Genomic DNA, 72,089 nt, shown 5'->3' with positions numbered 1-72,089 from the left:
CTTTTCCCCAAAAGGATGCCAACGCCTGCTGTAAGCCATACAATATTCAGCTTTGTACTGGATTGTAAAGAAGTTCAAAGAAGTGCTATGCAAACCATTAAACAAATAGAAGCCCAACTGTTATGGCTCAATGATACAGCAGTATATCTCTCAAACCTGCAACCAATCTAGTCTGTAGCCTGAATAAGGAACCTGAACAACAGAACCATAATTGTCAGTCGGTCATGTTTACTTAGGAAAAGCCAACAGCAATCACAGAAATTTGCATGTCCAATAACTGAGATGCAGACAAGAACAAGGTGATCAAGGGTGGACAACAGGGGCTCTCATCAGATCTCAACAGCTCAATCCCAACTAAATCCCCCACCCATGCAGCTGTGACAATGGACCACATGCTGTATCCTGGGGGGGGGGGCAGGCTGGAGGTCTCCTCAAGGTTCCTTTACCCCACAGCAAGCTTCCGCTGTACCAACAGGTCTCCTTGGATCTCCACCCACTATTTTGCTGGCCCATGTCTGAAGAGAGTAAGGGACAGGGTAGAGAATGGGGTTAGGATCTGGTGCCATCAAGATCCACCCTTCCCTCTCTCATTCAGCTTCCCACCCACCCTTTCAATGCCCAGAAACTCCCCTATTCCTCCCCCTTCCTGCCCCATTCTGTCCATCCACCTCCCCCACCAGCTTACCTTCACTGCTGGAGGGAGCTGACAGGAGCTGGAGGGAGCAGTGGCAATAGTGGACCTAAAATTGTTGGTGGTGGTGCACACAGCAGAGCACCATGTAACCATTTATGTCTGCAGAACTGTGTTCCACTGTCATAAAGAGCAGTGCAATCCTAGTTAGGATCTAGGCAAATCTAGGCAAACCCAGCATAATAATTAATTATCTCTATGGAAGGAACAGTAATCAATTGAATCTTATCAGTAGAGGTGGTCTTAAATCTGTGTATTTTTTCCCAGATTTTGTTTTTTCCCCAAGGAGGAAAAGTAGTGTTTCTAATTTGCAGGATTTGTACATTGTTTCCAACTTGTATGATATGTGATTTCTATCTTGTAAATATGATGTAATCGGTCTTAATAACCCAGTGTAAAGCAGGGATTCAAAAGAACAGGAAAATCTATATTAGAGTCTGTGGGATAAAATTTGTCCCATCTCCTCCTGTGTAGCGTAGGTTCAAAACTTGCTAGATTATCCAAAGATATATCAGTAGATAATGGATTTTCACACTTCATAGTCCTCCTGTTAGGCACAGGTTTGACCAAGCACACATTTTTTAGGAAACCTCTTTGCTGACATCTGATGATGCCTGATCAAATATGAGTATAACCGTATGTATCCATACCCAAGTGGAAAGGATCTCACACCCTGCTCTTAATATACCAGCTGAGGTTTCTTGTGGGAGGTTCAGGACAGCTTTCAGAAACGGAGTTTGGATGACTGCCAGAACATCCAGTTTTTCTGAGATGCACAACCCAGCAGCACAGATTATTTTAATAGCTGGAGAAGCCAAATTTCCACCCTTGCTCTATAAATTCAAAATGGCCCACAGTTTGGAATGTTATTATTTTAAAGGCAGACAAATGTTTATTCTAAAGAAAGCATTTGTGGAAGAAGCTCCCTAAGTATTTAAATATTTTTACCTGTTCAGCAGGGTGGTCATCCATTAACCATTTGTATCATCTCTGTGTGTGTCTCTCCTACTGAACACGGCAACCTTAGGTTTCGTTACAGTTAATAATTAAATGTTCTGGAATATTAGCAGAGAGCTAACCATCATTTCAGACCCTAACTTTCAAATCTGCATTTTTGTTCAGATTTTAGATCAAAAGAAATCTCTTACTGGTATTGGTATACAATTGTTTTTCCCATAGCTGTTCCCGATTGACTGTTTCAAACTCTGCAGGCAAATTGGAAAAGGCCATTTGTGTTTTCAGAATGTATTGAGTAACAACAGGACATAACATCAAACACTGATTAATAGTGCTCTTTCCTCTCGGAAAACCAACCTCCCCTTCAGCAATAAACTGACACAGGTCAGTCCAAGCCTCTGGTTTGTCAAGGAAAACACAGCACAAATCTTAAAGGCAGTCTTATGGGAACCCTAATACTACACTCCCACCTTGATAGAAATGTACCAGTTTAAACCAGTATGCGGATCACACGTGAGGGAACGATTCGGACGAAATCCCACCCACGTGGTTAGCAAAAGAGTGGAAAAGATGTGCGCGATTTAACTCCTCAGGCAAAGAGGGACGGCTTGGGAAAAATATTCTTCCTAAAGGGTCAGTGCCACTGCCCCTTAGGGCCCAGTCCTAAAGAGTCTCAGTGCTGGCACTGAGGTCCAGTGCTGGCACTGGGTGTCACAGAACATGCAGTAAAGCATGTCTGCAGCACCCAGAGAGGAGGGACTGGTGGCGCTGGGTCAGTGCCAGTTTGGGCTGACACTCAGCGCCATGTGGAGGGGCGGGTGATGCCCCAGCAGCACTGGCCAGCAGTAAGTATGTTTGGGGCGAGGGGGAGGTGGGGAGTGTGCAGAATACCGCAGGGGGAGGGTGGGCTGGGGAGGAACCAGGGTGGAAAGGGTTGGGACCAGTGGAGCTCTGCTCCACCACATCCTAAACTCCATGCCTGACACGGCGTCTCAAGTCTGCAGCAGCAAAATAGCTGGTGCAGACTTGAGAAGCAGCATTGCAGGACTTAAGGCTTTCCCCAGGGAAGGGGACAAAAGCCGCCTGCTTTAGGATTGGGCTGCTCGGTTGCTGCACAGAGGATTGCCACCATTTTTGGATGCACAGCGATCATCTCACACGTCATCATCAGGAACGCCATCACATGTTCCAGGAACACCAAGCTCTGAGCTGTGTGAAATTCAGCTTTCCAAAGCTTTAAGCCACGCGGCTTCAAGGGAACAATGCCTGGGAGATTCCATTTGAACCAGTCCATACTGTTGGCATAAGCCAAATCTGATCACTTCTCATTACAGAGGAGGAAATGTAACCAGCTTGTTCTTTCCACCTGTCTAACAGAAATAGCTAACTCAATTCCAGCAGTTTAGATCACACTCATGGTCTGTACCTAAACTTGACAAATACTGTACCTAAACTTTTGTGATACCCGGCATCAGCGATAGAGCTCAGTGCCAGCACTAGGCCCAGCTAGGATTAGGCCCTGAGTCCTATTAATTTAATCAGACTTACTCCCAGTGAAGCATATAGTCCCAGAGGTTGCAGCCTGAAAGATCTGCTTAAATATATGCAACAGGCTTGAGTTACTCTAATTGACTTTTTTTAAAAAAACCTTTTTTCCCCTTTGAACAGCTGACATGTCCTCCCTTAACAACAAGCTGCTTTTAAAAGCCCTCTCCATTTCAGAAGCAGTTTGCCATTCAGTATGGGGGTGAGTGCTGCTTGAGAGGAAAAAATAAGCCAAAACAAACCTTGAGGTCATTGAACTAATTTCACAATTTCTTTTGAATTCTTTTGGCCTTGTTATTTGCATAGTGTCATGCATATGTTGAGAAAGAGCCAAACAGAAACAAATTAATTTCACAATTGCCTCCTTGTCTGAAAGCAGATATAGTTTTGCTGCACAAAAGACACGTTTGCTGCCTGACCAAAGGGTTTGAACCCTGTTCCCAGGTAGTAGAATGGCTCTATTTAGTTGCAAACTGATATGTTTTAATTGTTCTAGCCACCAGTTAGCCAACGCACATTCCAAAAATGTATACATTACAAGTGGGAGCCTTGATTTCCTTGATGGTTTAAATAGCCTTGATCCACCCTGTTCTTAGCTCTCTCCCAATAAAGTAAATGAGACTCAGTGCTTACCCGTACTTTTGGCTGAGCTGCGTGCTCTAAGTGTACAAAATGTGTGTGTTTGTTTTTAAGCCAGCTGATTCAGTGGGGTTGCTTTGTTTTTGTTGCTGGATCTACTACAGATTCCACGGCAGACGCTGGCAGAGCAGCCAGAAGCCTCCGAGTAGGGGCTTCCTCTCTCATTGTAGCTGCTGGCTGCTTGAGCATTAACAGAGAAAGTGGCCCCGAGCCAGTTGGCAGAAGGAGTAGAAATAGCAGCGCATGATTTTAATACAAGGAACAAAACGGCCAGGCACACACACAATCTCTCCCCCACCCGCTCTCTCACTGGCGAAGGTTGCTCTTGGCACGCAGCAGCACAAAGCTGTTCCATGCTTATTTCCTCCTGGTCAGAGCAAAGAGATTTAATGGCTCAAAGAATAACAGTACAATCACTTGTATCGGTGGCACAGCAAGGTGGGAAAAGAAGGAGAAACGCAACGGGCTGCTCAGAGTGCTGTCATGCAAGTTTTTGTCTTTGGATGCAGCCCCATATAAAGGGAATTACCCAGGGACGTCCCACGTGTGCCACTGGAACTGATTCATGCCTAGGGCATGAACACACGGGAGAGGGCATTCCACCAAAGGGAAGGGAAATGTATACACAACAATGACTCAGTCAGACCACATCATGTTTGAAAGACAGGAACACTGGGATTAATGTGCTTCCTTCCTAAACAGACTCTCAGTAGATGCTCCAAGTGTGTGACACATTTCTAAGAATGCACAGCCAGGGAAGGGGAAGGAGTACTATTCTTTTTTAGTCATTGTTTTCTTTTTGCTGTATGCTGGCATTGAGGAGCTCAGAGTCAAAAGGCATTTTACCAAATAGCATTTGGCTAGTCATTTCTCTTGAAAAAAAAAATGTTTGCTTTTATTAGTAATGTTGAGATTGATTCACAATAACTATACGTTTTGACCACTCTTCTTCCTTCTGACTGGCCAAAGTATGATTAATCTATGAACTTCAAGAAACAGGGTAAGGTATTGGAAAGACCCATTGAATTAGATGGCAACTTTTAAGCAGAGACAATCAGAAAGGTCACAATCAGGTAGATGCAGATCGAAAATATTAACAGCTGTAGTCCTGCTCTCCACTCTTACAGCTTCTAAATTTGAAGACTTTCTGGTGGAATGAGTCCTACATGGGGGGGGGGCAGGAGAAAAATTGGTCCCTTTGGTTGGGGTCAAGAAATACCATGCAGCTCTGCTTTTGTTTATTTTTTTCACTCATTTAAAGTCGACGTTCTGGTGCTTCTCCCTGGGAAGTGCTTTTTCTTCTCTGTAGTGACCTTAAGTCAGTGTCAAAGGTTTGTGACTGAGTCTCAGAGTAAGTGGCACCTCCCATCGTTAGCTGTCTACATTTTTTATAACCACTCAAATACTTTTGGTCAACCACTGCAAAACAAACATTCCTTCCCAAATGTTTTTGTTTTTCTTTGCAAGCACAGCACTAGTTCATGCTGAATACTGAAAAACATGACGGCTCTCAGATGCTGTTGTAAAGCTGTCTTTGGAATTGATTTATAGCCATCACCTTGCATTGCAATAACTGTTGCTATCTATATTAAAATGTGGCAAGAACGTTTATGCTTCATCTGGAGAGATTAATTTTTCTCACCTGTTTCTGCTCTGGGGTTTGGTTTGGTTTTTTGCCTGTGAGTACACATTTGAGCCTCTCTGAAAACTCAGGTGTCTTTTTTTAAATCAGAGATGACAGGTCTCTTGGCCAGAAATAATGAAAGTGAGCTGGGAAGGCCAAAGCAAAACTTTATGAATTTTTACTCCTTAGTCTGGGGCAAACCAGATTTACCTCCCTGTCAGAACCTTCTTTGCTGGAAAAAAAAAATGTAGTAACACAAAAAGACTTTATTGGCTATGACAATGTTAAAACTTGGCCATCTGTATATGAAATATTGCAAGCTACTAGGAACCTGACTGCGACCACATTTCTGATCACTGTTCACAACTGAAAACAAATAGTCCTAGGGAGATGATGATAGATACTTGAGCTTTGCAAGGGTGGCTCTGTTTATCTTTCTCATCCTCCCGCCTGAAGGATCTGTCTCCAGCCTGTACAGTTCAAGACCCTAAATTGTGCATCTGACAAGCATAAAGAAGTCTTCAGCTCTGGCTGGAGCCGATCAGGAGAACTCAGAGGTTATCAGCTCAGCCATCACACCTGCCCTTGTGACAGCCAGCTGGGAGCCCCACAGAGGCCTGATCTGGCTCAGAGCTTCTCCAGCAGAGTGCAGTGATACTCTGTCCGTCCAGCTCAGTGCTGGAAAGCTCAGCAAAGCTCTTACAGCTTCTCTGTAAGAAGCAGGAGGCAGTGTCGGTCCAGTAGAACTAATCCTAGAGAAACTGATGCAAAGGGGAGAACAACCTTTTAATTATTTTTTTTAAGGAACACAAACATGGAAGATGTTTGGTCGGTTTTTAGGCTGCAATCCGAAGCAGTCTGACGATGAAGTATATCCCACTGATTCAGCTCTTTGCACACAACAGGAGCAGAGAAGACCACAAACTCATTAGTCCCATTATTAGTTGATCTGAAAATAACACCTCTTGGAATCCCATGCACTGTTTCACACAGGACTGATCACCACATATATCCCCATCCATTTCAATGGGGATATTTTATCACAATTTCCCCCACGTTTTTATGCCACCCTTCCGCCAAGGAGGTCAGGGTGGTGTTCCTTCTCTTCCTTTGTCCTCACAACAACCCTATGAGGTAGGTGAAGGTAACCCAGAAAGCTTCATAGCTGAGCAGGGATTTGAACCTGGATCACCCAAGTCCAACTCCCAAACCACTACACCATCCTGGCTCTCAAGATCATGGGAGAATTTGCTAGCAGACCGTTGGCCTAATCCTACCCCCCACTTGCACCAACGAAGCATGAGCTCCATTGTCACAGGCTGCTGTAAACATGCTGCAAAGCATTTTTGCAACAGCACAGAAGTTAGTAGCACTGGCGGGAAGGCCTGTACCATCCCACCAGGGTCACTGCAGGTCACGTGCTTGGAAGCAGATAAGCTCTGTGTTGAGCAACAAAGAAGTGCAGGCAAGCGGGGTGGAGTGGGGTGGAATAGGGCAGGGGAAGGGCAGTGATGGGGATGGGCAGTTTGGGGGTGGGATCAGTGTCAGTGGTACACTGATCTTCCCAGGTCAGATCTACCAACATGGAGCAATGTAGACATGCACCAGTTTTTTTAGCAGGCCCAGGTCCACATTGCCCCACTGCGGCAGCTGAGGCTTCCCTGGGGCAAGGGGACAAGTGTCCCCTTACCTCAACTTGCCCACCAGCATTCCAACAACTCCACAGGATGCGGCAGAGCCCACACTGGCAGTGCTGTATTGGCAAGGGGGAGGCTAGTTAGGACTGGGCTGCCTGACATCTTGTCTAAGTATCTTATTTTTAAATACTGAAATCACCAGGACTTTGCATTTTATGCTGCCCTCTGGAAGATCACTCAATGGCATTTCAGTGATGGAATCTTCAAAATACTCAAGTCCTTTGCAGATGCCGCCTTTGGCATGCATAAGAATACACAAACATGGGATTATGCCACACTGATTCTGCCTCTGCCAATGATGCACCTGCTTTGCCTCCTCCCCACCAATTAGACATGTGCTTTAGTGCTGCCCCCACCCATCCAGTGTTTGTCAGCAGCTGCAAATGCCAAACATGGGGAGAGTTTCTCCTTGCGATCACCACCCCGGCACAATCCCAGGCTTGGCAGTGCACAGGGTAACATCTGCACAAGGCTATACTGCTTGTGATGGGTAATCTGGCAAACTATGACTCTGGTGGTAGTTTAACCCCATAGACATTTCCACCCGCAACAAGAATTCCTGATGTTCCAGGAAGCGCATGACACTCTCCATGGGGACTGTTTATTTTGACTAGTCTGGATGGCTCTCCAGAAATGTTTGGGAACAACTTACCCAGATCTGACAAACTACTGCTTGCCACAGGGGAGATGGTCCCTGACAATTACTGTGCCATTGTCTGTGCCTGCAAGGATGGGAAAACAAGGCTAATGCATTCCAGACACCACAACCCCGCTACTGTAGTTGCCGACACTGTAAATTAAACATGATGTTAGCTCTCTCCACATGGCCAGTTCAGTGCTATTTTGCACAGCCACCATTTATACAAGATACTATTTTTTCCTAGCAGGACTCCCAAGTCTTTGACAACTTTGCGGCAGGTGGAAATTCAATGGGTGACGCTTCCCCTCTGAATCTCCATGCTGGGAGAATGTTGAATTTCTGCCTCTCACATAATTATTTTTACTTTTCGCAAAGCAAGTTGAGACTTGGGAGGGAAAAGCAGGCAACAGATAACCACTAGCAAGAAATGATCATGAGAAAGGAAAATACTGGGGACACCCCTTGTGGCAAGAGAAAGCCCGTCATTCACTCTGAATAATGTGTGTTGATTCCACAGACATTCTTGCCAGACTGCAGATGGATTACAGACTAGCACAAAGCCACTGTCCACTCCAGGAGCAGCCCAAGTCCTCGCAACCCAGTAGTGGGTGCTCTTCTCAAGTGGCTTTGGGCAAGAGAGTGTGCTTGCTTGAGCAAGAACTGTAGCGTAATATCAGAAATGTAACAGGTGCTAATAGTATCCACTAGTATTCACAAAAGCATCCACTTCTGCCCTGGCAAGCAGTGGTATCTGAAGGTCTTCCAAAAATACCCCACATTATGACAACTTGAGATTGTTAAAACAAACATTACTATAAAGTCATCCAGCAGGAGCAGAGTCCTACTCGTGAGTAAGAGCAGAGTCCTACTCGTGAGTAAGAGCCCAAGGGTCAGGCATTTAAATCAAAGTTGAAAGTTAGCTGCACCTAAGGTAGCACCTAATCGAAGGAAGGGAGGAGGATAAAGTGGAAAGCAGTTTTTTCTACTTGTTTAAATTAAACCTATACTTAACCCAGGTTAAACTTAATCTAAGTTAGAACATAACCTAAACAGGTCAGTAAATTGGGACACAGGATCTAGAGAGCAATAAATAATTAAACAAACCCAAATAAAAACTAGCTTGAGGTTACAAAAACAGTCCAGCCTAAGAGAACAGAACTAGGAGGGAAAGAACCTAGGAAGGGCCAATTCCCAACCCATTAAGAGCCCCATTAGGCTAATCCAAGCAGTTCATTCAGGAGCCTGCAGAGTAGGTCACGCCCATCAGCAGCCATTTGCCTTCCTGAGCTTTTGTAAACTCACCTGGGAAGGCCAGCCCCCTTTCAATCAGGAAGGAAGGAGGGGGGAGGAGCCAGCCAGGAGTATAAAGCTAGGTGGGCCATCGCGTGAGGCTCTCTGCAGACGCGTGTGGCCTCTGGGACACCAAGTGCCTCTGGGAACTAAGTGCCAGGTAAGGCACAAGAGTTTAGCATCTGGGCGAGTTCAGCAGCAGGGCGAGGAGGCCAGGGCCCCATACACTGCCCTTCCTCTTCCCTTGAGAAAAGGGCTGCTATCCAGTGTACGGTTTTTAAAAGGACCCCTAAATAAAACAACAACAACAACAACAAAAGCTATGCAGTCAGACAGCCAGCAGCAGGGTGGGGGCTATCCAGTGTTCTGCATCGAGTGCCACATGTATGATTATATGCCTCTGGGGCATAAGTCATGGGTGTGTCCTCGGTGCAAGGAGCTCCAGGCTCTCAGGGAACGCGTCCGCTCCCTTGAAGCCTTGGTGGCCGACCTGGAGAAGCGCAGGCAGCCAGAGGAGGACTGTGGGGAGACTTCCGGGGACGATCAGGCTTCGTCCCAACCTCAGGCGTGCAGCTCCTCGGCTGCCCGGGTGGGAAGTCTCGGGACTGGAGGACGTCATCCTGGAGAGGAGGGAAACAATCCCCTAGGGGGGACCCCTTCTCCAGGGGATGGGCCCGTATCCGAGCGCACTCGGGATACTCCTCGGCGGGAGGGGGGTTGGGGGCTTCTTGTAGTGGGGGATTCGATTATTAGAAACATAGAGAGGGGGGTTTGCGACGGATGTGAGGACCGCATGGTGACTTGCCTGCCTGGTGCGAAGGTTGCGGACATCACTTCTCGTCTAGACAGGCTAGTAGACAGTGCTGGGGGAGAGGTAGCGGCTGTGGTGCATGTCGGCACCAACGACGTGGGCAAGTGTAGCTGGGAGGTCCTGGAGGCCAAATTTAGGCTTTTAGGGAGGAAGTTGAAAGCCAGGACCTCAAAGGTAGCGTTCTCTGAAGTGCTACCTGTTCCACGCGCAGGGCCAGCTAGGCAGGCGGAGATCAGGGTCTCAATGCGTGGATGAGATGGTGGTGTAGGGAGGAGGGGTTTAGATTCGTTAGGCACTGGGGAACGTTTTGGGACAAGCGGGGCCTGTACAAGAGGGACGGGCTCCACTTGAACCAGAATGGAACCAGACTGCTGGCGCATAACATTAAAAAGGTGGCAGAGCAGCTTTTAAACTGATCCCTGGGGGAAGGCCGACAGGAGCCGAGGGGCATCCGGTTCGGGACTCCTCATCCCTATGGGATGAGGATGGGGAGGTTAGAGAACAACAAGACAAAGGCAGGGTAGGAGAAGAAATTGGGAAAGGTAGGGTGATGGGATGTGATAGACGGTTTGGCACAATGAGAGGATGCGGGGACAAAGGAGCAAATAAGCAGCCCATCCTGGGGCATTCCGTGTATAAATGCTTTTATGCGAATGCCCGAAGTCTACGAGCAAAGGTGGGAGAACTGGAATGTCTGGTGACAAGGGAAAATATTGACATAGTGGGCATAACGGAAACCTGGTGGAATGCAGAGAATCAGTGGGATACCGCAATCCCGGGCTATAAACTCTACAGGAGGGACAGGCAGGGGCGTGTTGGAGGTGGGGTGGCCCTTTATGTTAAGGAAGGGATAGAATCCAGCAAAGTAGAGACTGAAGGTGGATCCGACTCCACTGTAGAATCTCTGTGGGTTAAATTACCAGGCTTGTGCAGCGATGTAATACTGGGGGCGTGCTATCGTCCTCCAGACCAGAAATCTGATGGGGACCTTGAAATGAGGAAACAGATCAGGGAGGTGACAAGGAGGGACAGGGTTGTAATCATGGGGGACTTCAATTATCCTCATATTGACTGGGTCAATTTGTGTTCTGGTCACGATAAGGAAACCGGATTTCTTGACGTGCTAAATGACTGTGGCTTAGATCAGCTAGTCAAGGAGCCCACCAGAGGACAGGTGACTCTGGATTTAATATTGTGCGGTACGCAGGACCTGGTTAGAGATGTAAACGTTACTGAGCCATTGGGGAACAGTGATCATGCTGCGATCCGTTTTGACGTGCACGTTGGGGGAAGAATACCAGGCAAATCTCTAACAAAAACCCTTGACTTCCGACGGGCGGACTTCCCTCAAATGAGGAGGCTTAGAAGGAGGTTGAAAGGGAGGGTAAAAAGAGTCCAATCTCTCCAGAGTGCATGGAGGCTGCTTAAAACAACAGTAATAGAGGCCCAGCAGAGGTGTATACCGCAAAGAAAGAAGGGTTCCACTAAATCCAGGAGGGTGCCCGCATGGCTAACCAGCCAAGTTAGAGAGGCTGTGAAGGGCAAGGAAGCTTCCTTCCGTAAATGGAAGTCTTGCCCTAATGAGGAGAATAAAAAGGAACATAAACTGTGGCAAAAGAAATGTAAGAAGGTGATATGGGAGGCCAAGAGAGACTATGAGGAACGCATGGCCGGCAACATTAAGGGGAATAATAAAAGCTTCTTCAAATATGTTAGAAGCAGGAAACCCGCCAGAGAAGCGGTTGGCCCTCTGGATGGTGAGGGAGGGAAAGGGGAGATAAAAGGAGACTTAGAGATGGCAGAGAAATTAAATGAGTTCTTTGCATCTGTCTTCACGGCAGAAGACCTCGGGCAGATACCGCTGCCCGAACGGCCCCTCCTAACCGAGGAGTTAAGTCAGATAGAGGTTAAAAGAGAAGATGTTTCAGACCTCATTGATAAATTAAAGATCAATAAGTCACTGGGCCCTGATGGCATCCACCCAAGGGTTATTAAGGAATTGAAGAATGAAGTTGCAGATCTCTTGACTAAGGTATGCAACTTGTCCCTCAAAACGGCCACGGTGCCAGAAGATTGGAGGATAGCAAATGTCACGCCTATTTTTAAAAAGGGAAAGAGGGGGGACCCGGGAAACTATAGGCCGGTCAGCCTAACATCCATACCGGGTAAGATGGTGGAATGCCTCATCAAAGATAGGATCTCAAAACACTTAGACGAACAGGCCTTGCTGAGGGAGAGTCAGCATGGCTTCGGTAAGGGTAAGTCTTGCTTCACGAACCTTATAGAATTCTTTGAAAAGGTCAACAGGCATGTGGATTTGGGAGAACCCGTGGACATTATATATCTGGACTTTCAGAAGGCGTTTGACACGGTCCCTCACCAAAGGCTACTGAAAAAACTCCACAGTCAGGGAATTAGAGGACAGTTCCTCTCGTGGATTGAGAACTGGTTGGAGGCCAGGAAGCAGAAAGTGGGTGTCAATGGGCAATTTTCACAATGGAGAGAGGTGAAAAGCGGTGTGCCCCAAGGATCTGTCCTGGGACCGGTGCTTTTCAACCTCTTCATAAATGACCTGGAGACAGGGTTGAGCAGTGAAGTGGCTAAGTTTGCAGACGACACCAAACTTTTCCATGTGGTAAAGACCAGAAGTGATTGTGAAGAGCTCCAGAAGGATCTCTCCAGACTGGCAGAATGGGCAGCAAAATGGCAGATGCGCTTCAATGTCAGCAAGTGTAAAGTCATGCACATTGGGGGAAAAAATCAAAACTTTAGATATAGGCTGATGGGTTCTGAGCTGTCTGTGACAGATCAGGAGAGAGATCTCGGGGTGGTGGTGGACAGGTCGATGAAAGTGTCGACCCAATGTGCGGCGGCAGTGAAGAAGGCCAATTCTATGCTTGGGATCATTAGGAAGGGTATTGAGAACAAAACGGCTAGTATTATAATGCCGTTGTAAAAATCTATGGTAAGGCCACACCTGGAGTACTGTGTCCAGTTCTGGTCGCCGCATCTCAAAAAAGATATAGTGGAAATGGAAAAGGGGCAAAAGAGAGTGACTAAGATGATTACGGGGCTGGGGCACCTTCCTTATGAGGAAAGGCTACAGAGTTTGGGCCTCTTCAGCCTAGAAAAGAGACGCTTGAGGGGGGACATGATTGAGACATACAAAATTATGCAGGGAATGGACAGAGTGGATAGGGAGATGCTCTTTACACTCTCACATAACACCAGAACCAGGGGACATCCGCTAAAATTGAGTGTTGGGAGGGTTAGGACAGACAAAAGAAAATATTTCTTTACTCAGCGTGTGGTCGGTCTGTGGAACTCCTTGCCACAGGATGTGGTGCTGGCATCTAGCCTAGACGCCTTTAAAGGGGGATTGGATGAGTTTCTGGAGGAAAAATCCATTATGGGGTACAAGCCATGAAGTGTATGCGCAACCTCCTGATTTTAGAAATGGGTTAAGTCAGAATGCCAGATGTAGGGGAGGGCACCAGGATGAGGTCTCTTGTTATCTGGCGTGCTCCCTGGGGCATTTGGTGGGCCGCTGTGAGATACAGGAAGCTGGACTCGATGGGCCTATGGCCTGATCCAGTGGGGCGGTTCTTATGTTCTTAAGCTTTCCAATTTATTTCTGGCTGAGGTGGCACATGCTCAAGATCACTTCATGCAGATTAGTTTCTGCTCAGCATACTTGAACCAGACTTGACCGTAATCACAATCAGGGTGCTTACGTGGTGGATTCCATCCCTTCCCCTGCCACTCCCACATGCCACTTTAATGCATGTCTGTGAGTAAAATTGGGGTTCTAATTTGCATTGTGGACTGGGAGTATGGGACCCGAGTGGGCATTTTGGAACAGGTTCCTGCAAACCGTAGCAAACTGCAAATTTGCATGTAACAAACCATTGATCCTATGGGATCAATGGGTTAGGAGGAGGGGTACTGCTTACCTGCTTCCCCTGGACACTCCAAAGTCTCCATGCTGGTTATGAGCACTGTTTTGAAGGTCCCTGCTGCCTCTGGAAGGTCTCCGCTGCACTCTGGAAGCCAGCAAATACTTTCTGGAGGAAGCAGGAACTTTCAAAACGGCACCTGTGTCCACCACGGAGCCCTTTGAAATGCCTGTAGGAAGCTTCTGAAGCTTCCCACAGCCATGCATGAACCTTTCTGCAGCCTTCCTAAAGGCTGCAGAGACATTCGAAAAGATGCCCACGAAAAGACAAAGGGCTCCGTGTTAGTCCCTGCAACCTTAGGAAGGTCCCTGCTGGCTTCCTGAAGGCTGCAGGGACTTTCCAAATGGCACGCGTGACCAGCGTGGGCACTTTTGAGATGCCTGTGGGAAGCTTCAGAATCTTCCTACAGGCATTTCATCGGACTCTGCGCTGGTTTCAGGGGCCATTTTGAAAATCCCTATTGCCTCCAGAAGGCCTTTGCTGGCTTCCTGAGGGCTGCAGAAAACTTCCACGGACAGCAGGGATTGCGGAAAGGGAAACACACCTCGCAAGTTGCACAAGGTGTGTCAGTCCTGTTGCTCTCAAGTCAATTTGTAAATGGCAAATTCAAGTATGTGGAGGATTGACTGTAAAGAAATGCCTTGTACAAATGGGATGACACCGAGTAGGTTCAAATGGCCTGATTCCACCCCCACTCTCACCCCCCAAGCTGCTCATCCAACCTTTCAAAAGAAATTGCACATTCCAAACCTTGGAAGACGTAAAGGTCAAGAAAACAATGGAACTTATTATGCTAACTTCAGTCAACCAAGTGGGTTGATGGTAACATTTGTGAGCTCTGGACCTAAGACGTACATGCATGTGCACAGACTTCATGCTTTGCTCTGACCTTTTGACCCTTCCTTATTATTTCCCTGGCTTCCCTTCTGGTATCTTTCTTCCCTTTAATGAAGTCAAAATGTAAAGCCCTCTTTAAGCCCTGATAAGTAACAATAACAAGTGTTGACTCTTAACTGCTGCTGCTTTTGCTAAAGGCTAAGCATAAGACATGGGTAGTCCACAAGCCTTATCTGTCATGCTGACTACTTCAAGCCATGAGAACTAATCTAAGAGCAAAGATAAAAAGGCAAGGGAAGGCCCTTTTCCAAGAAGGCAAGGGGAGAACATTAAAGCACACAGAGTCTATAATCATGGATAAAAAGGATTGTTTCCTGCCTGTTTTCTATCAGACGAGCATAAAATGCATTCACAAAGTGTTAGCCATAGATGAGAAATGAGGAAAGGGATAGTGATTTGTAGAAGATCACATGACTTGCAATGTTCTGAGCCTGAGGAATACCAAGAAGCCAAAATTCTATAGAACTGTGTATATGTAAAAGGCGACATCCTTGCAATTATCATCAGCAAACAACAAACAAGACCTTCAAAGATTATGTAGGAGAACCTTCATTCAATACAAGACAGCTCTTTGATACAAAGAGGGAGGGGTTAGCACATAAACCACGTATGGATCCTATTGATGGATTTTTCTGAGATCCAAGGATTAGAAAGTAGGAATTTCTTACCTGAGAATTTCACTTCTGGGAAAGGAAGGATGGAATTCCTACTGCTGGGATGCCCCTCCTCCTGAAAGGTAGGATCGGAACCTCACTGAACGGATACTCCTCCCACATTGGGGGCGTCCCCTCCTGTTCCCCAGTCCGGACTCGACAAGCCTCACGGCCTCACCACCTGTTGCAACACCTTACGCCCCACAGTGGCATCCGATGAAGCGGTGGTGGTTATCTGGTAGTGCTTGGCGAAGTTGTGGACCAAAGACCACGTCGCCACCCTACAGATTTCAATGAGGGACGCGTACCCGTCAAACACCGCAGAGCTGGCAGCGCTCCTGAGGGAGTGAGCCGTGATCCCTTCTGGGGGAGCTTCCCCTCTGGCCTGCTAGGCCAGCCATATGCATGCTTTTAACCAACGCGCTAGCAAGCTGGCTGAGGCCTTGTGGCCTTGTTGGAGCCCTTGTAGGTTACGAACAGGGACTCCAACTTCCTAAAGTCTCTAGTGCGCTTGGTGTAATAATGCAAGGCCCTACGCACGCCCAGAGTCTGCCATGCCTTCTCCCTGGGGTGCACCGGCCTGGGACAGAAGGATGGGAGAATCAGTTCTTGAGCCCTGTGAAACAGGGAGTTGACCTTTGGGACAAAGGTCGGATCCAGGCGGAGTACCACCTGGTCCTTATGGAAAATGCACAGCTTGGGGTTGATGGACAAGGCCCCAAGCTCTGAGCTCCTCCTGGTTGAGGTAATCACCACTAGGAAGAGAACCTTGAACGTGAGTTCCCTAATGGAAACTGAGGCCAGAGGCTCGAAGGGTGCCTGAGTGAGGGCCTCCAGAACCTAGGGAACCTGCGTAACGTTGGGGGGGGGTTCAGCAGTGCCACCCCCCTCAGGAACCTGCGGACGTGAGGATGGGATGGCAGGGATTCCCCTGAGCCCACTCCCAGGATGCTGCTGAGGGCCGCCACCTGCCTCTTGAGTGTGTTGGTGGACAGACCCTTGTCCTGGCCCCCCTGCAGGAAGGCCAAGACGTGCTTTACCGCAGCCATGACTGCCCTGACCCCCCTAGCCTCTGCCCACCTAATAAAGGTGCGCCAGGTGGACTGGTACACCTTCCTAGTGGAGGGCTTACATGAGGCCAGCAAGGTGGCCATGACCCTTTCAGAATACCCCAGCCTGACTAGCATGCTCCACTCACCCTCCACGCTGTCAGCTTGAAGAGGTGCGGTTGAGGATGTGCCATCGGGCCCTGGAGCAGGAGGTCCTGCTATAGTGGGACTGCCCAATGGTTCTGTGTTGACAGGCATAGGAGCTCTGGGAACCACAGAAGTCTGGGCCACTTGGGAGCAATCCAAATGACTTCAGCCCGAAGCTGCTTGAGACGCTGCAGTAGCGGAACTGGTGGAAAGGTGTACAGAAGACCCTGAGGCCAGGGGCTGCTTAGATCTTCTATGGCCTCCGCTCCCTCTTGTGGGACCCTTGCGAAGAATCTTTGGATTCGTGGGTTCTCTCTCATGGCATAGAAATCCACGGATGGGGTCCCGAATCTCTCCCTCACCAGGCTGAAGACACGCGGGTTTTGCTGCCACTCTGTCTCCAGGATCCATCGCCTGCTTAGCCAATCCACTGCGGGATTGTCCACTCCAGCCACGTGCTCTGCCCAAATGGCTGCAAGATGGGCTTTGGCCCAAGTGCTGATGGCTGCTGCCTCTTTGTGTAGGGCCGTGGATTGTAGGCCTCCTTGTTTGTTCACGTAGGCCTTGGCAGTTACGTTGTCTGTACTCACTAGAACTTGCTTGCCCTGGACCGGTGCTTTTCAACCTCTTCATAAATGACCTGGAGACAGGGTTGAGCAGTGAAGTGGCTAAGTTTGCAGATGACACCAAACTTTTCCGAGTGGTAAAGACCAGAAGTGATTGTGAGGAGCTCCAGAAGGATCTCTCCAGACTGGCAGAATGGGCAGCAAAATGGCAGATGCGCTTCAATGTCAGTAAGTGTAAAGTCATGCACATTGGGGCAAAAAATCAAAACTTTAGATATAGGCTGATGCGTTCTGAGCTGTCTGTGACAGATCAGGAGAGAGATCTTGGGGTGGTGGTGGACAGGTCGATGAAAGTGTCGACCCAATGTGCGACAGCAGTGAAGAAGGCCAATTCTATGCTTGGGATCATTAGGAAGGGTATTGAGAACAAAACGGTTAGTATTATAATGCTGTTGTACAAATCTATGGTAAGGCCACACCTGGAGTATTGTGTCCAGTTCTGGTCGCCGCATCTCAAAAAAGACATAGTGGAAATGGAAAAGGTGCAAAAGAGAGCGACTAAGATGATTACGGGGCTGGGGCACCTTCCTTATGAGGAAAGGCTACGGCGTTTGGGCCTCTTCAGCCTAGAAAAGAGACGCTTGAGGGGGGACATGATTGAGACATACAAAATTATGCAGGGGATGGACAGAGTGGATAGGGAGATGCTCTTTACACTCTCACATAATACCAGAACCAGGGGACATCCACTCAAATTGAGTGTTGGGCGGGTTAGGACAGACAAAAGAAAATATTTCTTTACTCAGCGCGTGGTCGGTCTGTGGAACTCCTTGCCACAGGATGTGGTGCTGGCGTCTAGCCTAGACGCCTTTAAAAGGGGATTGGACGAGTTTCTGGAGGAAAAATCCATTATGGGGTACAAGCAATGATGTGTATGCGCAACCTCCTGATTTTAGGAATGGGTTAAGTCAGAATGCCAGATGTAGGGGAGAGCACCAGGATGAGGTCTCTTGTTATCTGGTGTGCTCCCTGGGGCATTTGGTGGGCCGCTGTGAGATACAGGAAGCTGGACTAGATGGGCCTATGGCCTGATCCAGTGGGGCTGTTCTTATGTTCTTATGATCAGGTGGGCGAATTTGCCCAGTACCAGATGGATGGCTCTGAGTTCCAGCAGGCTGATGTGCATGCGGGACCAGGCTCCCTGGGCGACCGCTCCCCAGGTGTGGGCCCCCCACCCCAGAAGGCTGGCGTCCGTGCTGATCACTGTCCACTCCGGGTTGCAGAGTGGGGAACCCTCTGCCAGTGTGTAGCAGCTCCTCCACCACACCAGCTCCTTCCTGACCTTGGGAGGGATGGAGGTCTTGTAGTGGATGTTGTTCTCTATTTCTTGCTGGAAGTGCAGGAGGAATCTTTGGAGCGCACTGCCATGGAAGCGTGCCCATGGCATAATGTCCTGGCAAGATAGCGTCATGCCCAACAGCCTGGCTAGCATCAACACATCCTGTTGCTGCGTCACAAACAGCATCTCCAGAAGTTGCCACATCTTCTTGGGCCTCTCCGGGCACAGTAGCCAGGCTGCCTGGGTTGCAGGCAGCTCTTCTCACTGTTGATCATGAACCCCGCTTTCTCAAGGGTGTCTACAGTGATCTGGATGTCCCTCAGGGCACGAGCGTTGGAGGGGGCTCGGATCAGGATGTTGTCCAGGAAGGGGTACAGAAAAATCCCCTGGAGGTGTAAATGAGCCACGAGGGCCACGAGGACTTTCGTGAACATGCGTGGCGCTGAGGTTAGGCTGAAAGCAAGAACACGGAACTGTAGATGGCGTGATCCATAGCAGAAGCGCAGGAAGCGGAGATGCTCCGGGCGTATGGCAATATGCATATAAGCATATGAGAGGTCCACAGAGCCCAGCGCGTCCCCCTTCTCCAGCGCTGCCACTATGGACCTCCAGGTCTCCATCTTGAAACAGTGCTTCCAGAGGAACTGGTTCAGCCACTTGAGGCCGAGGATTGATCTCGTGGTGCCATTCTTCTTTGGGACCAGGAAGAAGGTGGAGTAGACTCCCTTACCCCTCTGTGCCGGCAGGACTGGCTTGACTGCTCCGATGTCCAGCAGGTGGCAAACCGCCGCTCACATGCGCTGGTGCTTCTCCTGTGCCTTGTACCGCGGCACCCTCCAGAAGCAGTTCCCAGATTTGGTCTTGAACTCAAAAGAGCAGCCCCTGGTAACTATCTCCAGCGCCCAGGCGTCTGTGGTGATCTTGCTCCAATATGCCGCAAAGTGCCAGAGGCGTCCTCCGGCCTGGGGGCCTCCCAACCGTGGTCCGGCGTCATGTGGAGTGGGTGGGCTTAGCGGCCTTGTGGGAAGAGGAAGAAGAATCTCCTCCCGCAGGGGGGCGGGACTTAGGGAAGAACTTCAATTTAGCCCATCGGGGTTTGCGGGAGGCAGAGTACCTGAAGGAGCCTCTAGGTCTGAATGCCGGGCATTGTGAATGAAAGGGCCAGCCTGGCCTTCTTTCTTGCCTGCCTCCTTGTGTGTCGAGGGCAGCACCTTACGCTTGTCCCTGCTTTCTACCAGCAAGGGGTCAAGGACCTGACCAAACAGTTTGGACTGCTGCTGCTACCGCCGCTGCCGCCACTGGAGGTCTGCGGGGGGTCGCGCTGGATGAGCAGGGACCCTGCTGCCCGCCGCCTCCTCATCGCCGCTGCCGCTTGGGGGGAGCAGCGACCAATGGGCACGTCGCCGCAGGGAAGGGGGGAGGGCCCAAGATGGCACCCGCCACGTGGCTCTGGTGCTCCTGCTGGCTGCCCTGTGGGGAAGGTGGTGGTGCTGCTGCTGCTGCTGGCGTGGGTCCGCAGCCGGCTCCGCACGGAGGAGGGGGGATGGAAGCCTTCCACGCTATTCCTTCAACCCGCTATTCCTGCCCACTTGCAGTGAGGGGAGAGGCAGTGCTAAGTCTCACCAGCAGGCAGGCTCTGAGTTGCTTAGAGCCTGGGAAGCAGTGGGGGAAGTTTAAGCCCCCTGCTCCAGGGAAGGAAAAAAAATTTAAAAAGGAAAAAAATACTGATATCGTGCCAGAGCACCACAGAGGTCTGTCCTCGTGGTAGGACTGGAAACAGGGGAACAGCATGGGACGCCCCCAACGTGGTAGGAGTATCCGTTCAGTGAGGTTCCAATCCGAACTTCCAGGAGGAGGGGCACCCCAGCAGTAGGAATGCCAGCCCTTCCTTCCCAGAGAACAGCATTTTCTGTTCTCAGTAGGAAACTAAAACCAGTGCCTATCACCATGTGTATGTAAAGCAGTTCCCAGCTCTTTGGTCACGCTGGGCTCTCACTGCGATGCGACCTCTTATTTCGGAGGATGAATGTACCCAAAGCAGGCCCAGAACAGGCACTCTGACAAATCCTCATCTCCCTTTGAAACCAGCTTCTCTCCCTGACCAGTGGCTATAAAGGGACATGCTAAACATCTCCACTTCCTCCAGCATCCTGAAGCTCAGCTTCCGGTGAGATTGGACAGCCTTCTCCCTAGCAAGTCCAACAACGGAACAAGCCAAAATTCACCATGGGAATGCAAACACTTTTTTACTTTTCAACCTCAGAAGAATCATGTGATTCCAACACCTGAGAGACTGTGCCATTTAGGAATGCCCTCTCCTTTATCTATGAGAGTGTATTCCCAGAGAGCAAACAGTGGTCTATCAAACATTGCTCATTTGAAATGACAACAATCTGAAACACATGTTAAGATGCTCTTTCTATTATAGTGTATGTCAGTACCCTAATATCTGTTGCAAAGTGATATTTTCAGTCTCTGTTACTTTTCTTGATCTTCTCAGCTTCATTACCTTCCAAAAGCCAAGACCAAGAACCAGCCATTATTTTAGGCAATGTACTAATCCAGTGATTTTCAACGTTTTTCATCTCATGGCACACTGGCAAGGCACTAAAATGGTCACGGCACACCATCAGCTTTTTGACAATTGACAAGGCACACTGTGCTGTCAACAGGGGCTCACATTCCCCCAATGGTTCTATTGATAAATGACCCTCTCCAAATTCCCACGGCACACCTGGGGACCATTCACAGCACACCAGTGTGCCACAGCACAGTGGTTGAAAATGGCTGTACTAATCAGTAAAACATCCAGAGGTTCCCTATGTGTTCCTAATACATGTAAAGGTGAAGATATGATGTTTGGAGCACTGGCTCAAATTGAAAAAACACTTCATGTTTAACATTCCACTATAATGATTGGGATCTTTTTACATTAGACTAGAATTTCCTCCTCCAAGCAATTCTCTCTGAAAAAAATGTAGCCCCTTGGGTTCTGGATGATAAGATATAAAGTAGATAGTTAAGACCAAATGATATGCAGGCTTGGTGATAAATTTTATTTGACTGCTCAGTCCTCAGTTTTATCCATTTTTATCCATCTGTCTCAAATTGAGTATAAGCCTACAATTTCCAGGCTGGGTAGCGACCCAAGGGGCAGGCTTTCCAGTAATTTGCACCAATGACCAATTTGGCCAGTAGAATATGTACACCTTCCTGTATTTACCTATCCCTTGTGACCAAAGCATACAGAGACACACTGCTATCAAATAAAAGTTTCACTAGGAACACCTAAGGCTGGTGGTCCTCTGCCCACTAAAGAATGCAAACAGCGGCTGGGCTTGGGAAAATGCAGCCCTGCCATTCGTGTCAACATTCCACCCCCTCTGCTTTTCCCAAGGTCTCTGGCAGAAAATCCTTTTTTTGTTCTTATCAGTTCAAACAAGAACAATGAATTCCTCAGGCCCGCAAGAATGTGACAAGGTGCCAACAAAGGCAACCAGGAAGGTGATGTATGGTCTATAGGCTGCGGTAGTTCTAATAAATCACTTCTCCATCCCATACCGCAAGGAATGTGTTCAGGCCATTTCCAGCTTGCATTTTTGCTTTCTCCACTATGAAATTCTTTCACCTGCCATCCTGCAAATGAAACCAGGAACTACATTGCTAGCTATAAAGATAATTGCGTCTGTGTTGCAACGGTGCAGTCATGCAGTTTTAATGGAGGTTGAGTGAACTAATTCATTTTCAAATTTCTGCTTTCAGTGAAGTTAAAGAGGGTTCACAGAGGGTGACTCTGGCCAGCCAAGCCATATTTTTTTTAAAGCCTTATTTCCTGAACAATTGACTTGGCTTCTTTAAAGTTATATAAGTTCATAGAACTTAAGGGCTTCCTAAGCCCATCTCTTCCATTTCAGAGAAGGAATACTGGCAGGCTATTAGTCTCATTGTATAGCCTGAACAGAGAAGGTTAAAGAATAATGACCAAGGGCATTCATCCAATACAAAGGTCTCAGCAGGTAGGTAATAAGAAGCCTTTATTTCTCATTATTTGCTGACAAAATGCAAGCCCTGTGCACAGTCACATGGTAGCATGGATTTCGGGGAAGCCGTATTAGATCATAATAAAATCTCACTTACTGAAGAATAAAACACTGCAACTAAGAAAAGATGTTGGGCAGTGCAGAGTTAGAACAATTTTCTTAATCCATCTTATTTTGGAAAACTTTGTGAGTAGGTTTTGCTCACTCTGAGGATTTAGTGATCATTTTAAGGGATAAGAAGGCATTTTTACCCTGTTCAAAAAAAGGAGGGGAAGGGAAATCACATGTACATACAATTGGCATTAGTGGAGACTCCAGTCCATATGGGCAGTCTACTGGAGGGGAAGGTACTTCAATGCTCCTCCATTAACTGTTTCAGTGCTGAATCCCAGTGAACACACCAGTGAACTCTGACATCTTACTTAGAGAAAGACAGATTCTCTAGTTAGTATTGAGCTCTGGAAAACTGGAGAAAGATACAGCATCATTTCTTCATGGCAGAAGACCTCGGGCAGATACCGCTGCCCGAATGGCCCCTCCTAACCGAGGAGTTAGGTCAGATAGAGGTTAAAAGAGAAGATGTTTCAGACCTCATTGATAAATTAAAGATCAATAAGTCACCGGGCCCTGATGGCATCCACCCAAGAGTTATTAAGGAATTGAAGAATGAAGTTGCAGATCTCTTGACTAAGGTATGCAACTTGTCCCTCAAAACGGCCACGGTACCAGAAGATTGGCGGATAGCAAATGTCACGCCTATTTTTAAAAAGGGAAAGAGGGGGAACCCGGGAAACTATAGGCCGGTCAGCCTAACATCCATACCGGGTAAGATGGTGGAATGCCTCATCAAAGATAGGATCTCAAAACACATAGACGAACAGGCCTTGCTGAGGGAGAGTCAGCATGGCTTCTGTAAGGGTAAGTCTTGCCTCACAAACCTTATAGAATTCTTTGAAAAGGTCAACAGGCATGTGGATGCAGGAGAACCCGTGGACATTATATATCTGGACTTTCAGAAGGCGTTTGACACGGTCCCTCACCAAAGGCTACTGAAAAAACTCCACAGTCAGGGAATTAGAGGACAGGTCCTCTCGTGGATTGAGAACTGGTTGGAGGCCAGGAAGCAGAGAGTGGGTGTCAATGGGAAATTTGCACAATGGAGAGAGGTGGAAAGCGGTGTGCCCCAAGGATCTGTCCTGGGACCGGTGCTTTTCAACCTCTTCATAAATGACTTGGAGACAGGGTTGAGCAGTGAAGTGGCTAAGTTTGCAGATGACACCAAACTTTTCCGAGTGGTAAAGACCAGAAGTGATTGTGAGGAGCTCCAGAAGGATCTCTCCAGACTGGCAGAATGGGCAGCAAAATGGCAGATGCGCTTCAGTGTCAGTAAGTGTAAAGTCATGCACATTGGAGCAAAAAATCAAAACTTTAGATATAGGCTGATGGGTTCTGAGCTGTCTGACAGATCAGGAGAGAGATCTTGGGGTGGTGGTGGACAGGTCGATGAAAGTGTCGACCCAATGTGCGGCGGCAGTGAAGAAGGCCAATTCTATGCTTGGGATCATTAGGAAAGGTATTGAGAACAAAACGGCTAGTATTATAATGCCGTTGTACAAATCGATGGTAAGGCCACACCTGGAGTATTGTGCCCAGTTCTGGTCGCCGCATCTCAAAAAAGACATAGTGGAAATGGAAAAGGTGCAAAAGGGAGCGACTAAGATGATTACGGGGCTGGGGCACCTTCCTTATGAGGAAAGGCTACGGCGTTTGGGCCTCTTCAGCCCAGAAAAGAGACGCCTGAGGGGGGACATGATTGAGACATACAAAATTATGCAGGGGATGGACAAAGTGGATAGGGAGATGCTCTTTACACTCTCACATAACACCAGAACCAGGGGACATCCACTAAAATTGAGCGTTGGGTGGGTTAGGACAGAAAAAAGAAAATATTTCTTTACTCAGTGTGTGGTCGGTCTGTGGAACTCCTTGCCACATGATGTGGTGATGGCATCTGGCCTGGATGCCTTTAAAAGGGGATTGGACAAGTTTCTGGAGAAAAAATCCATTTCATGCCATGATGTGTGCGCGCAACCTCCTGATTTTAGTAATGGGCTATTTCAGAATGCCAGATGCAGGGGAGGGCACCAGGATGAGGTCTCTTGTTATCTGGTGTGCTCCCTGGGGCATTTGGTGGGCCGCTGTGAGATACAGGAAGCTGGACTAGATGGGCCTGTGGCCTGATCCAGTGGGGCTGTTCTTATGTTCTTAACTACAATTCCCAGGAGGCCTTGCAGGTCTCTTGTTGTCTGGTGTGCTCCCTGGGGCATTTGGTGGGCTGCTGTGAGATACAGGAAGCTGGACTAGATGGGCCTGTGGCCGGATCCAGTGGGGCTGTTCTTATGTTCTTATGTTCATTTATGTTCAGCTAGACTGGGAGAGAGAGCCACAGGGTGAGATGTTCCAGTTCTGGCAAACAGGGGAAATAGTAGCACTTCCCGTTTTCCTTCATGAAGTTACCCAGAATTCCTTGAGCCACTCAAGTCCTGGAAGAATACAGCTGAAATGAAGCAAAATCAGAAACCACAGACTGTCTGCATTGGATGACAAAGGCACCAAATGTATAGAGATGGTGCAGTAATCTGGTGGATTCTGGTGTAGAAATGGTAGTTCTGCTGGCATATACCTTGATCTCAAACCTATGCTCTGTCTAATTCTATTTGAATTTTCCCCCAATAGAAAGTAAATATCAGTGGCTGGATGTGCAAACAATCATGCACCAGGGTGTAAGAATGGAGATGGGCTTCCTAGCATGCAACACAATGAAAGCAATGGACTGTATCTACAGTTGGAGGTACATTTCATTTATGCACACAGATTGTGAAAGCAAGGATGTCTGAGACACTTAGCAAAGTTTCCATGACCAGCTGAGACCATGGGACAGAAGATTCTTCAGAATAAAAAGCCAATTTTACACATTTATCCCTAGGGCATTTCTGTATATCCATGGGTTATACAGTAGAATCATAACCATCTCACATTTCATTCAAAAAACAATAATCAGAGCCAAAACTGTTGACCCCAAATTTGGAAACCGATACCACTGATATGATCAAGTAGCCATAATGACATGGTTGGGGGTGTATGACTGGTTGTTAAAAGGCCTTTATGCATTACAAATATGTGGAAGGACCACATCTTATCCCATCCTGAATGTATGAAGTCTGGGTTGGGTTTACTGATGCTCAGTCATTGATGTTTACTGATGCTCAGTCATAAACATTCCATGCATCTGTGAAGTCTGAAAACATTCAATTACCAATCATCACGGTCTTCCCTCTCTCAGCCAATTCATGAGAGTGGGACCACATCATCCCTCCCTCCTTTCCTGTCTCTCCTCATTCAATGTGGCCTACGTTGAAACAAGTGTCCAGAATCCTTGTGCAGTATTTATTTCAATTGTCTACAAAGCATGTGCCAGGGATCTTTGGTATATGCTTTGTAGAAAATTGTTCAAAGCACCCTGGCCATACTCCATTCCCTCCACATGTGGAGGACGGAAAGCTAATGCACATTACAAGAGGCTTGATGTAGCCAAACTACCCCTCATTTCTGACCATTATCCTCTCTGCTGCTGCTCAGCAACAGCATTTGTTGGTATACTCCACCGGGTAAATGCAGCAACTCAGACCCATCCATGTAACTATTCCAGTTCTTGGGTTGATGGACACATCTAGGACAGCGGTTCTCAGGAAGAGTTTTACTCCCTAACTAAGTCTTTGCGGAGGAGGGCCCAGGGCAGCAATCCCATCCCCAGAATCGCATTGCTAAGGAGGGTGCTTTCACTTACGCTGGGCTTCAGCAAGTAGCAAGAGTTGTGGGGAGTCCCATGCAGCCTTCCACAGGGCTCTCCAAGGCTTAGAATCTTGGCAAAGTGTGTGCAAACCACTTCTGGTTTCACATCGCAACCAGAGGTTGATTTGCGCAAGGTGTTTGTCAACATTCTAAGCCTCAGGGAGCCCTGTGGAGGGCTCGGGGCTGCTTGTTGTAGCCCACGGTAAATAAAAGTACTCCCTTGCCCCCCTTAGCAATGCGATTCTGGGGATTGCTTTGCTACCTCCCCCTGCCCCTTAAAGGAATGAGGGGCACCACCAGTTTGAGAACCACTGATCTAGGAGAAGGGTTCACTATTGAGCACCCTCACTGCCAAGCGAGGGAGTCTCTTGGCTTGCCAGTCACTGCTTACTCACTGCATATCCTCTGCGTTGCACAGCCAAAAGTAAAGAAAGCTAGAATTTCATTGCAGATCTAACGTTTACGAATTCTGGTTAAAAAGAATTTTTTTGTAATTATTTGTCTTAATAATCCAAAAAACTGAGAGCAATTCTTCAGCAAGTTTGATTAAAGTAATGATCTCAGCAATATAAGGCATATCAACAAGATCACCTGGAATAGTAAGCCCAACATTATCAAGAACACAAAACTTATTTTTCAAAAATGTCAACCAGGGAGCTTTAATATCAAATGCCAGATCCTGTCACAGGAATGAAGGAAAGATGGCAGGTCTGGAATGTGGGTTCAAAAGGGGCGAATGAGCAAGGTTCCACTTCATGGGTCATTTCCTAACTTGATTTCAACAGGCAATCTGACAAGAGTAAACAAGTGCAGAATTTGATCCCTTGAATATACTGGGCAAACCTAAACTGTTCTGGAAAAGCTGTTCTGATTCACTGAGCACTTGATACATTTACTAAAATGTTCTTTATATATTTATATCTATCATTTTTTTAATCAATCAAACCTTTATTAGGCATAAAAATTAACACATAATATCTCTAAACAATCCAATATATAAATATATGTTAAAAAGCGAATAAAGATAAAGGTTAAAACATAACAATTTACTTGCGCTGTAACTCCAGGTTGCTTAGGGCCAACAGATTAGCCCTCTTCAAGTTACTCAGTGTAAAAATTTCGCGACTGGAAGGATCACGAGTTTAGAATCTCCCGCCAACAAAAATTGTAGGCAAACATTCTCAGAAAGACCTTTTTTAGTTCTTAATAATGGGAGAAGGTACTGATCTCTAGGCACTTGATTGCTAACACAGTGCAAAACAATTTGTGAAAGGGAGTCTACCTCTCTAAGGCCACAGTTACAGACTCATTCTTCCTTCGGGTCATTTCTAAACCTGCCAAGTAGGTCTTTAAAAGGCAACACATTGCAGCGAGCTAATGTAAAAGCCCTCCTTGCAAAGGGGCACTCCAAGAAGGTCAGATACTTTGGTTGTTGACCAAATGTATTACTTAGGTGGAAAGTCAGGGGCGAACATTTTTTTTGTGCTGCACCCAAAATCTCTTGCCTTTCTATATCAGTTAATCTTGTTATCAGGAGCCTAATAGAAACCTCAGGTGTAGCAGCTCCTTGTAGATCTGCCTCGAGGCCCATTTGTCTGATTTTCTTATAGAAAAGAGCTAAGCAGGGAGATAACAGTGGGTCAGTCAGTATCCCTTTTAACAATGGGTTTTGATCAGCCCTGAAGCACACTTTGGCCCAGTATTTTAAGAAACGGGACCATGCTAGAAACTCCAACCTATATTGGCCTGTCTCCTATTTATATCTATCTTTTGTCCAACAGAGCAGAACAACTGAGTAAGTAATTTATAAACATATTAATTTTGCAAATTACACTGGATTCCTTGGACTGGATGAAGATGAGATTTCAATATAAGTTTTCAGTGGGGGACGCACCTTATTTACAGCTTTTCTTTATTGCAGATCAGCAAATATACTTTGAGTGTTAGTATCAGTCATTGCAGTGATAGTGGTACTCTAACAGTAACAGCATTAGATTACAGCAAAACACTGGAGAACCAAAAATACAGAATGCACAAAACTCTTTTCATACAAAAAACATGGTACAACCGTCCGTGATTGACTCCCAGGATCAAATTAGACACAAAAGCAGGACACGCATGCATTTCAATCTGGATCTGTCACAAGCAAACCAAAATCAAGGAAGGCAGGGAAAAAGGTGAGGAGTAGAGAATACTCCCCCTGCCTAGCACGTCCCCACAATTTTTCTTACCCCTGAGCTTCCATATTAGAGCCTCCATTTGAAAAGGAGTGATGACCTCTAGAGAGGACAGCCATGAGTTGGGGAGGGTTAGTACTCCCTGCCTGTACAACCCTCTTTGCGTTCTAATTGGAAACCTAGATCCTGTTTTGTTCTGTAGGATTGGGGTGGATCCAGGAAACATCCTGATCTGCCTCCATCACATCTAGTTTGGCACACAGATTTGGAGGGACCACTCGATATTTTACTCCTGAGGTACGTTACCAAGGCAAATACTTGTCTCAAGACTGCCAAGTAGTAAAAGCTAACAATTAATAAATTCTGTAAATCCCCTTTAACAGGCAGCAATTATGAAAACACATCTCTGTGGGAAACCGTTGGAAGGGGCACACAAAACCAATGATCCCAGCCCCCTGCCAATGCAGGTTGTCCACAGCTACGTCTCCACAAGATGACTATCCAACCTCTGCTCAACGGCCTCCAATGATGGAGAATCTATCACTTTCTGAGACAGACAGTTCCACTGCTCAACAGTGCAGGATTCTTCTGATGCTCTTAAGTCTACCATATTCCACACACGTCTCATCCCACCAGGTTACCCCAACATAAGCCTCTCAGCCAAGAATCCGTCTCCTGCACCAGCTCTTTAGCTGGCACAAATTCAAGGAGAGAAAGGGGTTGAGGAGGCTGCCCACGGAGGGGACAGGATTTAACATGCACCACTGCTGCTGAATCCACCCCTCCTGCAGCCTCTACACCCCCATTCTGCCCTCCCTCAGCCCCTCCCACCTCCCGGACCGACAGGCGCAAGAAGACTCTAGCCTTCCTGCTGGTGCTCTGGCAGTAGACTGCTTTGCACACTGCCAGGGGGCCTTTTACACCAGCCATAATATGATGGAATATTTTGTTGAATACCTCTGTGTTGAAAAGAAGTATATAAATAATGTTGTTGCTAAGATTAATTTTAATACCACCAGCCATGTAACTGGCTAATGTTGAGGAGGTTCAACATTAAATATGAGAACAGGTGTCCATCTAAATACTGTCTCTGATATCACTATCTCTTAAACTCTATGAATGCAGAAGCCACTCTCTATGGATGCATTTTGTTTGACAAAATCTTTTTAAGGACAATTTTTAGTCCAATCAATATTTTCAGTCATAATCCCTATATATTAATATGTTTCCAATGTCTTATAGACTTATCTCCATTAGTATTCTGTGAGACTTTTGAATTGAGTTTTTACTGCCCTGCTTACTTGATACGCACAAAAGAGAGTGAAATAGCCAGCAAAAATGAAATAGTTATCTGACTGGAGAATGGAATTTAGGCTGCAATCCTATATATATACTTTCCTGGAAGTAAATCGTATTGAACACAATGAAACTTACTTTCAAGGAAACCTGTACAGGATTGCAGTTAATTATATTACATTTCCTTTACAACTCAAAACTATTACTACATATGTTATTGTTTCATTGTGGAGTTCTGTTTATAGTTCTAAAAAAGCCTGCACACCAGCACGAATGCCAATAAAGTACAACATAATGATTCCTCTCCCCACCGCTACTCAAGGACTTTGGAGTTATGGTTCCTAAAAATGAACTCAAGAGGCAAAAGGGATGCTTTGAAGTCTGAACAACAAAAATCATGTAAAGAGATGGGAAGAGGGTTTATCTACATTTGCCTTTGAACTAAAAATATTTTGCAATCAGTTCTGAGGGACAGAAACAAACATATTAAAATGGAAATTTTGGACTTTAGCTTGACAAACAGCTTTTGTTGCTGCATTCCATGAGCAAGGCAAAAAAAATCATTTACAGCAATGGTACAACTAATGGTTTACACAGATACTCGGCTTCTGGTGCAAAATCACAAATGACCAACTCATAAGCCAATGTTAAACTTTAATTACATCATCCTAATCATTTGTTTAGCACCTTGTTGCAAAAACTCCAAAATACTCCAAAGTTTCTCTTCTGTATGTTATTCCCAAATTCAGTCCATCTGAGCAAAGTTGAGAGAAGTTTCCAAGGGCAAAAAATGTTCTCAACCAATGATAGTTCCTTTGCTCTAGGAAAGTTGTTCCCAAACTTTATAGAAGCCCTAGAGGCTGCTGCCTGATTTATGAATGCCAAGAACTATGTGTAACTATAATGGTGACTGGGCAGCACTGCTCCCCCCAAGTCACAGCTTGTTTAACTCTTGACGCACATAGCCTAATCTACCCTGTCAGTTTCACAAATTATTCAAAATTGGGTTACAACCCACTGGTGGGTCCCGGACCAACAGTTTCGGGACTGATGCTGTAGCAGAAAAATGGTGAGGAGGTCAAATAGACTGTTCTCCTTCCAGAAAACAACCAATGATGGCAGTTAAAGGAAGAGCATGTGTACTTCCTTATCGTTAAAAGCAGCAGGCAGTGTGAAGGTACTACGACTGGCCCTCCAGGAATCTGTCTCAAGGAATGAGGGCAGCTTACTGCACTCTTTACCCAAAACCCAAAATAAACCTCTTCTTCTGGCCTGCCCATCTTCTCTCCTTCAAGTGGGGGGGGGGGAGGCAGTGATGGGATTTTTCATAATGACTTGAGGAGGAAGCCTATTCAGCCACAGGCAGGCAATATTAGCTGATAGATGTAAATAGGCTAACCGTCTGCATTATTTTTCTGGCTGTGGTCTGGGGTCTCCTTCACAGCAAATATCTGGGAATCTAGGAGAGCAGGTATGCAGGCTCAGGATTCCTTTGGAACTACATGAATGATAAATAAGAGTAATATTTATTTTCTAAACTGCGTGTCCCAGCCACTAAACTGCATACCCCTAACCCCCATCCTGGACACTCAGACCTCTGCCAGCTAAATAGCTGGTGGAGATCTGAATAGCCCCATACTGCAGGCTGGGGCGTTACTCAGGGTTAAGGAGAAAATATCCCCTTGCTCCAACGAGACCTCCAGCCACCTCCTAACCTGTGCCGGACACAACGCAGGCCAGGTGGCCTGGCTGTGCCAGTGCAGGTTAGCACTGGGCTGCCAAGTGATGAAGACAAAGCACTCAGCAGACGCTTAAAAGGAATCCATCTTAATTATGTTTTCACATGTCCCACTGTGGAGCCCTAACACAGATTACAATTTCCCCAGTAGAATCCCCTTGAGTACTGGCTGCTCAAATGTGACTTGACACTGAATTAAACACAGAAATTGTTTTAATTTATGTTCACGACAGCTATTTGGTCCCCTTTTTAAAAGCATTCCAGGTGTTGTGATGTTTAGTACAACAGTCTCAAAAGGTTGAGTTCTTCCACTTGGAATCCACACAACTCCACAACCTTCTCAAGCGAAATTGCTTTTTATTTTCATTCAGTGTATATGTGTATATAGCCAATGAAAACAATCTAAAGAACATCAAACGCTCACATAGGCAAAGAGCCCTCAATGAAATAATATAAACGATCTAATATAAATCCATAAAAGCCAGGAAATTCAAAGATAAAGGAAGACTTTCATAGCTGGGAAAATTTTCAAATATATTAGACTCCAGCATTAAATAAATAAATAAATAAATAAATTCACAAGCCACTTTTCCTTCAATGATGTCACACTTTGGGGACCATCACCAATTATGACTGTACTGAAGGATGAAGAAGGAAGTAATGCCATGAATGTGAGCATATACGGACACAGGAATAAAAAATATAATCAGACGTCATAACATAAGAACAGCCCCACTGGATCAGGCCATAGGCCCATCTAGTCCAGCTTCCTGTATCTCACAGCGGCCCACCAAATGCCCCAGGGAGCACACCAGATAACAAGAGACCTGCAAGGCCTCCTGGGAATTGCAGTTTAAGAACATAAGAACAGCCCCACTGGATCAGGCCATCGGCCCACCTAGTCCAGCTTCCTGTATCTCACAGCGGCCCACCAAATGCCCCAGGGAGCACACCAGATAACAAGAGACCTGCAAGGCCTCCTGGGAATTGTAGTTAAGAACATAAGAACAGCCCCACTGGATCAGGCCATAGGCCCATCTAGTCCAGCTTCCTGTATCTCACAGCGGCCCACCAAATGCCCCAGGGAGCACACCAGATAACAAGAGACCTGCAAGGCCTCCTGGGAATTGTAGTTAAGAACATAAGAACAGCCCCACTGGATCAGGCCATAGGCCCATCTAGTCCAGCTTCCTGGATCTCACAGCGGCCCACCAAATGCCCCAGGGAGCACACCAGATAACAAGAGACCTGCAAGGCCTCCTGGGAATTGTAGTTTAAGAACATAAGAACAGCCCCACTGGATCAGGCCATAGGCCCATCTAGTCCAGCTTCCTGGATCTCACAGCGGCCCACCAAATGCCCCAGGGAGCACACCAGATAACAAGAGACCTGCAAGGCTTCCTGGGAATTGTAGTTAAGAACATAAGAACAGCCCCACTGGATCAGGCCATAGGCCCATCTAGTCCAGCTTCCTGGATCTCACAGCGGCCCACCAAATGCCCCAGGGAGCACACCAGATAACAAGAGACCTGCAAGGCCTCCTGGGAATTGTAGTTTAAGAACATAAGAACAGCCCCACTGGATCAGGCCATAGGCCCATCTAGTCCAGCTTCCTGGATCTCACAGCGGCCCACCAAATGCCCCAGGGAGCACACCAGATAACAAGAGACCTGCAAGGCCTCCTGGGAATTGTAGTTAAGAACATAAGAACAGCCCCACTGGATCAGGCCATAGGCCCATCTAGTCCAGCTTCCTGGATCTCACAGCGGCCCACCAAATGCCCCAGGGAGCACACCAGATAACAAGAGACCTGCAAGGCCTCCTGGGAATTGTAGTTTAAGAACATAAGAACAGCCCCACTGGATCAGGCCATAGGCCCATCTAGTCCAGCTTCCTGGATCTCACAGCGGCCCACCAAATGCCCCAGGGAGCACACCAGATCACAAGAGACCTGCAAGGCCTCCTGGGAATTGTAGTTTAAGAACATAAGAACAGCCCCACTGGATCAGGCCAAAGGCCCATCTAGTCCAGCTTCCTGTATCTCACAGCGGCCCACCAAATGCCCCAGGGAGCACACCAGATAACAAGAGACCTCATCCTGGTGTGGACATCCTGATGTCATCACATTGCTCTCATAAGAGCAGCCTTACTAGGTCAGACGACCATCTAGTCAAGTATTCTTCCACCAACAGCAGCCAGTTCAGGATATTTCAGGAAGCTATAATCTCTCAGGGCATTAAACTGAATGGTGTCGCTGTGTCATTCACTCCCAATCTCTGAATTTTCAAATTTCCAGGAATTCACCAACAGCCCAATTCTATAATTGAGCTGCATTGCTGGAATTTACGTTCCAGCAGTGTACCCCAACCCACAGCAACACAAAACATGACACTCTATAGTGTGTGACTTGAGCCACTGCCATGTGAAGGTAGGAAATCTGATTTTCATGTGCTTTTTTTTAATATTTCAAAGGATGTTTAAACAGGGACCCCATTATCTGTGGGTTTTGGCCTCCGCAGTGGTTCTGGGAACAGAACCCCAACGGGTGCCAAGGACCAACATGTAATGCCATTATTTGTCTCTAAACCTACGAGTATATATATAAAAACTAATGTCCCGACTCATCCACACCCAGCTCAAACTGCAGAGGAGCAATGGTGCTATAATGGTTACCACTACATCCTACGGATGCTGCAGCAGAGGCTGGAGTCTCCTTGGGGGATGGGGACATTTGTTCCCTTCCCATGGGTAAGAGCACAGGCCCTGCAATGGGTCTCTTCCAGTCTGTGCCAGCTATTTTGCTGGCACCGACTGGAGGAGCTCCATGTTGGGATTTTAAGCCTAATACATAGTATTGGATGTCTGGGATCAGGGCTCTGCCGGTCCCACCCCCCTCCCAGTTCCTTCCCCAGCTCCACCCTCCCCGGTCTTCTCCCCATCCCAGAATGCCTCCCCCCCACCCCAACAAACCTTACCACTGCCCAGAGCTCTTCCCTTGATGTGCTGGTGGTCCCTAAACTGAGCGAGCCGTAAATGTGCTTTTCGGTATGTTTACGACACCCAGTGCCAGTGGTACATTCATACTGCTGGTGCTAAAGAGCTCAGGATTGGGCTTTGAGAGAGGCCTGTGGCCTGCATGGTGTCTGAATTCAGGCCAGCGGTCTAACTTCCCTCACCTCACAACCTGGATATACCCTGATATCACTAATATCAAGTCCATGGAGTAGCTGTGCGATCGTGTCATTCCGACCCCCTAGAATGACAAGGCTGCTGTCATTAATGACACTCTACTTAACTCGGTCGAAGGGGCAGAAATGGAATACAGATCTGTGGACTTGGTGGTGAAAACAGATAATGAGGTCCACTACATTCTCATCCCTCCTGGCTTCCCAGCCCTCAAGCTTCTCTTCAGAGTGTGGGCTCTAGTAATGTTGCTTCAGAACCTCAACCCATCCAAACTCTGCAGCAGCATCAGGCTGTGACTGAAAGCCCTCCACAGGAACGTCATCATGGCCACAGTGTTCACCAGCTATGCTCTGGGGGGTGTTGGTAGGAGTGGTACATGTGATATGAACACCATCAGAGTACCCCTTTGTGTTCAACAGGCTGCATTCCCCCACAAGAACTGCTTTGCTTTGACCATCCACAAAACCCGGGGGTAGTCGCTGAAGGTGGCAGGGATTGACTTGAGGGTGGACTGCTTCTCACAGGGGCAGGTCTATATGGCTTGCTCCAGAGTGAGCTCCCCCAGCAGCCTTGGTGGTTGTCAGGTCCACTCTCTATAGAAAGAGCTCTGTTGCACCCAATCATCCCAGAAAAGGTTTAAATGTTTAGGAATGCCTGCTCCCCACAGCTGCTTCTTCTATTTGGGATTTCTAAAACCAAGAGCTGATGCAAGTTTTTCTTTTTTCTATTTTAAAGGTCTGCAAACAGACAAATGTAAAAACAGGCCCTCAGGACAGATTTTATCATCACCAAACTGTCACAGTACAGTACAAATGAGTTCTAAGCAAATGCAAAGGAATCCTCAAGGATATGTTAGCACAAAGCTATGTTGTTAACACCATGGAAGCAAAAATGCCATGTGTTTGTATTCGGACTTAAAAAGGGTTTCTAGTTCATCTCTATGAGGCTAATTGATGCGACAGTCAAACTGGATTAAGATAACATATGGCTCAAATAGCCTTTTTTAACTGCATACTGGAGTCATAAGCTCCAACCTGTCATTCAAATAAAAAACTGTGAAAGTTTTTTAAACTTATGAGACTGATAATTCCCTGATGCAAAAATTCGGACTGATAATTTTAACACACTGCCTTTTTAACAATTTAATAAATCTAATTCAATAAAAACAATTTTAATAGTTTCCTCCACTTCACTACTACTTCAAGCTTCCAAAACTCTCCTGGTCAGTTTCCAAGTTCATTTGCACCTGAACAATCTTGAATAAAACTCAGAATTGTTGTATTTATTGCAAAGTAAATTTGCAAGTATGGATGTTGCTATATCAATAGTATCAATGATATCATATCAATGATATCATATATGATATCAATTATCAATGATATCATATCTCCACAGTCTCCAAAACAAGATAGTGGGGAAGGCTGAAAGGAAACACTAAAGGTAACATGTAAAAGAGCCAAAGAAATATGTGTCATTTTTGCACTTGAGAAACAAATGTGTGTGAGGGCTATTTCTTATGAGGTCTGGTGCATCTTACACCACTCCAGCAACACCTGAAATGTGGCAATCATAAGTGAGGAGCAGAGTTTGCAGAGAGTCTTCTTGGACACTACACAAGGAACAAGTAGAGGAAGCGACTGTACAGAACACTCTGAGAGTATTTTCTTCCAGAATGTTAGGTAGACAGGCAAGACAGACTTCTTGCCAGGTATTGGGCTGCAGAGATGGGGCAAAGTTCTCCATTGGGTCTCCCAGAACATCCCCCCACGATGGTGTACTGGGGGCTCCCATTGCCATCAGTACTAAAGGTCAAGAGTCAGTCTGGTCCTGTGGGCATTGGCCCTGGCCAGTACCTGATCCCTGATGCCACCTCTGCTTCTTGTACTATCTAGGAAAAGCCTTAGGGCCCAATCCTATCCAATTTTCTAGTGCCAGTGCATCTGTGCCACAGTGCATCTGTACATCTGTGGGACATGCACTGCATCTTGCGGTGGAGCAGTGATCACAGAGGCTTCCTTGAGATATGGGAACATTTGTTCCCTTACTTTGGGCCTTCATTGCAGCTGCACCAGTGCTGGAAAACTGGATAGGATTGAGCCCTTAACGTCTGATAATCTACCACTAAATCTGAAATAAAGAGGGAGAGGTCAAAACATTATTGGGAATGTCACCCTGTATGAAGTATAGAAAGGCAGAACAAAGATCCACACAAGAAGATTTCCCAGTACACAGTCCCAAGGTAATAACTAATGTTTGAAGCCTCTGTGCTAGAGCACCTTGCAAATAAAATAAAATAGCTAAAATTCTCATTACTAGTTTGTAAAACTTGGAATATAGGTAAATTTCCATAAAGGGCATATGCCAAATTCAGCAGCCATGTACTGTAAGTTACAAAAGATGGATGAGTATTCCTACTAATAAAGCAGAAATCAAAGAGACATTAAAGGTGCAATCATGCCAGGGCCTCCATAAATGCTCTCCTTGGAATTCTAATACTATAGAAAAAGAGTGTAATTCAGCTGCCTCTATTCACGCTGCTTGATGAAAGTGTCGACCCAATGTGCGGCGGCAGTGAAGAAGGCCAATTCTCTGCTTGGGATCACTGGAAAAGATATTGAGAACAAAACAGCTCATATTATAATGTCGTTGTACAAATCAATGGTGAGGCCACACCTGGAGTATTGTGTCCAGTTCTGGTCACCGCATCTCAAATGGAAAAGGTGCAAAAGAGAGCGACTAAGATGATTACTGGGCTGGGGTACCTTCCTTATGAGGAAAGGCTACGGCTTTTGGGCCTCTTCAGCCTAGAAAACAGACGCCTGAGGGGGGACATGATTAAGACATACAAAATTATGCATGGGAAGGATAAAGTGGATAGAGAGATGCTCTTTACACTCTCACATAACACCAGAACCAGGGGACATCCACTGAAATTGAGTGTTGGGAGGGTTAAGACAGACAAAAGAAAATATTTCTTTACTCAGCGTGTGGTTGGTCTGTGGAACTCCTTACCACAGGATGTGGTGATGGCATCTGGCCTGGATGCCTTTAAAAGGGACTTGGACAAGTTTCTGGAGGAAAAATCCATTACGGGTTACAAGCCATGATGCGTATGTGCAACCTCCTGATTTTAGAAATGGGCTATGTCAGATGCAAGGGAGGGCACCAGGATGCAGGTCTCTTGTTATCTGGTGTGCTCCCTGGGGCATTTGTGGGCCACTGTGAGATACAGGAACCTGAACTAGATGGGCCTATGGCCTGATCCAGTGGGGCTGTTCTTATGTTCTTACGCTTCAGCTGGGGAAAGACACAACAGGAACTGAAAGACATTCCCCATAATGATGTAACCAAACTGGAAAAAGAAGGCCACCAAAGCACTCCCATGTTCCTGTAATGCAGTATCTGATGCCCCCTACTCCACCTCAGAATAACCAATGAATTCCATAGGCTGTAATGACAATGGAGAAGATGCATCATTAGACAGAATCCCATCCTTTCTGCTCTGTGAAATCAGGTGAAATCAAGCTGGCTGCAAAATTTAAGACTGGAGATTGAAACTTTCAAGGAAGTTCTGCAAAACTGATGGGTTCTGAATCAAACTTTGAGATCTTTCACTATCTCCCCGTGTTGAAGATTTAAAAATCCATCTGCATTTTGGAAATGCTGGAATGTTGACTGACAATTGCTTGTTCAATAGGAAAAGTGTGCTTTATCCACAGCCCTCAACTCTGGGCATGAGTATTCTATGCAATCAGAAGAGCTGCAAACAGTGCAATTTATATGTTAGCTGTCAGAGAAGCATGATCACATGATCTATGGATTTCCCATTCATTCTTTCAACGCCCTGGACTTGGGTGCTTCCTGGCATCAGGTAGTTCACAAAAACAGAACCTATATTTGTACTGTCTAGTATCTTTAAGCCATTCCTTTTTCCTTCATTTGGTGGTATCAGGGCTCTAATTTAAACTTATTTGTAAGTTAGGTCAACAACTTCTGTCCCGTACTGCCATTTCTGTGAAGTCTACAGAGCAGACTACATAAATCCAGCAAAGAGTTCTATTTTATCTACTTGCAATTGTTATTTTGCTTTTTGAAATTTGAACCTAGCACCAAATGAATTAGGACGAAAGGAAATAGTGTGTAGACATGTGAATAAAAACAGGTAAAGTCACCTAGGTCATGCATAAAGTACTTTATTGTTGGTATTTTTTAAAAAAGACCTCCATGTGCTGCAAAATTCCTCAACGCTCTCTTGAGGAATATGTTTTTCAGGTGCCATTGCTTATTGCAAAAAGGCAAGTTTCATACATAGCATATCCTATGCAACAAGGATAACAAAAAGGGACTTCATTTTACATTTTAAATTGGTGGAAGGAAATACCTACAGTCTGTGCATGCCTCCTATTTGTAATACCTCTCAAAGAGATAGCACTTGCGTGCTTTGCACTGAACACAGACAACTCCCCTTCCTCTTGCCCAGGATAGGTTCAAGAAGTTTAGCATCACTCTGAAAGTATCACGTATAAAAATGTAATCCGTAGACACATGTCAAGAGGTAAATTTAGCTCTAATGATAGTAAGAGGCTTGCCTGACACATCACTGAACCAGAAACAGATCCCAGGAATCCAGGCTCATAACTCACTTTCATCAACACAGAGATCATTCACATCTGCAACTAGCTCAGTCACGAATGCTGAGCCCACTTCCTGTTTTTCCTATGAGAATAGATACATCCATCCACCATGGAAGAAATCAAGACATTTTAAAAAAATAGTTTATTCTGAAATGTCAGGTAACTCATAAAATGAATTATCATAGTTTAGATAAGGGCAACCTTTTCTGTGCCACAATTCCAATCACAGCGCTGGGGACTCACAACCATGTTTTTGTTTTCGAAAAGAATATGTTATTCCCATTTTCCTAAAATTTGGTTGAGAGCAGTGGTTCCCAACCTTCTTTTGGTATGTTACACCCTTAAGGAGGGCAGTGACCCAACTTGGGACCTATAGTGCAGTTAGAATGGGACTTCCAAGTTTCACTGCTGCCGCTGCCACCCACATGTAAGTTAAAAAACCATTTCTTACTTACATGTGTTTGGTGGTGATGGTGGCAAAACCTGGAAGTGCTGTTCTAATGGCACCTGCAGATCCCGGTCGGGTCACTCCCCTCCTTAAGGGGGTAGCATCCCAAAATAAGGTTGGGAATGCCTGCCACCGTGTGTGTGTGTGTGTGTGTGTGTGTGTGTGTGTGTGTGTGTGTGTGTGTGTGTGTGTTATGACCCTTAGGTTGGGAAACACTGGTTTAGAGCTACTACCATTCAAGATCCCCACCCTCTCGAAGTTTGATTCAGAGCCACTGTGAAATAAATAAGATAGAACATTTTCAAATGTACCCAGCAGAAGATATTTCTCATTCTTCTTGGAAATAACAGCACAAGGCTGAAGTGGGTGAGAAAATTCCCTGAGGCAAGGAAGAGACAGCACATTCTGTTGTTGTGAAGGATTCAGGCATGTTTACTCTAAAGTAAGTCCGAGAGTGTTTTTAATGGAACTTACTCATAAGTAAGCATGCCTAGGATTGAAACACACTTAATCAAAAGTAAGCCTTTTTGGACTCAGCAGCCGTTATCAGATTGCAATAAATTGGAATGACAAAGAACATGCTCTTTTAAAAATTTTCTCTTTTGCTTTCCTATTCCATACCTGGGGGTGAAAGGCAAGAAAATCTATTCATTCTTGAGCTTCTTCTAGGGGAAGCGTCATCCAGTCGGGTGCAACTATTCCCCACTTCCTTTAGAGACAGTCAGCTTTTCCCCGTCACGGAGATGCAGAGATGGGGAAATGTTACAAACTGAATTTCTGCCATGTGTGTGTTTTTTGGAGGGGGTGGCATATCAGGGTTTTTGCCACTATTGGCCTACTTCACTTGGGAGTTCTTGTGACCATTATGAAGATCATCTATCTGTACACCCAAAAGAACACTTTAGAACGCTCTATGTTTAGTTGGCTTCTTCAATTCAGCATAGCATGAGAAAATCTAAATGTTCAGAAACTTTATTCTCACCAAATGATTTTCAAGAAACGTTATTTTACTGAAAAGATAACATCATTTACTATACACTTTTTGCTTTTATCTGGGTTTTTTTGCCAAGGTATATCGGTCCAATAGATTAGGTCAGTGGTACTCAAACTTTTCCAGCCAGTGGCTCCTTTGACCCCCGTGGCTGTTGGCCATGACTCCCCATCATGTTCCTAAGGGCTGGAAGTGACATCATTAAACAGGAAGTGGCCAGAAATATTTACTGTATTCGCTATATTAAATATAATATTATAATATTATATTTATTATAATATTAAATATTAAATATATATTAACTATATTAATATTAATTATATTAATCATATCATTAATTAAATGCAGATCTTAAAAATATATTATTAATACACAGCAATATACATGCTTTATAAATGATCAGCTGCTGATCACTGTTGGAGACAGGATGCTGGAGTAGGTAGATTTTGTCTGGTCCAGGAGGACTCATTTTTTTAAACTTTGTAAGCATACCAATAGAATTGTTTTGTCAAATGAACTTTGTGAACAACCCGTCTGACCAACATCACACACACACACACACACCCCTGTGGACCCCAATCCAACTAGTGATTTCTCCCATTTTCCTTGGATAGGATTGAACCCTTTATTAATTTAATGAAATTAAATTTTTCCAGCAGCTGGTTGGGAAAACAAAAATAGACCATGAAAATATATCACAGCTGATAAGGGTTTGGTTAGGAAGCTGATTTGTCTCCTGTACTAGGAGATGCACAGCTCAAGCCTATGCATGTCTACTCAGAAGTAAGTCCCATTAGAGTCAATGGGGCTTACTCCCAGGAAAGTGTGGATAGGATTGGGCTAGCAGTCACTTCATCAATGGCTGATAAGTATTCCCTTCAAATAGCAAGATTCATCACTCTAAAAATACAGCCTTTCCTCTTCAGTCAAACAACAAGATTAATAAATCACTTTAAAAACAGTACCCTTTTTCTGCTCCTGGCTAAGTAAAGTGTGTGCTTGTCTCCCCCCTCCCCCTTTGCCAGCTGCATGGAAGCAACTTTAAGGGGAGGGAGAGGAAAGCGGGAAGGTTTGGAGATTGAAAGAGGGGAGTGGAAGAGGGAGGGGGTTGAAAAGAGAGATTTCACTTTGATGGGAAGTGATCCCAGGCTGGGAACTAGGAACCAACCAGACAAGCATCAGCAAGGGTTAAGGACTGCAAGCTGAGCAAGCTTTGGAAACAACATGCAGCGAACACAGAAAGCGGCAGCCTCGGAGTGGAGGGAGAAGAGGGCGGGGCGGCAGCAGCAGCCACTCTCGCAGCTGACAGAGATGCAGAGACCAGAAGATGGGCTCGTATTCTGCCCAGGGGTGTGACTGTATCACTGCGAGAGGACATCCCGCGCCTCCCCTTTCCGTTCCTGGCGCCTCCCTAAAGAGCTGCGCCGCACAGTTTGAATAACACTGGATTAGGTTATACTTTCAAAAAACCTGTATCACCAGATGTAACATTCTTAATTTGAACTGGCAGAAAGACTTGGCTACCACAAGTTCTGCAGAGGTCTGTTAGCTAAAACATCTCTGCATGTACATATTGAAGGAAACAGCCAATATAATACTTTAAAGTTTGATGAACAACATATGACACCGTATCCTAGACTCACAAAAAGGATTGCAGGCTTATATTTAAAAAAAAAAAATCCTGCCACATGTAATTTTGCAACTTCGAAGTTCCAACAATCATAAAAATCACTTAAAAAAATTATGTGGTCAATAATTTGGCATTATGATAACTGTAATGGGGCCTTGTCTGTTGTAGCACCTTTCCTGAGGAATTCCCTCCATATCAGATCAAGGCTATAATCCTGATGTTCCAAAAGCCCTTGAAATCTTGTTTTTCCACAAGCCTTTATGACTCAGAGCACAATCCTATGCATGTCTACTCAGAACTAAATCTCAATGTGCTCAACAGGGCTTATTTCCAGGAATGTATAGCCTAAATCTATTGGGCAATTCTGCTGGCAGAACAAGTGTTATGCCAGAGGAACTGCCATACCGCAAGGCCATCCCATGCAGTCATAAGCACGTCTCTGGCAGCACGTAAAGCTGGAGGCTGCAGTGGTCACACACGCAGCTCCTGTGGTGGCCACTGACCCAGGTACAGCAGCGGGGAGGGGGGAAAGTACAGGGGGAGCACCAAGTGGGAGTGGGGAGGAGGGCAGATTGGGTTTGGTTAGAAACCCCCTTCTAGGACCCAATCCCGTGGCCTGGGTCCACGTGGACCTGCACCAGCAATTTCACTGGCACAGGTCTGAGTAACCCCTTCCACACCTTGGAGGATTTCCCCTTAGTATCGGAACAAACATTCTCTGCCCAGAGAAGACCTCCAGGACTGCCCCTCTTGCAAGATGCAGCATGAGCCATTTTGTTGATTTATGTTATTGGTAACTTGTTTTGTCTTATGTTCTATTTTTTTTTAATTGAATGTAAGTCACTTTGGGTTTCCCATTCAGAAAGGAAGACAGAGTATAAATGCGTAAAATAAAATACATATATTAGATTAAAAATCAGAATAACTCAGATGTAGTTTAAGAGTGCAAATACAACTTGTGTATCAAACAGAGCTGTACTGCAGATGGGCAGCCCAATCCTGAGCTGCCCGGAGCTCCCAGGTCCAGCAGCTCCATGGCGGGCTCCCACCAGATCCTGCGCCTCCCGCGCTACTGCAGGAGGCTCCTCGGGAGGTTTGTCCCCTTCCCCCGAGTAAGGGAAGCAGCCCCACAATGGGGCTACTAACTTAGCGGCAACCAAAAGGTCGGCGCAAAAGTAAAGGTGCTTGTGTAGGGCAAGAGCCCTGCCTGAGCGCCTTGGATCCTGCGGAGCTTGTCTCCACGGATCCGCCTCTGCCCCTCCCCCGACACGCCTCCTGTCCCCCCGGCCATGCCTCCTGCCGGCCTCCCCCCTCCCCGGAACGCCTCCCCCATGCCCCCGGCCACACCCCCGCCTCCCATTCCGCAGCCCGGAGGTCTGGGAGACTGGAGCTGCAGAACCTGCCACGCACCAGCCCAGCTCTGGCTGGTGGGAGCTCTGGTGGGAGCCTTCCGGCATGTTTGCAACTGAGGTCCGCGGCACAGAGCCGCACCGTGGACCCCAGGATCAGGCTCTGAGGCTGGCTGTTACAATACACAGGGCCACATTCAGCTATTTGGGGTGGGTAACACGCTTCAGAGCACAAGTTATACTGGATCCTAACCCTGTTCCTGGGCAGCCTGGGCCAGCCCCGGGCTGCTTGGATTTGTGCCACTGATTTTGATGGCGCAGATCCAAGTAGTCCCATTGGGGCTGCAGTGGCTCCACTAAGTACCCGAAACTTGCACTGGATACAGCACAGGCCCCTGGCAGCAGTAGCTGCACAGTAATACTCTTAAGACTTTCTTGTCCTTGTGTGTTATTATTTGCTACTTCTGAACTACTCCAACCACCCATTCACTTTAAAGTACAGAAGCTAAAAAAGGAGTTAATCATATTTGTGACAAGAAAACACTGCGAACACTTTGAAATAGTCCAAGGGCTGGTTCATGAAGTAAGAGTCCCACACAAAGACCAACAGCACCTGGCCACATGACAAAACGTTTGTGTAAACTGGCAAGTGGCACATCGCGTAAGCCCAGACTCATAATTACAGCTGCACTTTTTGCAGTTGCTGTGAGCATGGGACAAGCATGGCCGCAACCCATGATGCGCACTAGAATTTCTTCACACAGATGCAGGCACATGCATGGCTGAGAAGCCACGTCTGCTCACGTGCAGGGAAATCTGACAGTGTAAATTGATCCAATGTGCGACCATGAAAAGATCAGCTCTAGGGCAGTGAAGACTGTGCTTGCAAGACACAATAGGCCTTCCCTCCTGCAGTTAAAGTCTCTCCCCAAGGGATTCCTCTCAGTTTAATGTTTACTGCTTCTTGCAGCACACTGTTCACAGAACAAACACAGAGGCTACAGAAACTATACAGGTTGAGAGCATGCGTTCCAAGGACTCGCTTGGATGGCAAAAAATATATAGCAAATTAATTTAAAAAACAAAGTTTCTTTGCTCCAGTGATTTAAAAACAGCCTTGCTGACTTTTGTGATGTAAGATAATTGTCTTCTTAATGACAATCCATCAATCAGTCCTCCTCCAAGAGCTTCACTCAGCCCCTCCCTTCACCAATGCAAAGTGATCACCTTTCTTTCACGTGCTCAGGGGGAAGGGAGGGGTCTGCTGGAGAGAGAAGGATTGATGGATTGTCAGCCAGCTGCCCTCTCTCATTAAGGAGGCTGTTATTAAAGGACTGTTCAGTTTTTGAAACTGATTTTAAAGGGATGCATTTTTCCCCTTCTCCAGGGATCAGCACTTTCCTTCTCATTTGCAGTGGCCATTTGCGGGGAGTCAAATCCGGGTATAAAAAATCAGTGTATAAATAGGCTGGACCTGTACACTGCTTTTCCTCCTTATTTTTCTTCAAAGGAAATATATCTTAATCAAAGCCAGCAATTTGCAACATCTTCTCAAGGCACACGGACCTCCATGGTCTTATCTGTGGTCTTTGCCTCCTATGATGTCACTTTTGGCTTTCAAGAGACTCTTCCAGGTTCTGCGGTTGTGTTTTTAGGGCAACTATCTGAAGTGACACCTATTCCAACAGCGGAGGAAGAGGACGGACAATTCGTTACTACAGACTGTTGCCTTCGAAACAGAGCCGCTGAATCTGGAAGAGTTTTTCAGCGATTTTCAACCACACCGCTCCAAACTCCTGCAGCACACCAATGAACCTTTTGTGGCACACCAATGTGCCACAGCACACCAGTTGAAAATTGCTGAATTAAGCCTACAGTGCACAAAGAGCCTCTTGGAACCAGGCATGGCACCAAAGGTGAACAGAAACAACTATCTTCTGGGGCCAACAAACCAGCAGAAGGTCTTGCCACCAACTACGGCCTCCCCAAGTGGACACCGTAATGCTTTAAAAAAAATTACCTTTGTGTAAACAAAGGGTTTGGTCCAGCTGGATCAGGGCTTAGTATCACCCTCACAAGTCAATGTATCACCCTCCTCCTGTCAATGGAGCCTGGTGGTTACAGTAAGGGTAAAAGCCACAAAACTCTCAGGCCAAACTTACCTCTCCATGCAGAAGTTGAAAGTAAGCCTAGGCTTAAGCACTGCAGTGGCATCACAAGATGGGGCGATGAGGGTGGGATGCCCAGCAGGGGGCGACACAACACTGCCTGAGCCTTCCTTCAGCAATTTCTGGGCCACTTCAGGCCCAGCTGCCGCTTGCTATTGCCTTAAATCATGTTTTCGCCACACACCAGTAAGAGCGTGTGGTGGCTGGGCCCAAAATGGCCTGAAAAATCACAAAAAGGAGGCAGTCGTTTTGCATTTAAAGCAGGGGTCTCCAAACCTTTTGGCCAGAGGGCTGCATCAAATATCTGGCGTGGTGTGGAGGGCTGGAAAAAAATTAAATAAATAATTAGAGATGGAACTTAGATGAATAAATGAATGAATGGGCTCATTCATTCATTCAACCCCTGTGGCCCTCAGAACACCCTCCAGACACAGTCAGGGCACAGTCTGGTCACGTTCCGTTGACTGGGCCAGAGGCTTCAGGGACAAGAGGCTGGCTGCGGACCGGAAAGAGGCTTGCTGTGGGCCGCATCTGGCCCCCAGGCTGGGGTTTGGAGACCCCTGATTTAAACCAATGCAAGAGCCTGGAAGATCAGGCAGTGATGCAATTACGTTACTCCCAAAATGCTGCTGAAGGGAAGCAGCGCTACTGTCCACTCATTTGTGTGCCGAGACGGCACAGGCCCAAGCAGGAGTGCCCCTTAAATCCTCACTGCCGTGGCTGGGGCAAGAACAGCAAGAGGAGGACAGAAAGTGACGGGTCCTTCCCAAGCAGGTAGCAACGGCCTGGCAAGTGGACAGGGAAGGGAAGAAGCACATGCCCAGGTCTTGCTATTGCATCTGAGTGAACGGACATCACTGCCTATTCTGTATGCTTGTGCCACACAATGAATTGATGCCAGGTGGTCTCCTCTGCTTTTCCTCTTCCGCCAGGGCGATGGCTGTGGAAAGTTTAGGCCTTATCTAGGCAGTGATTTTGCCTGGCAAAGTGGCCTGCAGGTGAAACTTCAGTTGGGCCCAGTTCTGAGGCAGCTCAGTTAGGATGATTTTTTTTTCATATCTCCACTCTCACTGGAGAGGGAGGTGTTCTGGTACACGTTTCCCCATGCCTTTTTGTTTGTTTGGGACGGGTGTTTCCCAGAGACTATGCAACATTATGAATTAGACAAAGGAGTTTTGTTTTGTTTTTACTTTATCTTGTATATACCACACACGAGTTTTATGCTCTTTCATAATCACTTTCTGATGCCTGATAAAACCTGCTCTTTAACCTTTGTAACTGAATTACCCCAAAAAATGATCTCAGTGTAATCCTCCTGGTTGTGTGTGTATGTTTGTTTTAATTTTATTTTTAAGGACGAGCCAAGGCTTATGCGTGCCGACAGGGCTCACACAAGCATTCCCTCCTAGCAAAGAGTAAAGCAAACTGTGAGCAAACTACCAGAGTCTAAAAGTAGAGGGTTGTAATCACATGCCGTAATTCTTCACTGTTTCACTCAGGGCAGCTCCAGTTTTTGTGAAACCCACACAAAAGACCTCTGGCAGATCCACAGACACCAAACACATATAGTGGATTCAACCAACTGCAGATTGAAATTATTCAAAAAAAAAAAAAAAATCCCTCCTTCCTTCCTCCTCCCAGCCCTTTGAAGCACACCTTGTGTGACTGCAGCTTCCCTCTCCACCTCTTGCAACACTGCACCCGGCAGCTCCCTCAGTCCAAGATGCTTCAGCATCTTCAATCTTCAAATACTATACTAGATTACAGGGACTTGCATTTGTGTTTTTTGTATCCACGCAGACTCCCTGAACGAAACTCACACGGATACGGAGGGCCCACCGTACGCTGTCCAAAACCCTCTGCCTCAGTGCCAACAGGCTCCTCCTCCTCCTCCTCACTACAGAGCCCAACTTAGGCTCATTCTTCTCCCTTCCAGCACCACTGCAACTGGATCCAACCAAGGAAAATCAGACCAGATCAAGGAAGAGCAAGGGCAAGACGCAAGCAGCTGCCACTTACTCCGTGTGGCACGCGAGGCAAAAACTCTTTGCACAGCACAGAAAAAAGCACAAACTACAAAAATAAGAAGAGCGTGTTTGCATACTCTGGCTCACGGGGGGCAGTCAGTCGGACAGGCAAGCATGTTTATTTATGTCATTTTTAGATTACGGATCACTTTTCAACTCCAAGAAGGGAGTTACCAAGGTGGCTTACAATATCTGTAAAAACGATAGTAACAGTCAAATAAAGGGAGTAAGTGCTATAGCCCCCCCCTTCTTCACCACTCCTCTCCCTCTACATTTGAAGCTTTGCTGACCGCAGCATTCCCAGACTTGGCATCAGCAATCAGTGGAGGGGGGGGGAAGGACTCAGAGGTCCATGCCTGACCATGCCAACCACTGAGGCTGGGCCTGGATTGACTAGGAGACACATTGAATAGAGGAAAGCAATTCATTAAAATTAGCCTTCTTTTAAGTTCTATATTTTGAGAAAAAATTCAGAAATGATTTTCAGTGCAGTACTTACCCATTTCCTGGGCCGACCTCTTGGTCGTTTTTCTCCAGTGGCTTCTGCTTTCTATAAAAAAAATACACAAATTTATGCTGTAGTTCCACAGTATTTGTAGTTACATGACATGACATTATTAGAGAAATCTGGTGCTTCTCGTAATGAATGCAGATTTCCTGCAACCGTCTTCATTTTATTTATCCATTGATTAGATGAGAGGCACCAAGAAAACCACTTTGTTATCTCTCTCACTCTCCCCCTTAGAGAGAAATGCTGCTTCCACCCTTTCATAAGATAGACTGATAACGTCTTTGTTCAAAGAAGGAAACTGCTTTTTTAAAAGTGATAGGCTATTCACTGTGGTCTTCTTGCGTCTAGACTATTGATAAGAATGTATGGAAAGCAAGTCAACATACTTGACAAAGACTATCCTTTGGACCTATCTGTTTAAAGAACTTGCCTTTGTTTTCTGGGCCAAAACAAACTCAAAATGTTAGTAATAGCAGCTAGCACAAAATATTTGTTCCTAGGGGACTACAGGGAAATCAGACAGTCTATCCCTGATTCCTCAGGGAATTTGGGGTACTCACACTCAAAATCATTACTGATTATTAAGTTATCCTGTCTCCCTTCCCTTCAACCTTTCTACACATTTCTCTGTACTGATCCTCATTCACGTTAGAGACAGAGTACAGAACTATAGCATGGTGGTTATTTTGGACTAATGCTGGATTTTAAAAGTGTGCTCTTGTGTACAGAATAAGCAAACACTTTATTTGCTGTGTGCCTTGCTGAACTATTTAACAGCCCAATCCTACTTCCCCACCACCACCAGAACTAGCATTCCAAAGGCAGGGTACACTTTCCAGCCATCACAAAGAGCCTTCTGAAAGCACACACAGCCACCCAGAGAAGACCTCCAGGCTGCTCCCTCTGCAGCTCCACCCAGACTCCCCACGATCAGTGCAGTTGAAACCTTACCTAGAGGGCCAATCGGATGGTAGGATTTCGATCCATCACCCGATTGGCCAGTCATAAGTCTGGGCCAATCGGTTATGCAGGATTTCAATCCTGCATAACTTGCATACGTAACAGCCATGTCAGCTCAAGTTCATTAGGATCGCATGGTAAAATACGCAGCATTCAAACTGAAAACTGATGAGGCTACCAAAAAAAGAAACAATTGTGGAGATTCTGCAGTTACATTTTCAACATTTTCTTCACAACTGGAGATTTAGAAATTTCCTTTTACTCTCTTTACAGCTGTGATTAACACATTTTATCAAACATCTCACAATTTTAGGCTTTAGGAAACCCCATCTAATCCCAGTAATGCCCATACTCTGTAATTAATAGTGTGCGCCTATGTTTTCGTTTGTCCTTTGGGAATCTATCATCTTAATGTATCAGTTACTTACGGGCAAATCTCTGTTACATGGCTATGCCATGTAAAGAGAATTCCCCTGAAAGCCAGGAAAATACTCAGCCCGTTTTGACAATCCTCGGAGTTCTAAATCTAGCCATAGATCCCATCCCCAGAAGAAACTTGTGAAAATATGAAATTCACACCATTGAAGGGCAAAATTATCACTTCAGACTTGTTAAAAAGACAACTTCCGCTTTAATCATTTATACCAGCGCTGAATGTAAGATGAAACTTTCTTAAGGCAACACTTATTAAAGAAGATTGGACTGCCTGTATAAAGGAACATATTGTGGCTTGCATTATAGCCTGAATTCAAGTGGAGAGTGCCTCAACTACTGCAGCTGTCACTCTACCATAGGTTCCATTTTAACTTGGTGCCCAATCTCTAGTCTTGCCTATTTGCTCAAGAAAATGACCTGTCTTATTTTAAGCCACTGGCCTGTACATACAATTGATTTTGATTATATTCCAAAGTTTCCAGATTCAACAGAGACCCAAGCCGCCTTGGATCCCTGCGTGGAGAAAGGCGGGATATAAATAAAGTCAGTAATAATAAATAACTGAAATCTGTACCACCAGGCAATATACCATCAAATGTTGGAAGGTATCAAGGACTGTTAGTTATGGTATAGAATGCTTACCTGAAACGTAAATAGCATGGTTTTTGATCTCTCTCTCTCTCTCTGAATGTCCAAGCAAGTTCAATTTGAGTCTCACAAGCATTTGGCTGGGATTGGGCAGCCTGCCACAAGATGTTCTCTTAGAACAATGTTGATACATTTGAATGAAGTCTTTGTCTTCAGAGCACAGAAAAAAAAATCTAGCAATTTGAATTCGGCTTGAAGTTTTACCATTGCTTTAACGTCCAGTTTGAAGACTTTTAGAGCACTAAGCTGTGCACACACATGCTAGAAAGCAAGTATTCACACCAGCTCTCGTAGACGAACACTAGTAAGCTTAGCTTTCTCATATTCCTTGTTTTTCATTTTGAAATCAGTTTTGGGGTACACATAAGTGTGACTAACAAATAGTAATGTTTTAACTGAGTTTTAGTGGACTAACTGCATTCTAGAGTTTAAAGAGACATGATATCAAAGCACTTCCAGATTAACACATTGCAAAGGTCAGATTCCCACAGAAAATCATTTCACAGCAGTTTTTAGATGAACACACACACCGTGATGTCAATAGCAAGTATGTTGCATTTCACGGGTTGCCTTACGAAGGCCTCAGAACATCATCCGATGGTTATGGATGAGGTCAGGTTTGTGTGCAGTGCCATTGGCTAACTGCTGGGGGTATATTGTATATGACAGATGTATGAGATGGCCTATTATAAAACAACGGATGTTTTGAACCCACCAATGAATTGTCTCCAAATGTGTTTCAAGGAGGGAACCCCAGATTGTAATAAAAGTCAGCTAAAGGAGGCGTTACAGACTTCTCTTCTTCCCACTTCTGGTGCAAGCAGTCTCCTTTGGGGTTTCTCTTCTCCCCATTTCTGATGCACACAGTCTCCTTTGGAGATGTGGATGGATGTACAATCTTTTGCTGATGGATTTACAATAAAAGCCTGGATTTGATCACTGTTGTCTGCTTTGGTACCTGGGATTACAGTGCAACATCTGAGATCTCTTGTAACATCTAGGATCCCTTGTAACATCTTGGTTTTTGCACCTTGCAACACAAACACAATGAGTACAAGTTGGCTAGATCTGAATGAGAACGTCTCAGAAGTCCTCCACCTAATATTACAGAAGCCCTGGAAGCAAGCCAGCAAGCGCCGTGGCTGACATGGTCCACAGCTCCATCTTCCTAAGACAGCATTTGTCTATCCAGGCCAGTGATGTCCTTGGACAGACTTTCTCCCCATGACTGCAAACACTGGTAATTGAACATTGACAGTAGTGGGGAGAAACTCTCCTCAAGGACAGACGAATGCTGCCCTTGATATTTGGATTTGGAAAAGTGGTATAACAAATAGAAAGTACTGTTTTCCAGCACAGAAATGTTATCCCTGCTCTGAAAAACATGCAGTCTGATCATTTGGATACTTAGAAGTAAGTCCCATTGACTTCAATGGGGCCTACTTCTAAGTAAGTTTGAATAGGATTGCAGCTTTAACAAACATTTATTTGAGAGTAAGTTCTACTGAACTCAGCAGAACATACAATACTTCTAAGTAACCATACTTGAGATTAGGAAAAAAGAAATATTTTATAAATAATAAAAAAAATGACAGTACAAAACTAAGGCCGCAATCCTAACTCACTTTCCAGCACCAACATAAGGGTAATACAACTTCAAGGTAAGGGAACAAACATTGCCATACCTTGAGGAGGCCTCCGTGACTGCCCCCCATCTGCAGGATGGCATCTGCAGCACATGCCCCACTAGCACAGCTATGCCAGTGCCAGAAAGTTGGTTAGGATTGCACCCTTCAGTGTCTAGGAAACATCACCCATTACCCATCTGGAATGACTTCTTTTCAAAAAAGTAAAATTTTCATGGATGAGGAGCATATTCCTCATCCCACCTCACCCCAGCACTGTCTGTCTAGTGGCTGCCTGCTGGTATTCATTTGCATCTTTTTAGATTGTGAGCCCTTTTGGGACAGGGAGCCATTTAGTTATTTGATTTTTCTCTGTAAACCGCTTTGTGAACTTTTAGTTGAAAAGCGGTGTATAAATACTGTTAATAATAATAATAATAATAATAATAATAATAATAATAATAATAATAATAATAATAATATCACTATATTTTAAATGTTAAAATAATTGGAAATAGGAAAAAATAGAAAAAAATCCAGATTTAATGTAAGTCCTTTTATTTATTTATTTATTTATTTATTTTTGCATCCATTATAGTCATGGGTCTAGAATGAGGGACAGCTCCAGACAGAGAGGAAACAATAATTTTTCTTGCGGCACCTTAACAGACAGTTATCTCAAAGACAACAAATAAGGTTCACCCAAGGCAAGATATGCAGTGCAAGAGGTCTTGAAGCTTCTCACATTACATTGTTTTTGTACAAAAGGGTAAACTCTACATCTGTAACTTGATGATATCCCATATCCACATGCTGAAGCCTCAGTTATGGAAGCCACTAGTAGGGTTAAAGGAGCAAGGTCTCGCCAAACCTTAAAGTTACATCCCACTCAAAATGTCTAAAGAAAAAGCCCCTGGGAAGTCCAATCAGCTGCACAAAATATGCTCAGAGCTCTGCACATCATTGAACCAGGAGTTTATCTATTGCTTAAGAACACTGGATTGTCTTTCCGATTGTCTAGCCACAAACTGAAGAATTTTAAAACATAAGGAAAACATGGTCTGCCAGCTACCAATTGGAATCAAACCTTAGCTAGAACCAGCCAGTACTAAGTGATGAAACGGAGCTTCCGCCCTGGAATGCCCTCATTCTTCAACATCTAGCACAAAAGTATTCCATCCAAATGAAATCAAAACTCTTTGTTGCATTTTTGGACCTCAAAAGGGCTTTTGATAACGTGAGCAGAAATCTTCTATGGATAAAACTAGCTCGTATGGGGCTAGATCCTAAACTGATTGCTCTTATCTGGGGTCTATATTCAAATACATCTGCCCAAGTCAGATATTCCCCGGGAGGTAATTGCACTGATGAATTTCTTACCAACAAGGGGGTGAAGCAAGGTTGTGTGTTGGCTCCTACACTGTTCATCTCTTTTTAAATGATCTGGCTCCTGTTCTAGCTACTGTCGACGGTCACCCTCCTAGATTGAGGGACTTGCAGGTCCCAATTTTATTATATGCTGATGATGCGGTTATTTTATCTTGTTCTAGCTTGGGGGTGAAACGCTTGATTAGGAAGTGTATTGAATTTTTTTGCTCTAATGAGCTACAAATTAATTACTCCAAGTAAAAAACTGTAGTTTTTGAAAGGTCCTGGAGACCAAGAGAGTGGAGATTTAATGGACAAAGTGTAGAACAGGTTAGGACATTCAAATACCTGGGCATTCTTTTTTCGCATAATTTAGCATGGACGTGCCACCGTTATATGGCTTGCTCTCTTGCTAAAGCCTCTTCGCAAGCCATTGTTAATTTTTTCCATAGCAAAGGTGGCTCGTATATTCCAGCGGCGTTGAAGGTTTTTAATGCGAAATGTTCCCCCCAACTTCTATACGGGGTGCCACTCTGGATCCAATTGTTTAATAGCTCTCTGGAGCAGATTCAGTCAGTCTTCTTAAGAAGTACACTAGGTTTGCCGCGGTGTGTTTCTCATGAGGTGCTCTGTATAGAATCAGGTCAAATCCAACTTGAAACTTTGGCGTGGATTAGAGCGACTAAATATTGGCTTAAAATTTTCTACAACACCGATTCCAACACTCTTCTATATAATCTTCTTGATGACCCTTAAACTTCTATACGGGGTGCCACTCTGGATCCAATCGTTTAATAGCTCTCTGGAGCAGATTCAGTCAGTCTTCTTAAGAAGTACATTAGGTTTGCCGCAGTGTGTTTCTTATGAGGTGCTCTGTATAGAATCAGGTCAAATCCAACTTGAAACTTTGGCGTGGATTAGAGCGACTAAATATTGGCTTAAAATTTTCTACAACACCGATTCCAACACTCTTCTATATCATCTTCTTGATGACCCTTATTTTACAGATAAATTTTGGAGTACAAAAATAAAACAATTGGGAGTCGAGCTGATTTACTTGGCCATTTGTCACAAGACGAGGCATTTAGGCTCATTAAAGAGAGACTCCTAGACATTCATACTTCCAATATTTTATCTGCTGCCAACAAAATTTGTTCACCATTACACTTTCATTTACCAGTTAGAGTAGGGGAAATCCCCAACTATTTATATATTTTGGAATGTCCAAAAACTAGAAGGGCTTTTTCTATGGCCCGTAGTAACTCCATTCCATCTGCTGTTCTCTGGGGCAGATTTAATAGTACTCCATGAAAGAATTTGTCCATGTTCTCAGCATGTTGTAGAAATGTTAGCCCATCTTCTTTTCCATTGTCCGCTTCATTATGAGGCCAGGAGGAAATGTCCAGCTCTCCAACCCTATCTCAATTTTTTCTTGGAGGATTCTGTTATATTGCAAGCCTTATTAGCTTCCACTGACCCTAACACCATTTTTCAGACAGCCACATTTATCTCGCAAATTGTGGCGTCTAATTTGAAGCGTGCCCCCATTTCTTTGAAGTCTCTGAATTCTGGGAGTTAATTGCAAGTTGGTATGTTATAAGTAAACGAACTTTTAGTTGTATGAAAGTGTTTAATGATTTCTTAACAGTATGCCAATAAAGGTACTGAAACTGAGAGATGGAGCCCTCCTACCAGCCTTTCAGTCACAACACCTTCCAGTGTTACTGAAGAGGTTCCCCCAGGGCAGAGATTCCCAAAGTGTGTGCTGTGGCACCCCAGGGTGTCATGGCACATAAGAACAGCCCCACTGGATCAGGCCCTAGGCCCATCTAGTCCAGCTTCCTGTATCTCACAGCGGCCCACCAAATGCCCCAGGGAGCACACCTGATACCAAGAGACCTCATTCTGGTGCCCTCCCGGCACACTCACAGGAACACTGCAGTGCCGCCTCCTCCTTGCTTGCTGGAACAGTATTGTACATAATCTTATGTGATAGTGTTATCTTGTGCTAATCATGCACGTTTTCACATAGCATCAGCCTGGCAAGCTGGGAAGAAGAGGCTGCATGGTGCCCCTGTGAGTACAAAGGGTGCCCCAGACCCAGTAAGTCTGGAAACCCTGCACTAGGGAGATGCACTTCTGTACCTGGCTCATGCTGATCCTTGTAACAGTAAAAGAAGAATTTAATGCAGGTTTAATAGGTCTCTGCAGCCTGTCCTTATTTCCCCTTGAAGAGTACAGGAAGGACCACCAGCAAAATGTGGACATCTACCAGCATGAGCCTGGCAGCACTTCTTCTATAAAGTCTGAAGCCTCTCTCAGATGTCTACATGGATCCCAACATGATACAACTCATTCTTCAGGTATTGGGGTTCCATGTCCCTTTCCAAATCATTCAGCGCAATCCTATCTTGCACTGGAACAGGAAAGCCAGGAGGCTTGCACTATATCCAGTGTGAGATAGGGCTGCAAAGTGGTTCAGCTGCAGGTAAGGGGTAACTTTTCCCCTTACCCCCAGATAAGCCACTGCAGCCCCTATATGTCTCCTGGGACTTGCGCCACCTCCTGAGGTGGCACAAGTTCGAGGAGAGCAGAGCGGCTTGAAGTTGCTCCACACTGCTTAGGTATGGGGACTAGGATCAGGCATAACAGCTGGATCCCGCTCCTCGTCCACCTGCCCCGGAGCCGTCCTCCGCACACCTTTCCTCATTCCGTTACTCCTCTCTCCTGCCTCTTTCCCGCCTCCTCCACGCCCTCCACAGAGCATTGTGTCGGCTGAGCTCGGCCGACACAAGGTTTGCACCCGCTGTCGGCACAGAGGTTGAGTTCAGTCTCCACAGGCCGGCACACCTCTACATACTGGCCTGGCCAACTCTCAAGGAGGCGCAAACGTGCCTAATGGGGCTGGCCTGGACTGCGCCCTTAGTCTCATAAATGAAGTCAAAATGCCCCGATCCGTGGCAATATAGGCCTGCTTAAACCATTTCTGCCCAACACTGCATATACAGATCAGGGACCAAATGTATACACCTGTGGGTCAGGCAAAAATGGGTTTACCAATTCAATTTGTTACCTAATTCCTCTGACACCCTCTTCAAGCGTTAGGTGAGTTGTTCCTGGTTGTTACATGTAACCCAGCACAATGGGGCATAATTTACTCAACATGTAACACACTTTTCAGTCAACAGCAGAAAGTAATGAGGGAAAGTATTAGATACACCGGTTTTATTTTTAAATTATTGTTGTTATTATTATTTTAAATAAACAATAAGCCCTGGTTGACATCCTTGAAATAGATTCATAATTGCCAAAGAATGTTTTTGAAAAAGAACTAGCCTGAGTTAACCTCTGAGGAAAACAGCTACCCCTGTTTAAATTCACGCAGGTAGGACAAATTCTACATGTCCCATGGTCACAGCCGCCCTGGCATGGCTGAGCTGTGCTAGAACAGAAGGCCATCCTTTTTCTGCTGATATTTGGATAGAGAGTGTGCACAATGCATCTCTGGACCTCTGAGTTCAGATCCACAGCTTACATTGATTGTAGAATGTTATCCCATTGCTTTGGCTTTCCATGACCATACTAATCTCTAATGTCACAAACGTTACCCCTTCATAAGCCTTCCACTCAGCAATGGGTCTCCTCAGAACCACTACCAACTCCTTTGCTGGTGCAAGCCCAAAGAGACAAGGGATGGGGAGGCTGTCAGCAGAAAGGACCGGACCTGGCCCGCACCATCACCGTTGGATTCACCTGTCCGCCACCTCCCCCCATTCCTCCATCTCCCTGCCCAACCTCACTGGACTGGTGAGTGTGATGACAATTGGGGACAGATGGGGAGCACTTCTGCTTCTTGCAGCAGCAGTCCCAAAATGGCCACCAATAGAGCACTTAGCGCTTCATTGGCAGCCATTCTACGACAAAGAATGCGCTTCCACTGTCACAAAAGGCTCCACAGTACTGTCCAATCCTCCATAGGACTGGGCTGTTAGTGCACCTCTTCATTCCAAATGATCAGCTACCAACTTCATTTTACTAAGTGTAAACTGAGAACATGAACAAGTAAGTTCCCCACGCACAGAAAGGAAACTGTGAGCCTTCTTACAAATGCTGCAAAAATATGTTAACTGTTATATCAAATATTTATATACTGCTTTTCCAGCAAAGAAGTTCACAAAACTTCACAAGTTTCAAATATTCACATAATTTATGATAAGATATTCACATAAGAACCTGCAAAATTTATTCAGAGGCATAAATTTCTGAATAAGAATAATTCTAAATGTTTACTTTCAAATACATTGCAACTCCATTTTCCTGCCTTTTGCTTATTATCTCTTCTTATTAATTTTGCATGGGCTTATCTATCTAGATAGCTAGATAGATACTGCATTATTCATTTTGTTGTGAGTTTTATCACTCATTTTATGGCCTCATTTTGGAATTTGTGCAGGGGATGTGAAACAAGCTGCTCAGTTAGCCCTCCAGCATTTTGTATGCATTGTCAAGGTTCACACAGCTAATTTCCTAACAAGCTCAGTTTGTTTTTCAATACCCCCAGGCCAGTTTTCTAAGTCCAAACTTTAGACCTGCAATTAAAAAAAAAAAATCACCATACCCCCAAGACATTTTTAATTCATCAGGCCAGGACAATCCCAACAGATTTAAGGTCATTGCCTCTGAAACATAATAAAGCAAAATCTACCTCCTTTCTGCGTATTTTAAAATTTTCTCCTATTTCTGTAACACAGTTTGCAAAAGAACACCTGATCCATTAATCATAAGTGCCTTCCTGGGTCTCCTCTGTGAATTCTACTGGTACCCGTCTATCCTGCATGTTGTCAGCACAAAACATTTCAATTAGCTCACTTTGAAAAAGAGGCCACCCATTATTCTCCAGAAATTCCAGCAACTACAGACTGTATTTTCACTACAGACAGAGTAACAACATTTATGGGGAAAATGGTCTTAGCAGTTAACAAGTACTGCTTTGATAGTTGGAAACAATGCTTATAGAAGTTCTGAAATTATTTCCTCAGAACAGTTCGAATGTACCGTACTTGACCATTTTCAAGAGTTGATATCCCCCAAAACTAAAGTCTTCCTGAAAAATAAATGGGGACATCTTTGGCACCAGTTCAAATTACAATCAAGAATGTGCAAGTTATGTGATGTTACACTACAACATTACATGAAAGTGTATGCCTTGACCCGAAACTCAGCCCAGAGAATACACTTCAATGGTGTGGAATTTACGGCGTGGAGCTTCCCTGTGTGCAAGACTCTCACAGTGATTCCATTGTAAGGCCCATGTCTGTGAACATTCTCTATAGAAAAATCTGATCCTTTCCCTGGAAAGTTTGTGCATCCAAAAGATCCATACATAAACATCCAAGAATTCACAGGTCTCTGGAACCCCATCAGTTATTTGAAAAAGATTTCCACATAAGAATCCTTAGGAATTTCTGTTTCTCAAAAATGGCCACAAGCAGTGACTTCAATTGTGCACATTTAAGGCTGCAATTCTGTCCATACATCCCTGCACGTAAGTCCTATTGCATTTAATGGGGCTCACTTCTGAGTAGACATGTATAGGCTCGCATTGTAAGCTTCATTTTAAAAAAATCCCAACTGACTGTAGTTGTGTATACAAATTTCAACAACTACTCTTTTACTACTGAAGATCTACTAAACATTTATGGACAGAGTCCACCTGGAACTTCTTATACAGGCCCTGCTGAAATGATTGGAAGTCATGTAATAGTGCAGCTGTCTTTTCTTTACAATACTTTCACACAGCTCCCATTTATTTCAATGAGTCATGTCCAAAAGGAGCAACCAGTGGATTTTGGACCCAATCCTATCCAACTTTCTAGTGCTGATGCAGCCTTGCCAACGGGGTGTGTGCTGCATCCTGCCCTGGGGATTCAGTCACAGAGGACCCCATAAGGTAAGAGAACATTTGTTCCCTTGCCTCAGCGCTGCCTTGTGGCTGCATGAGTGCTGAAAAGTTGGATAAGATTTGGCCCTTTGTCCTCTACCTTTTTCCAGGGAAGAAATTATTTTAATATGCATTCAACTGAAGAAATGAAAGTCAACTCAGACTTACATCTTAAAAAGCAACACTGATTTTAATATCAAAGATCTGACTCTTGTCCAAATGTATTGTGAGCAACAGTGTATATCTCCATAGCAGTAGGTTCCTGATTAACATTGACTACCCAGAATTAATCTGGTTCAGCTTCTAATTCAAATTAAAACCAATTTTATCTTGTAAAGCGATTCTGAAAATATCAGATAATTAATATTTTTGAATAAGGCTAAAATCCTTGATGAGAACACAATTTTAACTACATATTATAATGACTATCCCTAAACATTAGTTTTGTTTTAATGCTTGCAGAGCAATCCTGTATCAGTTGCAGAAAAAAAAGGAAGGCGGCACTTTTAAAGAAAAAAGGAAAAAAAAGATTTTTGGTTCTGGTATTCAAATGACTTAAACAGACACAAACCATAGCCTGCTCCCAAATGACATAACATTTATTATAAGTCGCTATAGTAATGTACAGTGGGCCCTCCATATCCTCAGGGGGTTAGTTCCAGAACCCCACATGGATACCAAAATCTGAGAATGTTCAAGTCTGCAGAAGTCATGCTGACAAAATGGCATAAATTTGTGGAAACTGTGAAAATTTATTAAAATTGGTATAAAGCAAACACAAATTGCCTAAATGGGTGGGCATAAGGTGAATGAGGCTACAGCAGGGTATGTGAATTTTTAAAAAAATACATTTTCTATCTGTGGTTGATTGAATTCGCAGATGTGGAGCCCACAGATAAGATGGGCCTACTGTGTAACACTGAAAACCATCTCAGGACTAGGGCCCATAGGTGCAAACAGCCAGACTGAAATATACCTACAATCAGAGGAGCCCACAACATTCTTCCACAAGGCATTCCACCATATAACTGCCTGACAGCGTCAATAGAACATAACACCACAACTGACTTCCAGATTTGTTAAGTTTTTGTTGTCTACATCATTCTTGTGAATTAAGAGTGCTAGTGCTAACTACTGTGAGACTCGTCTACAGAAACGTGACTCCTCTATGTCCTTTAAAATTTCCTTTAAAAGCTATATACCCATGCTTCTTAAGGTCACTAGTATTCTTGTAAAAAAATCTCATTAAACTAGTCTTACAAGTCATATTTGTGTATTTAAATAAAAGAAAGTTTCTTCCCCCCCAAGGCTGAATCTTAAGTGAAAAAAACAAGAAGCAACAGAGACCAAAGAACAAAAAACAAGATTTACTCCACTGAAGATTTATTCGTCCCTGCAGTGCCCTGCCAGGACTTCGTGACTGTAACGGTGGTTGAAAGCTGGTATCTTTTCAAAGACAGGCATCTTTGAAATTAATCACTAAAGAATATGAGGTAGCTGGTGAAGTGCCGTAAAAAATACTTTGTCAAAGCTTTAGAATGCCATATACTTTAAGAAGCATTCTGATTTCTATCAGTACATCATTGACTTTATTAGTAAGTTACACATTCAGCAAAACTGCTTCCACAGACAGTTTGGGTATAGTGCAAATTGGCTGCAGAATATGTATTCTTATTGTTAGACATTTAGACATGTTAAATTCACACCACTGATGTTTTCTTTCTTAGAGTGTACAATCCTGAATGGAGAATGTTTTGCTGGACTGCATTTTTTATAAGGATGTATGGTTATCCTTTATCTCTCCATTGTTAGAAGAGCTCACCAAATGCCCACGTTAAGATTATAGTCATTCTCTTCTATCAGATGCAAATCCAGAGGTGAGACGGAGGGTGGCTAAATTTTTAGCTGCTGCAGTTAGCATCAGGAGGAAGAGAGTGGATTGTGGCCTTCCAGGTTGCTCATAGAGGAGTATTTATATTCTGAATAAGTTTTTAATTCAATATGAACTGGAAGACTTTCAGAAGTACCTTCCTCAGTTACTGTACTCCGTTCAATCCACAATAACTAGACCAAACTTAGTCTTATCTAGACTTAGGTCTATTAATTGTTAGTATTTTATGTTGTTAAGTGCCTATGTTAGGATGCTGTGATGGGTCATATATATGTTCAGTTGTATACTATGAATGTATTATTATTTTTATGCTGGTCGGTGACGGTAACAAAACTGAACTGAACTGAACGCAGAACTAACGTGAGTGTACAAAGGATTGGTGGTTTAAAAAAAAATTAAAAAGAAAAAGGAAAAATGACTCTCACATGTCCAGGAACCTCCTGCAACATTCCTGCATAAAATATTAAAAGGCCACCAACCCCTGAGGTTCAGAGGTTAAATAAGAAAAATCCTTTAGACGCTGCCTGAGGAATGGATGGTAATGGAGGCAAATCTCCTGATGTGGCAAAATCTCACCTTTTGAGCTGATTTAGAGGGACTCTTGTTTTTGCTTCCTTTAGGTCTTCCTCTTGGTCTTTTAGGAGATGGCTCTCCCATTGGTTCCTAAACAGAGAAAAACAAGCAATTGTGGCAAGAATCTCAATGAAGTTCCTAAATGCAAATGACTACACTTAAAATGCACAAACCAACTGTCAATTATTAAATCAGATGAAATACAAAAATAAAATAAAGAGAAAGGTAAGAAACACCAAAGACGTGTGTGTGTGTGCGCGTGCGTGCGTGCGTGTGTGTGTGTGTGTGCACGTGCGTGCATACTTTAACTAAAAGGTGTCTTCATTACCAGTGGGACTGCATGACAACATAATGAAAAAGCTTGCATGTTCTGACAGCTCAGAAACAACTTTCCAATCAAGTATATTTAACCAAGATGACTTCTGTCATTGCAGCTATTCAGGACTCTTCACAATCAACTGATAATTACTGATGCAATTTGCATTTGTAAGCACATAAAACATTAATAAGATGTATACCTCCCAACATTAAAGAAAAATATTGAAGTTGTGAATATTAAATGTTCTGTATTTTTAAATTTTTCTACCCTGTCCGTCTCCTTATGGATCCAGTGCAGGTTACAATATTCAAAACTTAAAACAGTATAATCCGTTTTAAGAACTCAACAACAAAAGATACAAGAACAAAGGACACAGCATCAGAACAGACAAAACAAATCATATTACACAGAAAAAGCCAGCTGAAAAGCCCAAGTTTTCAGCCAGCAGTGGAAGGTGGGTAATGAGGGGGCCTCCCATGGCAGGGGTCACCACAAGCAGGGGCCACCACAGAGAATAACCTCTCGCAGGTCACTGCCAACCACATTTCAAACAGGGGTGGGATCAATAAGATGCCCTTCCTAACAGCTTTTGCTAGACAGGCAGCTTCTGGTGGGGGAAGGCCATCCTTAAGGTATTTTAGTCCTAAGCCATAATCAGCACCTTAAATCGCAGTCGCAAGCCTAATGCCAACCAGTGCAGCTGTATCAACAAAGGTGTTACATGATCATATAACTGGGCACCTGTCAGCACTTGGCAACTGCATTTTGCACCAGCTGAAGTTTTCAAATGGTCTTCATGGGTAGCCCCATATAGAAAGTGTTGCAGGCCTTTACATGTGAGATAACCAAGGCATGGGTCACCATACCAAAGTTTGAAGTGGGAAAGGACGCAGCTCATGTACCAGCCAAACTGGGCAAGCACACCCCAGCCACAGCCACTACCTGCATATCCAGAAGCAAAGCTACGTCCAGAGGTTTTCCCAAACCGGGAATTCTTCAGAGGAAGTGCAACCCTTTCAGCAACAGGTTGCCATACTATCATGATCTCAGCAGCCTCCTCACCAGGAGAAACTCTGCTTGTCCAGATGTAACCAGATCTTCACCAACTCCAGCAATGGTTCCAAATTTCCACAGCTTCTCCAGCTGGGGATGTGACAGACAGATAAAACTGGGTGTCATGGCACACTGACAGCACTCAGTATCAAACCCCCAGGTGACCTGCACCAGGGATTTCATGCACATGTTAAATAGCACAGGGAAAAAGCAGAACTCTCTGGGACACCAAAGACCACAGTCATGAGCAAGAGTTCCCCAGCACCCCATTCTGAGGCTGACCTTCCAGGAAGGGCAGAGGCACAGCAAGACAGTTTCCCCCCAAAGTCCATCCCAGTCACACACAGGTGTGCAGTTGGGGGGCGGTGGAAAATGGTAAGTACTGTAGGCACCGCCCTGTAAGTGGCCCCTCCCACTCACTGTCAAAGCCATTCTGGGCAGCTAAAGCAACAGGCTGAACCAAATGGTGTCTTGTGTGTTGCCACAGCTGCCCTGAGTGGCTCCAACAGCAAGTGGGAGGGGCTGTTTAGATGGCCCATAGCAGCACCCGCAGTACTTATTCTTTTGCCAGAACACTCTGCTGCTGGTCAGAGAGTTCAGAAGGATATCACGCTGCAGATACTGAAAGCCACTGAGAGGTCCAGCAGAACCAGCAGGGATGTGCTCTGTCTAGTTCCTGGTGTAGGGCATGGACTACAGGGGTCTCTAAACTTTTTGGCAAAAAGGCCGCATCATATATCTGCCACAGTGCTGAGGGCCAGAAAAAAATTTAATAAATACATTAGAGATGGAACTTGAATGAATGAATGAATGAACGAACGAACGGGCTCAAATGTCCAGGGTTTCTCCAAGCAGCAACACAGCCCAAGCAATAAAGCATACACTTAAATGGACCCCCATTCCCCCACCCCACAAGCACAACTCTGGTTGTGTTTGGTCAGCTGGGTCAGAGGCTCTCAAGGGATCAAAGGCTGGCTGTGGGCTGGATAGAGGCTCTTCACAGGCCACATCTGGCCCCCAGGCTGGGGTTTGGAGACGTCTGGACTAGAAGGACCAAGTTGTTTCTGTCCAGAAGGTAGGCCAGAAGCTGGATTGGAAAAGATCTAGAGACAATCAGTCTCATTCAGGAATCCTTGGAACTGGGCAGCCACAACAAGCTTGAGAACCTTGCCCCAAGAATAGGGGATTTGAGACCGGCCTGTAATGTTCCAACATAGTGGGCTCTAGGGAGGGCTTCTTCAATAGGGGAAAACAACTGCCAATTTCAGGCAGATGGGTATTGCACATCTCCTTGCCTGTCTGGCCAGTGTCTCCCCCCCCCCCCACAGCTTTCATTAGCCAGAAAGGGCAAGAGTAAAGTGTGCACATAGACAACCTGATGTTTCCAAAGATCCTGTCCACATCCTCAAGCTGCACAAGCTGGAGAAAAATCCATTAAAACAGGACAAGCATACACTGAAGGTATCTCATCAAAAACTGGCAAAGTGGCACTCAACCCATGACAGATGTGCGTAATTTTATCCACAAAATGCTGCAAATTGTTCACAATTATAAACCGTTTCCCCCCACTAATAACTGCAAAGAGAATTTTGCCTTGTTCTGTAGCCTGCAATCTACTTGTGTTTTGTTTAACCTATACATTGTGTGTGGGACTGTTGTCTATAGTCTATTCTGATAAATTAGAAAGCAGTCAAATTTAAAAGGTGCCTGGGAGTCAAACTTTGACTAGAGTAGCTATTGTCCTTCCCCACCCCCATCCCGCAATGGTTTTTCTGTTTGAAAGTAAATAAAAGAGTCATTTAAATGGATATGATTTTCAGATTTCAAATATTTATTCAGTGAATCATGCACACTAAAAGAAAAAGAACTCTGCATCCACTTCCAAATATTGAACATTTCATTTGGATTACAGGATGTGGTAGAATTAATTAAATGCAGTTTGTTAAAGAAGTCTTACCAATTCTTTAGATTGGTAAATTGGGCTGGAAAGGAAACCTACTGACACAGTATCCTTCCAAAAGAGTCACAACAGCAACAATCTTGAGGACTGATCTGGAGGGAAAAAGGGGGCAAAGCGTATTTTTGTAGGCGTGCCTTTCTGTGCAATTCATTGAAACCCTAAACATCCCAATCTCAATTCATACAACCACATTTGGGGGGGGGGGGGACATACTGGTAGGTATAGGGGAAGGGACTTCAGAATGTTTTCCTTTCCCAATGGCATTTTCTTGCATTTAAACTGGGGAAAGTGGGGCGAAGTGGGTGGGCGTGTGGATTCGGTTGGGGTTCATCTCAAGCTCAAAGGGAGTCCATTCAGGGGTGTCTTGCATTTTGGGTCCTGGGTTGGCTTGCTGATTGCTTGATCTGCTCGGTACAGTAGCGTAGCTGGAGGGGGTGCGAAGCACTAAGTTTGCAGGGAGCCTCACTGCTGTGCGCAAGCAGCCCCTTCCCCTCCGTTTTGCTCCCCCCGCCCGGAATGGTTCCGAAGGGGAGGGGCCGCTTGCACACAGCAGCGAGGCTCCCTGCAAAACCTAGCGCTTTGCCCCCCTAGCTACGCCACTGGCTTGGAAGGAAATGGTTTGATGCTAATGAATGAAGTGAACTCCCCCCCCCCCAACCCTCGGAAGTCCGTTGTGAATGTACTCGCCAGGCCACGCTTCCCTACTAGCGATGGCTACTTGCGAGGAGATGCAAATCGACCCCCCAAGCCGCCCCCCCCCGCCTCACCACGCGGGCTCGGCAGAGCTGCACTGGCCAGCTTCGGGCCCCATCCTAAGCATCGTGTCTACTCAGAAGCGACTTCTATTGTGTTCAACGGGCTTACTCCTAGGAAAGCGGCCAGGACGGCAGCCCTAATTAGTTGCATCCGCAGAACCTCCCCCCCCCCCCCAAAGTTTTCATTCAGAAAACAAAACTCCGCCTCACTTTGGGAGCCCAGCCTAGGCAAGTCTACTCAGAATCAAGTCCCACTCGAGTCAATGGGGCTTACTCCCAGGAAAGCGCGGGCAGGGCTGCAGCCTAGCGGACCGGCGCAAACCCCCCCCCCCCTTGCCGGGCGGTGTTTCCTTTGGAGAAGCGCACGAGGCTGCCGATTCCCCCCTCGCGGCGTCGGCTGGCGGGCGGGCGGGCTGGGGGGTCTCCCGCTCGCAGCCCGGCAGAGCCCCCCGAGAAGCCGGCGCGGCCGTGCAGGCAGCCGGGCGAGACCCCCGCCGGCAGTACGGCTGCTCGCCACCTTTGTGCGCCCGCCACGACCCCCAGAAATGGGGGGAGTCCAAGACCGGCTGGGGGGAGACCAGCCAGCCACCCCACCCCGGGGCGCCCCTCTCCCCTTCCCTCCGAGCCCAAGCCTGCTGCCTACTCGGAAGCCAGCCCCATTACAGGCAGTGGGGCTTACTCGCTGGGCAGTGCGGGGAGGACCGCAGCCTCCCAGCCCCGTCCTCTGCGTGCTTACTCGGAAGCAAGTCCCATCCCAGTCCGCGGGGGCGGCCTCCGTCCCGAGTCAATGGGGCTGACTCTCGGGGCGGGGAAGGCGGCAGCCTCCGAGCTCCAGCCTGTGCAGATCTACTCGAGAAGGAAGTCCCATTCTCGTCAAGGGGGCTTCCTCCCAGGAAAGCGTGGAGAGGGTGGCAGCCTGCGAGTCCCGTCCTCGGCAGGTCTACTCAGAAGCAAGCCGCGCTCTAGTGAAGGGGGCTGCCTCCCAGGAAAGCCGCCAGCCCTTCCCGGCACACAATGGAGCCTGCCGGCCGGCAGCACGTGCGCGCCCCGAGCCCTGCCCTGCCTGCCCGCCCGGCCGCGGTGCTGACCTGGGGCGCCTTGCGGGGTCTGCCGCGGCCCCGCTTGGGAGGCTCGGCGCCGGCGGCAGGCTGCTCCTGGGCGGCCGAGGTGGAGGGCTGCTGCCCGGCGCCCTCGCTGCTCATCGCGGCTCCTCGCTGGGCTGCAGCCGCCGCACGCGCCGCGCTCCTCGCCGGCTCCCTCCGCAGCACCTTGGAGGAGAGGAGAGGAGCGGCGCGGCTCTGGGCCAGCCCGCCCGGCAGCCGCACCGCCAGCCAGCACCGCGCCGCGCCGGACGTCCTGGGGCTGCCAGGGGGAGGGGGCGGAGGACGGGGGTCTCCCCTCCTGGCTCCGCACCGCCGTGGAAGCGAGTGGAGGGAAGCGGAGGACTGGCGGGAGGAGGGCCAGCGTGTTTTGTTCAGCCGTCCGGTGGCGTAGCTGGAGGGTGCAGAGCGCTAAGTGTGGCAAGCGGCCCTCCCCCTCCCCTCCGGAGCCATTCCGGGCGGGGGGAGCAAAACGGAGGCGGGACGCCCGGAATGGCTCCGGAGGGGAGGGGGAGGGCCGCTTGCCAAACTTAGCGCTCTGCCCCCCTCCAGCTACGCCACTGCCTCCATCAATAGGCGAGATCTGCCTGCTGGGGCTGGAATAAGAACATCAGAAGAGCCCCGCTGGATCAGGCCAAAGACCCATCTAGTCCAGCTTCCTGCATCTCCCAGTGGCCCCCCAGGTGCCTTCTGAGCACCCAAGACAGCAAGGCACAACCTGCCACCTGGTGCCCTCACCTGCGTCTGGCCTTTGGAGGTAACCCACTTCTAAAATCTGGGAGCTTGCACATACCACGACTTGGAACTCCTGATGGACTTTTCCTCCAGAAGTTTGTCCAACCCTCTCTTAAAGCATCTAGGTGAGATGCCATCACCGCTTCCTTTGGCAAGGAGTTCCACAGTTACATGCTGGGGAAAGAAATATTCCCTGCCCATTAACTTGATGAAGAAAAATTTTTTTTTGCTCATTGGTGGGGGGGAGGGCATGGGGCAAAAGATGGGGACAAGGCCACAAGGAGGAGGAGAAAGGACCAACTTTTCTCCCACACCCCGCAAAAGAAATCCCCACCCAGCAGCCCCAGAAGCACATCCTGTGGACACCCAGAGATTGCCCCTCCCCTCCCCACGTGTCCTGCAGTGTTGGGTTTCAGCCACAGAACAAAAGAGCATAAGAAGAAGTCAAAGGCCCATCTAGACCAGCTTCCTGTATCTCACAAGGCAACAAGAGACCTGCATCCTGCTGCCCTCCCTGGGCAGCAGACCTGTCAGATCTGATCATTGAGAGGCCTTTTGGAGCCAGGCCTCCCCCAAGATCCCCCTTGTCAACATCCCCTGCTGGCACAAGGTGGGCTAAGCATCAGAACCTGGCACTGCTCTGAAGAAGTGATGGGTGCCACAGCTCCTTTTGGGGGACAAAGAAGGTCTGCAGTGCTTCCTTAAATCAGACTTTCAGACTCCTGCCTGGGAAACTCTCTTTTCATCTGGTCCATGAGTTGCAAAGTTAGCTAAGGGGGGCTTTAAAAAAAATTATTTATTTTGAATGCCACCCTTCCTCCAAGGAACTCAGGAAGATGAACATATATAGTTTTCTCTCCCCCCCCCCCAATTTTATCCTTACAATAACCCCATGAGGTAGGCTAGGGTAATAGGAAGTTAATAGTCCAAGATCAGCCAGTGAGCTCCATGGCTGAATGGAAGCATGATCTTGGATCCTCCTGTTCCTAGTTGTACTATGTCACCCTGGCTTCAGTTATCACATCTAGTCGAAATTAGCTAAGATACTAATAAGTGTCACTGAGCTCTTCCTGAGAAAACAGTACCTCCAATTCAGGGATGCCAAAAGTTGATGAGATGTATGTTGTCTAGAAAAAAAGGTGATTTTTTTTTAGCATATTCGTTCCCCCTCCACCCCATGTTTGTCTGTGCAAATGCAATTTGTCAGCATTGTCTGTCTAGCTATCTCTTCAGATTTTTAAAATGGGAGAGCATAGAGTTGCATTTTGCAGCAACCTCTGATCCTTTAAGAGTAGGACTGGCTGGTTAGGGTCAAATTCAGTGTGCAAAATCCACAGCCCTTCTATTCCATACGCTGTTTCTTGCCCCTAACTGGCCCATTAGGGTTGCCAAGTCATGAGCCGGAACTGGCAGAAACCCCATCAGGTCCTAGATGTGCTACAGTCCTATGTTCCTCTTGACTCATCCTTTGGTGCCATGTCTCTGCCACATCCCACTGTTTCTTCAGGTCCCTGCTTTTGGGGGGGGGCCTGCTTTGGGGGGGCCTTCTTTGTCCCTTTGGTCTTATCTAATGGTGACACTTCAGAGCGCTCCGCTCTCCTTCCAGGTGCATACTGCAAGTCTAGACCTTAAGTACTGTGGGCCCAATCCTATCCAACTTTCCAGCACCAGTGTAGCTGCAATGCAACCCCGAAGTAAGGAAACAAATGTTCCCTTACCTGAGGAGCCCTTTGTGACTGCCTCCCCACCACAGATTGCAGCACATGCCTCACTGGCATGGTTGCACCAACACTGGAAAATTGGATAGGATTGGGCCCTGTGACATTTATTTCGGGTACCCTCTCAAATTAGCCCTCTCTTGCCCCAATTCTCCACTGTTCTTTTTCGTAAGCCTCATACTCTACATAGCTTTGCTTTAGATCAGTGTTTCCCAAACTGTGGATTGGGCCCACGAGTGGGTCGTGAGCCAATTTTTGGTGGGTTGTGAAAAGTTTTTGACACATTACTTTGCAAGTATCTTTGCCCAGTTTGTAGAAGAAAATCATTAGCTGAAATGCTAACCTGTGGTATGAGGTCATCTTCATACCCCCAAATTAAAATGCCCCATTTTCCAATTTTCTCTAGTAATTGGCATGCTGTAGAGCACACGTGAACCCAGCTGCAGCCTTTTGTCTGGCCTGGAAGTCCCTAGCTGCACTTCTTGCTCTCCAAGTCAGCCTTCTGGGTACTCTGGAATGACTGTAGAGGTTTGGAAGAACAGCCCTTGAACTCCATTTCTCCAATTCTTGAACTCCAGGGAGAGTCTAGCAAATGTCTGCAAATACATACTGTATGCAGTGACTCTAGCAGTCTCGGGAGCACAGGACCCCAATTATTTATTATTAATAAATAAAAATGTGGTTTTTTTCTAGATTTTTTTTCCTAGTGGGTTGCAATAGATTGTTGTTTTAAAAAGTAGGTAACTGTGCTAAAACATTTGGGATTCTCTCTACTCTCTCCACATCCTTCCTTCAGCCACCCTGCCTCTGCACTTCTTCGCCCTTAAGGCTGCAATCCTAAACACACATACCAGACAATAAGCCCCAGATGGTGGGAGTGACTTCTGAGAAATTAAATGAGTTCTTTGCATCTGTCTTCACGGCAGAAGACCTCGGGAAGATACCGATGCCCGAACGGCCCCTCCTGACCAAGGACTTAAGTCAGATAGAGGTTAAAAGAGAAGATGTTTCAGACCTCATTGATAAATTAAAGATCAATAAGTCACCGGGCCCTGATGGCATACACCCAAGGGTTATTAAGGAACTGAAGAATGAAGTTGCAGATCTCTTGACTAAGGTATGCAACTTGTCCCTCAAAACGGCCACGGTGCCAGAAGATTGGAGGATAGCAAATGTCACACCTATTTTTAAAAAGGGAAAGAGGGGGGACCCGGGAAACTATAGGCTGGTCAGCCTAACATCCATACCGGGTAAGATGGTGGAATGCCTCATCAAAGATAGGATCTCAAAACACATAGACAAACAGGCCTTGCTGAGGGAGAGTCAGCATGGCTTCTGTAAGGGTAAGTCTTGCTTCACGAACCTTATAGAATTCTTTGAAAAGGTCAACAGGCATGTGGATGCGGGAGAACCCGTGGACATTATATATCTGGACTTTCAGAAGATGACACGGTCCCTCACCAAAGGCTACTGAAAAAACTCCACAGTCAGGGAATTAGAGGACAGGTCCTCTCATGGATTGAGAACTGGTTGGAGGCCAGGAAGCAGAGAGTGGGTGTCAATGGGCAATTTTCACAATGGAGAGAGGTGAAAAGTGGTGTGCCCCAAGGATCTGTCCTGGGACCGGTGCTTTTCAACCTCTTCATAAATGACCTGGAGACAGGGTTGAGCAGTGAAGTGGCTAAGTTTGCAGACGACACCAAACTTTTCCGAGTAGTGAAGACCAGAAGTGATTGTGAGGAGCTCCAGAAGGATCTCTCCAGACTGGCAGAATGGGCAGCAAAATGGCAGATGCGCTTCAGTGTCAGTAAGTGTAAAGTCATGCACATTGGGGCAAAAAATCAAAACTTTAGATATAGGCTGATGGGTTCTGAGCTGTCTGTGACAGATCAGGAGAGAGATCTTGGGGTGGTGGTGGACAGGTCGATGAAAGTATCGACCCAATGTGCGGCAGCAGTGAAGAAGGCCAATTCTATGCTTGGGATCATTAGGAAGGGTATTGAGAACAAAACGGCTAGTATTATAATGCCGTTGTACAAATCTATGGTAAGGCCACACCTGGAGTATTGTGTCCAGTTCTGGTACCGCATCTCAAAAAAGACATAGTGGAAATGGAAAAGGTGCAAAAGAGAGCGACTAAGATGATTACGGGGCTGGGGCACCTTCCTTATGAGGAAAGACTACGGCGTTTGGGCCTCTTCAGCCTAGAAAAGAGACGCCTGAGGGGGGACATGATTGAGACATACAAAATTATGCAGGGGATGGACAGAGTGGATAGGGAGATGCTCTTTACACTCTCACATAATACCAGAACCAGGGGACATCCACTAAAATTGAGTGTTGGGCGGGTTAGGACAGACAAAAGAAAATATTTCTTTACTCAGCGTGTGGTCGGTCTGTGGAACTCCTTGCCACAGGATGTGGTGCTGGCGTCTAGCCTAGATGCCTTTAAAAGGAGAT

General features: G+C 46.0%; 1 protein-coding gene across 1 annotated transcript; it reads right to left on the bottom strand.

Moving 5' to 3' along the window:
- Nucleotides 1-46,718: 46,718 nt before the first annotated feature.
- HMGA2 (high mobility group AT-hook 2) lies at nt 46,719-67,278 on the bottom strand. The gene is made up of 4 exons (XM_066634519.1): nt 67,165-67,278; nt 61,993-62,079; nt 48,537-48,587; nt 46,719-46,730 (listed from the first exon to the last, which is right to left on the bottom strand). The coding sequence occupies exons 1-4, from the start codon at nt 67,276-67,278 to the stop codon at nt 46,719-46,721; spliced, it is 264 nt and encodes an 87-aa protein (XP_066490616.1).
- Nucleotides 67,279-72,089: the final 4,811 nt, after the last annotated feature.

This window comes from Tiliqua scincoides, chromosome 7 (assembly GCF_035046505.1).
Source record: "Tiliqua scincoides isolate rTilSci1 chromosome 7, rTilSci1.hap2, whole genome shotgun sequence".
Taxonomy (NCBI): Eukaryota; Metazoa; Chordata; class Lepidosauria; order Squamata; family Scincidae; genus Tiliqua; species Tiliqua scincoides.
Note: the sequence above shows the minus strand (reverse complement) of the source record. Positions and strands in the feature narration are given on the sequence as shown.

Coding starts and splice junctions, on each gene's coding strand:
- HMGA2 (XM_066634519.1), bottom strand. CDS start 67,278: ATGAGCAGCGAGGGCGCCGGGCAGCAGCCCTCCACCTCGGCCGCCCAG. Junction 62,080..67,164: donor GACCCCGCAAGGCGCCCCAG/GTCAGCACCGCG, acceptor TTCTCTGTTTAG/GAACCAATGGGAGAGCCATC. Junction 48,588..61,992: donor CCTCTAAATCAGCTCAAAAG/GTGAGATTTTGC, acceptor TTTTTTTTATAG/AAAGCAGAAGCCACTGGAGA.